We start from the raw sequence: 72,089 nt of genomic DNA, 5'->3' as shown, positions 1-72,089 counted from the left end.
GGCTAACATGATGATCCAATAATATTAACCAAACTACTAGCCGTTATGAAGAATGTGACAACATCCTCATTTCCCTTTGGTACGACCATAAAAGTTAGTTGAAGTTGGTGTGCAAAACAATGAATATTAAACGCTTGAGTATGTTAGTTCAAAATCTTGGTTTTAAGACCATTTAGCTCACCTCTCATATTACTAGCTCCATCATAGCCTTGCCCCTGTAACTTGGACATACTCAAACTTGTTGAGCAAACAATCTCTTAATGACCTATTCAAGTTTGCTACTAGTTGTTCGAAGACATGTTGAAGACCTAAAAACCTATCAATTACTTTTGTTCACATAATGAATAACACTGTCATTTTCTCTTTAGTTGAATCATCACGTTATTATCAACCAAAAGTAAAAAAAAGGGGTAAATTACACATTACTGTACCACTTCAGGTTTGTGGTCTATTACAATCGCATACAACATCTTTAAAACATTTCAATTTCGTACCTTTGCTATTATTTCATTTCAATTCCATAACTGTCTCAATTTCTGTTAATTTTTTCGTTATCTGCTTACATGGATCTCACAGGTTCATTATACTTGTGCCACGTGGATTAAAAATTAATAAAAAAGTAATTTTATTCAAAAAATGTTAATATAAAAAGGAAAATAAATTAAAATATAATTTGTTTTCAAATAATAATGGGTCCACCCCTTCTCCACTCATCTTCAACCTCTCCGTCGACCCCTCCCCTTTCAACCCTAGCCGTATTCCTTCATCTAACCACACCTCTATCTCTTTCCCCGCTACCAGATGCTTATCATTTTCTCTCTAACTCAACCCATAACCCACTCATTCCCTCTCTATGTTTTCCGTGACTTCCAACAATGGCGTTACGATTAGTGACGCCGATTTCAAAGCTCCTTCAATACTCCAGCAACGGTTGCTCCTTCGCCATCCAACCTCTTCGCAGTGGACTCTTCCTCGTTGATTTCTTCGGCTTGTACGGTAAATCAAAGCGGACCTGCAGGAAATTCGGAGCTGCCTTAAAGAGAAATGACAAATTTCGATCAGATCCCTTGTCAAAGCCTCACTCTCTGGCTCCGACTTCTGTCCTGTAGTGGTCGAACGCAATCGAGTTTGTCCCATCTTCTGGGTTCTTGCATAAGCTGTGGGTTTTCGTTGGGTGGTGCGGATCTGGGTTTTTACAGTTTGGTGGGTCGTGATGGATTTTTGTGATTTGAACCACTTTTCTATCTTTGCTTCAATTCTTTGAAATTCATAGATTTTCCAGCAGTTTTGGTTGTTTTGGGTTTGCAGATGGGTAGGTTGCAATGGAGTTTCTGTTTTAGTGCTTAGTGCTAGCAAGGTGGAGACTTTGAGATAGGAGCAACGTAAATAGAATGGAAGGAAGAAGAAAGACAAAACACCACCATGCCAGACCAAATAGTAAGAGGCAGAGCTGGTCAAGGGAAGAAAGGGAGTCGAGTGGCTCATAGAGAAGAAGAGAAAGGATAGTGAAGGGTGGGTTGAGGCCAAGAGAAGAAGAGAGAGTAAGGAAAGGGTGGGCTGGAGAATGGAAGACTAGACTCTAGAGAGTGGGCACTTTCTATAATTAAAAATTATTTTATTAATTTTTAATCCATGTGGCATAAGTATAATGGGCCCGTGAAATCCACGTAAGCAGATAATGGAAAAATTAACAGAAATTGAGATGGTTGTACGAAATTCAAATGAAATAATAACAAATGTATGAAATTGAAATGTTTTAAAGATGTTGTATGCGAGTAATAGACCCCAAACCTGGGGTAGTACAGTGTAATTTACCCTTAAAAAATGAACATTCCATTATCTTTGGTAATTGTATCAATAGTTTCAACGGCACAAGGATGAATAAGATTTTTTTAATATCGGAAGAAATAAACTTGAGATCTTATGGGGAGTATTCTCAAATACAACCTTTCTAACTTTCTCTTCATGATTGGCAAAAAAATTTACGTAAGCTCCACATAATTGCCCATATTGCTTGTTTTCAACAATTCATCATAGCCGCAAAAAGGAAAACCTTATGACAACAATCATCTAGTGCAATCAAGTGCGGCACTAATAAAATGTGATAATTAATGCGAGCTTCATCGATCGGTTTGCTTGATCACCAAGGTTTCAATATGTTGCTTTTGTGTCATCAAATCTTTAGCTTGCAGTGAAGCTTTACTATGAAGACTTCCAACACCTCCCACATAATCTCGAAATTTTTCGGGTCCTTTCCTCCTATTTGTAAACCCTATCTCTATGAAGGATTCATTGTTAGTGTTTCCACTTTATCAAATCATATTTGAAAAGATAGCAATGAAGGCAAAATGCAACATCTTTTGTTATACTATACTTCAACCACTCAAATAAATCAAACTAATGGGTGATAAAACATCGAGTGCCCTTCACCATAACTTTTCTTGGCATTTTGTGGGTTTTAGGTTGACATTACCCTATTGCAAATAGTGTATACGAATTGTTTCATGATAATTAGGCTTATAATCAATTATTCAAGGTTTAAGTCCAGGGTCTGGAGGAAGATTAGCCAACATTTCATCTAACTCAGTGACCTCACTTTGTTGTGAACTACCTGGAATATTCGAAAGAGGATTTGGACCAACTGGAACTTAAGCACTATTTCTTATATAGTATCATTCCATTATATAACTGTATAATAAGAAACAAATGGTCTTAGTCCTATAGTCTACTATGACTAATAACTAATTAAACAACAATTCAATTAATCAATAACCATATTATATCAACTAATTAATATATATATAAATATATATTTATATATTAAACCATATCAATTAACTAGATAAATTAATTTAAATTAAACTAACAAAAATTATATTAATCATCAGTTAATTTAAATCATGTAAGTGAAATAATGTAAATTTCAAGTACTAATTAAAGAAAATTTCACATTAAATTATCAATTAAATAAAAATAGGGATTTAAATAACCAAATTTTGAAAAATTAGGGATTTACCTCAAAATTGACGTGGCTGATGGTTGCACGCGACATCGTGGAGCTGTGGAGGGTGACGGGACGTGGTAGTGTGAGTTGGTTGGGCGGCGCCGGCGGTTGCCTGTTATAGGGGCTGGCTCCTGGAGACAGGAGACTAGGTTTAGGTGGTGATCCTCTTAGGTGATTGTGTTAGGCGTTTAAGTCTCTGTATAATGGGGGACGAGTGGTCCCAATTTTGTTATATATTTTCTTTAACCAGCGAAACAACATTGATTATCGTTTTTTTAGGTCCAACGACATCGTTTTGGCCTAGGTTAAGAAGAAAGAGCCACACACAATACAACCAAAGTTCTAAAAAGACATTAGGTGCTAGTCGTTTGGTGTGCTACATCCTAGCGCCTAGGCGGATTATGCAGTTTTAAGTAGATTTATTATATATCATATAAATTGTCTATTTATAATTACAAATATACATAATTGTATTGGGATACACAAATTAAAAAATAAAATGACATAAAGATTATCATAACATATTGAAAATATGGGAACAAGCATATAATGAAGTCTTTAAAAAATCTATTTGCCACCCCCTTTTCACATATTTGGCGACAATTATAGGCTTAAATTGTCGTATGGAAAATTGAAATGACAGTTTCATGAGCAATGGTTGTCTACTTAGTGTTGTGAATGACCAAAAGTGTACTAGTGATGTGGATTTTGTGAAACAACTAGCTTTCATATTTATTCTGAGTAGTGTGCCGATGGCCCAATTGAGAGGTATAAAACTAGACTATAGCTAAAAGATATATATAGAAATATGTAGTGGATTACCAAAAGATATTAACTTCTACAACAAAGATCAACATCATCCATATAAACATACAACAGGTTTGACGGTGTAATGAAATTTTAAACAACTTAAAGAAAATATATGATTTAAAAGTATTTTAAGATGTCACTTGTTGATGCACAAAATCAATGAGGACTTTGGTACAACAGAAAATGTTAAGTTTGTGACCTTCGCTAGATTACTCCGGTCACTGGTGTAGATAAGTATGTAAATGGATAGAGACAGGGAAGCAAACACAAGATGTATGTGGTTCACCCAAATTGGCTACGTCCACGGAGTAGAGGAGTTCTCATTAATTGTGAAGGGTTTACATAAGTACATAGGTTCAATCTCTCCTTTAGTGAGTACTAGTGAATGAATTTGTACAAATGACATTAGGAAATATTGTGGGAGAATGATCTCCTTTTATAGAAGAGAGTTTCTAGCTTTGTTTTGACATTGACACGTGTCGTGTTGTTATTGGTTTCTGATGTTGACACTTGTCGCATTATGATTGGCTTCTGATGTCGACACGTGTTGCGCTGTGATTGGTTTCCTGGTTAGAGGGAAACTCTTTTGGATCCTTGATAGTATAACGTTGACCGGTGCTTAGTAGTTTCGGGATTGGTCAAGTATAGTACAAACAGTGCTCTCTTAAGTTCCCGAGTAAGGAAAGCTCCTTGGTTGGGAACTTGCAAGATCTAAGTTGTTGAGTAATCACGAAACTTCTAAGTACCGAAGTGTGGTATCATCTTCACTTGCCTTATCTGTCTCATAGGTAGATGTGACATCTTATATGGAAGTACTTTTCCTCCATCCATGGGTGGTATCTTTAACCGGTGGATATGCACAAGGTAATGTATCAATTTGACTTGAAGCTTACTTGTAGTTTCAGGCTTGGTCAAGTGCGATACAAACCATGTAGTAGGAGTCCCCCAAGTTGCCGAGCTAGGATATTTGCTGAAAAAGGTGACAGACAAGGTAAGCAATCAAAGTTCCAAGCAATCAGTCCCAGATCAAAAGTTTGATTTCGAGTTCCGGCTGATTGTTCTCATTCTAACTATCTTGTAGGTAACAAGAAGGATAAAGAGAAGAAAAATGAGAAGAGATGATATGAGATACTTTTGCTTTTGAAGAAGTAACTTTCCACAGGCTTATTCTTGAACTGGGCTTGAGGGTTTTCTGGTTTCCTCCAGAGTATAAGGCCGACTCAAGAATTTGAGGGTCAAAACAAGTCCATCAAATCTAGAGTACATTCAACCCTGATGATATGGGATACTTTTGTTGTTAAGAAAGTAGTGGATGTATCAGCATGTGTTTTGTTATGCTTGTTTAGGCGTAGAAACAATGTCAACAGGATATGTGAAGTCGGTGACAAAGTCTGCCACTACTTGGCCCTTCTCAGCTGGCTTTGGTTGGTAGGAGATGTCAAACTCACCCAATGTTATCGCCCATTTGATCATTCACCATGAAGTGTCAGGATTTTGGAGTATCTGTCGAAGAGGATGATAGTAAACATGATGATGGAGTGTGCTTGGAAGTAAGGGCGAAGTTTTCAAGCAGACATGACCAATGCTAGAGCTAATTTCTCAATGTTAGAGTATCGTGCCTCCTCATCTTGTAAAACCTTGCTAGCATAGTAGACAGGCCGTTTAACATTACCATCCTTTTGAATGAGAACAGAACTTACTACTGAAGCTGATACCAACAGATAGATAATGAGAGTGTCACCAACCTCAGGTTTGGAGAGCAGAGGGGCTTTACTTATGTAGACTTTGAGATTCTTAAATGCCTCGGCACATTCATCAGTCCATGTAATGTACTTCTTACTTCCTTTAAGTGCTTTGAAGAAAGAAGCACATTTGTTTGTGGCCTCAGAGATAAACCTAGTTAAGGCTGCCACCTTGCCAGTAAGACTCTGGATCTCTTTTGAAGTTACCGGTTCTTTCATGTTAACGATTGCATTGATCTACTCAGGATTATCCTTAATGCCTTATTGGCTTATCATGAAGCCTAAGAATTTGCTAGAGCCTACGCCGAAAGCACATTTGTTGGGGTTCAACCTCATTCGATACCTCTTCAAAATGGTGAAAGTTTCAGCTAGGTTGGTGATGTGTTGGTCAGCATGTTTGCTCTTGACTAGCATATCATCAACGTAAACTTCCACGCTCTTCCCAATCTATTCGGCGAACATCGAATAACTAGTCTTTGATAAGTTACCCTTGCATTCTTTAGGCCGAAGGGCATGACTTTATAGCAATATAGTCCCCTGTCAGTAGTGAAGGTTGTGTGTTATTGGTCTAGAGGGTTCATGAGGATTTGGTTGTATCCTGAGTAAGCATCCATGAAGCTCAGGAGTTCACACCCTACCATAGAGTCTATAAGTCTGTCAATGAAAGGAAGAGGAAAGTTATCCTTCGGGCATCCTTTGTTTAGGTCGGTGTAGTCGACACACATTTTCCACAAGACCTTTTGGAGCAGGAGACTTTCTTTGGTCAGATTTTTCTTAACAAGGACCACATTTGCTACCCATGTTGGGTAATTGACTTTGCGGACGAAGGCTACGCCTTTGAGTTTTTCAACTTCTGCCTTCATTGCTTCGTATCGTTCAGCGTCATAAGATCTTCGCTTCTGTCTCACCGGCTTGGTCTTGGGGTCAATACTCAAGCAATAACATATGATACCGGGAGAGTTGCCTGGCATGTCCTTGTATGACTAGGCGAAGACCTCAGTGTTCTCTTGCAAAAAAGTGATCAATGCCAACCGAATGGGTGGTGAAAAGGTGGTGCCAATCTTCACCATGTGATCTGGATAATCTTTTGATATAGAAACCTTCTCCAACTCTTTAGCAGGTTGTGCTTGCTGGGTGAAAGAGTCATCTCAAGGATCGTCAGGTTGATTGTTGCCACCGTGAAGATCCAAGTTGGCTTCGTCCGGGCTGGTCTTTATGACTTGGTTATGTATAGAAAAGGTTTCCTTGGGCACAAGCATGCATTGTTGCTTGACTAAAGTGTTGTAACATAACCGTGCACTAAGTTGATCTCTTTTGATGTAACCATTACCATAAGGGGGTTGGAAATTTCATTAACAATATATGAATACAATGAATGAACTCGATCTTCAATTTAAAATAAGAAAAACTAATGAAAAGGGTTTGAAAACTTTAAGTTTTAATGATAAGGACAAAATAAAGGGTAAAGTGAATAGTACCAGGTTTGACTTTTTAGTGTAAAAATGTGGTTTTTCGTTAAAGTGAACAGTACCGTGGGCTTTTCGTTAAAACTCCCTTTTTATTTACACTAGTGGATACCACAAAATCTTGTGTTATACTTAATGAAAGTATAAATAAATTCTTAAGTGTTAGTGAATCTATCATTTTGATGATATACGCATTCTACAAAACTAATTTCAACAATCCAATCGTCAAACTTGTTTGTATATGCTTTAAGATCGCATACGCCAAAAATCGCAAAAAAAAAAAAAAAAACATTAAGAGATCATGTAACGGGACAAAACGTTTCGATGGTTATCAATGAAAAATCACGATTTAACAGTTATTTTAACTCCGATTTTGATGATTTTTTAGAACTACACTCCTTTACCCTATATGAATACAATGAATGAACTCGATCTTCAATTTAAAATATTTACACTAGTGGATACCACAAAATCTTATGTTATACTTAATGAAAGTATAAATAAACTCTAAGTGTTAGTGAATCTATCGTTTTGATGAGATACGTATTCTACAAAACTAATTTCAACAATCCAATTGTCAAACTTGTTTGTATATGCTTTAAGATCGTATACGCCAAAAATTGCAACAAAAAAAAAAACATTCAGAGATCAAGTAACGGGACAAAACTTTTCAACGGTTATCAATGAAAAATCACAATTTAACGATTATTTTAACTCCGATTTTGATGATTTTTTACATCTACACTCCTTGACCCTATATGAATACAATGAATGAACTCGATCTTCAATTTAAAATATTTACACTAGTGGATACCACAAAATCTTATGTTATACTTAATGAAAATATAAATAAACTCTAAGTGTTAGTGAATCTATCGTTTTGATGGGATACACATTCTACAAAACTAATCAACGATCCAACCGTCAAACTTGTTTGTATATGCATTAAGAGCGCATAAGCCAAAAATCGCAAAAAAAAAAAAACATTCAGAGATCAAATAATGAGACAAAAGTTTTGGACGGTTATTAACGAGAAATGCTAAGAAAATTATCTTAAAGTGAGCTTCATCATGAAATCTCTGTTATGTTATACTTTAACATCAATTTCTGTATTGTCAAGATTATAAAACATTCTACAAAAAACATAAGGTGGCAGAGCTCATAAAAAATTTCACTTTAGAATCTTCTACGCATTTCTCTTGTGCAATGGTTTTAAGGTTTCCAATTTATTTGGGGATATAAACCAAGTTCACAGTCGGTAAGAATCAATTCTTTTATTATTTTTTGTTGTAAAATATTGTATAATTTTAATGAATTTTTCTTTTTTAAAATTTTATCAGATGTCACCTAAATTTTACTATTTGATATTTCTAATTTTACTATTTGATGTCATCGATCAATCCCTCATCTCAGCCGTCCGTTGTCAATTTCATTCAGAAAGTATCCACCGTCCAATTCCACTTGAACTCACCGATCCGGCACCAATCCACTTGATCCAGCTTAACACATCGTAACCGTCAATTTTTGAACTTTCCCAAACCCAATCCACGACCAAAATCACATTCCAGACAGCGATCCTCGTCAAACCGCTTTAGCCAATAGAATCCAACCACTCCCATTGTGTAAAAGCACATTGTCCTCACCTTTTATCGATCTCAAAAATATCCAACTCTCAGAGTCTTTCAATCCAAATTGAACAATCCGCAAATCCGGGAACTTTTATGTCACCTAACTCCATGAATGGCGCCCAAAGCCGAGAAGAAGCCCACCGAGAAGAAGCTAGCAGAGGAGAAGAAGTCCGCCGTGGCGGAGAAAACCCCCGTCGAGAAGAAGCCCAAAGCCTGAAAGAAGCTCCCCAAAGAGGCCGGAGCCGCCGCCGGAGACAAGAAGAAGAAGAGATCGAAGAAGAGCGTGGAGACCTACAAGATCTACATCTTCAAGGTGCTGAAGCAGGTCTACCCTGACATCGGGATCTCTAGCAAAGCTATGGGACTCATGAACACCTTCATCAACGACATCTTCGAGAAGATTGCCCAGGAGTCGTCCAGGCTCGCGAGGTACAACAAGAAGCCCACGATCACTTCCCGGGAAATCCAGACTGTCGTGAGGCTCGTGCTCCTCAGTGAGCTCGCCAAGCACGCCGTTTCAATGTCTGGTACTTGAAATCAAGTCGTATGGGTCTAGGGTTGGGGTTTTAATTAGTAAATGTGTATTTTGATTTCAATTTTTTTTGTGAATTTACTTTGATTTGGAACTCGATCTTTATCTTGGTAGGAAGTGAAATACGATTGTGGTTCATACAATCAATCTTCGAATTGAGGGTTTTTAGTCATCGAATACTATCAAACTCTTGGTGTATAATTCTCCAATTGTGTTCATGTTTTGTCAAAACTACATTGCGATGAACAAGAACGCCATTCCATCTTCGTGTTGCTCTCCAACACGCTCAAGTGGGCTTATTTTCATATAATTTGTTGTAATTGTTATTAACTAAATGGAGGGAGTTCTGTTAAAGTTTATTATTTTTAATATATCTAATGTCGCTTTATGGAAGCGAGATTATTTATTTATTTAACTTACATGATGTCGGTTTAGATCGATAGTATGTCTGATTATTTAATTGTTTATTTGTTACTTAATGTCGTTTTTTAGTGCTATCATGTCAGATTTTCATGTTACTTAAAAGTGACTTAAAGGATGATGTCGCTTTTAAGCGACGCTGTTGTTTATTTTTAATTTATATTACTTTACTTCTTGGTGGTGGATTAAGGGGAATAAATGACGTCATTACCCTTTTGTGAAGGTAGTATTGGTGTCAGTAACTCTATCCGACATTGCGCGATTTAATGTCGGATTTTTACCAAATATCCGACATTAACTAGTGTTTCTTGTCGATTTTAAAAAGCTAGTGATATCCCCTTTTGTAGGCCTATTTGGGGAGCTTCGTTCTGGCCTTGGGCTTCTTCTCGGCGGGGGTTTTCTCTGCCACGGCGAACTTCTTCTCCTCTGCTGGCTTCTTCTCGGTGGGCTTCTTCTCGGCTTTGGGTGCCATTCATGGAGTTGGGTGATATAAAAGTTCACGGATTTGGGGATTGTTCAACTTTAATATCATTTGGCAACTTGCCACTCATGCCACCAACCAGGTGAAGAAGGAACTTATCTTCGTGCCACCAACCAAGTGATGAAATGTACAACCCGTACTATCCTTCGTGCCACCAACCAGGTGATGAAATGTACAACCCGTACTCTAATATCATTTGGCAACTTGCCACTCATACCACCAACCAGGTGAAGAAGGAACTCATTTTCATGCCACCAATCAGGTGATGAAATGTACAACCTATACTCTCATTCATACCACCAACCAGGTGATGAAATATACAACCCATACTCTAATATCAATTGGCAACTTGCCACTTATGCCACCAACCAGGTGAAGAAGGAACTCATCTTCGTGCCACCAACCAGGTGATGAAATACAACCCATACTTTAATATCATTTGGCAACTTGCCACTCATGCCACCAACCAGGTGAAGAAGGAACTCATCTTCATGCCACAAACCAGGTGATGAAATGTACAACTCGTACTCTCCTTCATGCCACCAACCAGGTGATGAAATGTACAACTAGTACTCTAATATCATTTGGCAACTTGCCACTCATGCCAACAACCAGGTGAAGAAGGAACTCATCTTCATGCCACAAACCAGGTGATGAAATGTACACCCCGTACTCTCATTCATGCCACCAAGCAGGTGATGAAATGTACAACCAGTACTCTAATATCATTTGGCAACTTGCCACTCATGTCACCAACCAGGTGAAGAAGGAACTCATCTTCACGCCACCAACCAGGTGATGAAATGTACCTTACTCTTCTTCATGCCACCAACCAAGTGTCTAATATCATTTGGCAACTTGCCATTCATGCCACCAATCAGGTGAAGAAGGAACTTATCCTCGTGCCACCAACCAGGTGATGAAATGTGATTAAAGGTGATGAAAGAACTCACATTCATACCACCAACCAAGTGATGAAAGCAACTCATCATTCATTCCACCTACCAGAAGACGAATGATACAACTTGTACATGTGAACTCCTAGCATTCACAAATAATCAAAAACCCTCAAGCTTGACAACTCAACTAGGATAGCACTTATGCCTAACAAGAGTTATAGTCACCAACAAAGTCTTATTGCAAGCCAACAATAACTTCAGTGCATGGCATACGAAGATCAAGCTATTCAGCCATCTTGCATCTACTTCAGACATTTCCCCTCTATAACAATGCAAACACTACAACTCGTTAAAAACTTCACACTCTTGATCAAGATAATGTGAAGCAAAACCAATTTATGGTGCTAACAAAAGCTTCATCAAATGAGTTCAACCACAATTCTCAAAAGCTTCACACACTCTTGATCAAGACAGTGTGAAGCAAAACCAATTTATGGTGCCAACAAGAGCTTCATCAATGGAGGGCAACCACAATTCTCAAAAGCTTCACACATTCTTGATCAAGATAGTATGAAGCAAAACCAATTTATGGTGCCAACAAAAGCTTCATCAATGGAGGGCAACTACAATTCTCAAACCTTTGAGGCAAATTCAAGACTGTTCAAAGCAAATTCAATTTATATGGTTCATCCAAACCTTCGACTACTACAAGGTGTGGCTTGTATCACAATCTCTTGCTCAACAGTGTGGGAGCAAAATTTGTGTATGTTGTCTTTCCCACATTTTCAAATTTCTAGTTTCCCAAAAAAAAAAAAAAAAAAAAAGGGAAATTCAACAAAAGCTTCATTAATGGAGGACAACTACAAATTCTCAAAAGCTTCACACTATCTTGATCAAGATAGTGTGAAGCAAAAATCAATTCGTGGTACCCAACAAAGCTTCACCAACAAAAGTTTCATCAATGGAGGACAACTACAAATTCTCAAAAGCTTCACACTATCTTGATCAAGATAGTGTGAAGCAAAATCAATTCATGATACTTAACAAAAGCTTCAACTCCAAAACTCCACCTACAAAGCTTCAACTCCAAAGAAAGCTTCACCTACAAAAGCTTCACCCACAATAGCTTCACCTACAAAAGCTTCACCCATAAAAGCTTCACCCACCACAAAAGATTCACCTACAAAAACTTCACCCACAATAGCTTCACCTACAAAAGCTTCACCCACCACAAAAGCTTCACCCACAAAAGCTTCACCAACAAAAGCTTCACCAACAAAAGCTTCACCCACAAAAGCTTCCCCCACCACAAAAGCTTCACCCACCACAAAAGTTTCACCCACAAAAGCTTCACCCACAAAAGCTTCACCTACAAAGCTTCAACACAAAAGCTTCACCTACAAAAGCTTCACACTATCTTGATCAAGATAGTGTGAAGCAAAATCAATTCATGTTACCTAACAAAGCTTCAACCTCAAAGTTTCACCTACAAAGCTTCACATAAAGCTTAATATATATATATATATATTTTTTTTTTTTTTCTTTCGGAAATTCGAAAATTCAAAAAAAAAAAAATGCCTAGGCCTTCTTTTCTTTGTGCCTAACAACTTTCATAACAAATATATATGAAGGAGGAGTTTTGGGCACCACTTAGAAAGGAAAATGGTGAAGTTTTGTTACTTTGGAAACTTGGCTACTAGCAAGACACCTTCTTCGTCAACTCATTCGACCAGAGACTTGGGGGACTCCTACCATATGCTACTGCACCTTGATACTCGGAAGTCTCACGACCACTCAGTGACTTGGATTTTTTCAAGTCTCCAACCGAGAAGTTTTCCTTACTCGGGAAATTAAGGGAGAGCTGCCTCAACCTACATGGTTCACTCATAAAGCTTCAACATACAAGATTCAACAAAAGGAAAAATTCAAAGAACTTAGTGAAGAAGGCCTTGGTGTATTTAACACAATACATTGAAATGAAGCAAAGCTTGTTTATTGATATCTCCGATAAGTTACAAATATGTACATATACATGAATCAAAATAAACAAACAAGAGGGAGCCTTCACAAAGGTTGCTCAGGAGAAGTCTCAGCAGTCGGCAGAGCCCCAGAAATAGGAGGCACCAGAGAGTGATTATTCGGAGCCTCAGTACTAGGCAGAACCCTAGAAGGAGGAGGCATCGAAGGTTGATCATTTGGAGCTTCATTACGCGGTACAGCCCCAGAAGACGAATGCAATAAATGCCTTCGGAACAAACCCACAAACCTCTGATAATCAAGTAAAATCTGACCATCAGATTCTTGCAACTGGGCCATATTAGACATAGAACCTGCACACTGAACACTGAGAGCCAGAGAATCCTTAACAGCCAACTCATCAGATCGTTTGGAAAGTAGTCTGTTATCTTTGAGTGTTAGAAGGTTCCTGGCCACCCCACAGCGGTCATATCATTCTTCATCACAGAGTCCCCAACAGTAAGAGGACCAGTAGGGGATAAGAATGATGAGCGCCATAAGTTGTCTTGAGAAGGCATGGCTGCCTCTTCACCAAAGTTCGAGTCAAAATGACGGTCGAATGGGCCAGACATTCTCAGAAATGATGAAGGAGAAATGAGGTGCAATAAATCTCTAAAGTAAGGGGAAAATTCCTACAAGCAATAACTTTCTGAATGTACTTCTTGCACACAATTGGTGCCCTTATAAAAGAAAGGGCAACATGGTCGTTGGTTCAAAAATCGAAGAGGCACCACTCTCCAGATTCTGAAGAGGTACCACTTTCCACACGCAACATCAGCTCATCAGGTACCACAAATAACTTTGCCAAAGATCTCTAACAAAGTTTAGACACATAAATTTTAAAGGTCCAGCTACCTTACTATTACCCACAAGGGTAAAAGAACAGCACCACTGCTTGATAACTAGAAAGTCCTAATGTGTGTCAACCTACACGCTTCGTGGCAAGGCAGACTATAAAAAATGCCCAACCTTTACTCACATTCGAGAAAACACTCCCAACAAGATTGCTTGCTCAAAAATCAAAGAGGCACCGCCCTCCGAATCTCGAGAGCCAGACTCCCAACATGATTACTTTATCAAAAATCGAAGAGACACTGCTATCCGAATCTCAAGAGTCAGACTCTCAACATGATTGCTTTCTCAAAAATCGAAGAGGCACCGCTTTCCGAATCTCAAGAGCCAGACTCCCAACAGGGTTACGTGCTTAAAAATCAAAGAGGTGTCGCCCTCCAAATCTCGAGAGCCAGACTCCCAACAAGATTACTTTCTCAAAAATTGAAGAGACACTGCTCTTCGAATCTCAAGAGTCAGACTCCCAACAGGATTGCTTTCTCAAAAATCAAAGAGGCACCGTTCTCTGAATCTCGAGAGCCAGATCTCCGACAAGATTGCTTGTTCGAAAACTGAAGAGGCACCGCTCTCCGAACTTCGTGAGCTAGATTTCCTTGGATAAAGCTTGTCTGTAATCTTCACACGCAACATCAGCTTGTCGGATACCACAGACCACTTTTTCAAAGTGCTCTGGCAAAGTTAAAGCACGTGAAGCCTGCAGCTCCCACTACATTGCTATGACCAAGAAGGGTAAAGGAATAGCACTACTACTTGTTGTTAGGGAGACTCTTATATATGTCGACCTCCATCCTCCACAGCCAGGCATACTTGCAAATAAAAAAAATGCTTAACTTTTCTTCACATCCGATAGGGCACTCTTAGCAGAGTCTCTCGAAATACTCAGCTTCTTTTATTCCTGATAATACCTCTGCAAACAAGCCACACCAGAGCAAGAGTATCTCATATCATCAGGGTTAAAAGCAAGAGTATCCCATATCATGCTTTTTCCCTGTCTTTTCCTTTGGCCTTGTTCTTACCTGCAAGACAAGGAGAACGAGAGCAATCAGTCAGCACTTGGAATCAAGCTTCCAGTCAGGAACTGACTGCCTGGAACCCCTTGCTTGATTACTTACCTGGCATTGCTCTCGAGTACTCATCTTCAACATCTTATGCTTCCAAAGAAGATACCACATATGCTTGAGGAATAGATAAGGCAAGTGAGAAGGATATAAGGAAGCATGTGCATACAAGCGTAACAGAACATGTGCCAATACATCCACTACTTTATGAACAATAAAAGTATCCCATATCATCAGGGTCGAACGTACTCTAGATTTGATGGACTTTTTTGACCCTCAAATTCTTGAGTCGGCCTTATACTCTGGAGGAAACCAGAAAACCCTCCAGCCGAGTTCAAGAATAAGCCTGTGGAAAGTTACTTCTTCAAAAGCAAAAGTATCTCATATCATCTCTTCTCCATTTCCTTCTCCTTATCCTTGGTGATGTTTACGACACAAGAAGAAGGAGAACAATCAACCGGAAGCCGAAGTCGAACCTCCGATCCAGGTTGCTTACTTGGAAGTCTGATTGCTTACCTTGTCTGTTACCTCCTTCGGCAAATCTCCTAGCTCGGTGACTTAGGGGACTCCTACTATAGGGTTTGTATCACACTTGACTAAGCCCGAAACTACAAGTAAGCTTCAAGTGAAATTGATACATTACCTTGTGCATCTTCATCGGTTAAAGATACCACCCCTGGATGGAGGAAAAGTACTTCCAGAGAAGATGCCACATCAACATGTGAGACAGATAAGGCAAGTGAAAATGAAACCACACTTCAGTACTTAGAAGTTTCATGATTACTCAATAGCTTAGATCTTGCAAGTCCTTAACCGATGAGCTTCCCTTACTTGGGAACTTAGGGGAGCACTATTTTTACCATACTTGACCAATCCCGAAACTACTGAGCACCAGTCAACGTTATACTGTCAAGGACCCAAAAGAGTTTCCCTCCAACCAGGAGGCCAATCACAGTGCGACACGTGTCGACATCAGAAGCCAATCATAGCACGACACGTCAACATCAGAAGTCAATCACAACACAACACGTGTCAATGTCAAAATGAAATTAGAAACTTTCTTCTATAAATAGAGATCATTCTCTCACAATATTTCCTAATGTCATTTGTACTAAATCATTCACTAGTACTCACTAAAGAAGAGCTTGAACCTATGTACTTGTGTAAACCCTTCACAATTAATAAGAACTCCTCTACTCCGTGGACATAGCCAATCTGGGTGAACGACGTACATCTTGTGTTTGCTTCCCTGTCCCTATCCATTTACTTACTTATCCACACTAGTGACCGGAGCAATCTAGCGAAGGTTACAAACTTAACACTTTCTGTTGTACCAAAGTCCTCGCTGATTTTGTGCATCAACATATTTAAATATAACATATCAAAACATTTTACACTCGTTATTGAATCTGTAAAACGAAAAATTATTTTGCAAAACGTTGCCAACACAAACCCTTATTTTTCTAAGTGCTACTATCATTCTAGGCGTTGTCTTTTATTTTTTTAATTACTCATTCCAACTAATGTTGCCATGGTGGTTGTTTGATACGAACCCCAAGGTCTGGAGACAATGAAGTATGCATATCACTTACTTCCTACATTTACCCAAACAAAATTTAATAGAATACATCACTCTTCTGTACTTAGTGGAAAAGAAAAATCATCCCTTTGTAACAAGGCATCAGTAACTACACACAAGTGAATTTTGTGGAATTCTTTTTGGAGGAGGATGTGATAGAAACCTGCTCCAAGAAATCGAAACCACGACAATTACTATATTCAATTCATAATTTAATGCACCGTAAAAAACACAACTTATGGATGAGTGATTCAATTTCAGTAGTAAGAATTAGGGTCGATGGAGAGTGTGGTGGCACAGTAGTAAACTGAAAACCCTATCAATTATATTGAAGTAAAAGATTAGTATGATAAGGAAATAGGTAATTAATCAAGGATGTAACTAGTTACCAGTATTATACTCTTTTTTGACAAGTGAGAAAAATAATCATATTAAATGCATTTAAATTAGAGGGAGACGTAGGAATTCGGATATAGATGGTGAAATACACTAGACAACTTGACTAAACCCAAGTCTATGTTACTATTTTTATGCTCAAGGATTGGATTTGAAAACCTTTGCTAGCTGCAAGCATAAGATTGGAGATCGTTAAAGATGGAGGAGGATGGTGGGCTTGGAAAGGAGAGTAATGTGGGAGAAAGACATAATAAAATCACCATGTATGGCAGACAAGGTTGGTGAGAGATTAGAAGGGATTATCTAGGAGGGATGTAGAGGAAATTATGTTAGGAGTATTAAGATCCTATGGCTGTGAATTAGACATGTGTCAAGAGATTAAAGAGTTGGTTAAAGTTTGTTATAGTGTAGCTTAGTGTGTAAGCTACAAATGTAAACTATATGAGCTTTGTAACAATCATTTTGTAACTAACAAGAAAGTTAATACATTTTATGAAATTCTCTTCTCTTTCTAAACTCTCGATGTTCTTTTCTTCTCTTTCTCTCTCTCTGCATAACTATCTTCAGTAACATTCTTCAGTAGTTTAAATGGTATCAGAGCCTAAACAAGCATAGCAACTTGGCGGTCTTTCGATCTTGGTTTCATTTGCTTCCGCTTCTACAATCTCTTCTATCTGATCTTGTCTCTGTGGATTTGTGATCTTTTCTGATAAATTGGGGTATTTCATCTTTATTATTTCGTCTGATTTCGTCTTCTCAAAAGTGTGCCCACCAAAAGTGTTTGTGGTTAGTTCTCTGTCAAGATTCCTATGTAATTGACAACAATGGTGACCACTGCTCAATTACAGATTCTACAATCTTCGATTACGTCTTTAATTCCATCAGTCTCAAGCTCGGTAAATGTGAAATTGGATGAAACAAATTACTTGGCTTGGCATTTTCAGACAGAGTTGCTTCTTGAATAACATAGCTTAATTGGTTTTGTTGATGGTTCGATACCTTGTCCTGCTCAGTTCTGTCATGACTCTTCCGGTGATTCGGCTACAAGGGTTCAATCTGATGACTATAAGGTGTGGAAAATGCATGATAAAGCATTAATGCAATTGATCACTGCATCATTGTCTTCGATTGCGATATCCTGTGCCATTGGGAGTACTAGCTCCAAAGAATTGTGGAGCCGTCTTCGAGAACAATTCTTTACAGTTACAAGAACAAGTATATTTCAACTCAAATCCGAGTTGCAGACCATAAAGAAAGGTAGTGATTCTATCACTGTGTATTTGCAGAAAATAAAGAAGCTCGGGATTTGTTGTCTGCTGCTAGTGTCTTTTTTTATGATGATGATATAATGATTCTTACACTAAATGGTCTGCCTGTTGAGTTCAACACCATAAGATCTGTGATTAGGGGTCGTGAAACTATGATATCATTGAAAGATCTTCGGTCTCAATTGCTTGCTGAAGAAGTTCTGGTTGACACTATTCCTTCATCACCGGTGTTATCTGCACTAATGGCACAAACCAATGGCTTGCCATCCAAGAATCAATCTTTTTCCGGTTCTGGTGGAAATTATGTTACTTCTAATTCCAATGCATATAAGTCCTTTAATCAAAATGGTAAAGGCAGAAATCGGTATGGAAACAACTTCAATCCGAAATATGGGACTAGCAAGAATTTTCATTCAAGTTCGGCACCTGGCATTCTTGGTACATGACCACCAAGAACACATAACTATGCTTTCAGGCTCAAATTTGTCAAATTTGTGGGAAAATAATCATTTGGCATCTTCATGTTGATTCAGAAATACCAATGTCTCGTAAGGCTGTCAAATTTGTGGTAAGCATAATCATCTTGCTGACACCTACCAATATCGAAATACAAGTGGTGCATCTGGTTGTCATGTATGTGGGAATCCATATCATAGTTCCGAAACATGTTTTTATAAGAATGGAACCTCCCCAATGAGTGATATGCATGTTGGAACAACCAATGGTCCTTACTCTTCATTCTCAGCACCATCAGCACCATCTCAGCAACAAGTTTGGCTTACTAATTCTGGTGCAAATAATCATATGACCTCTGAAATGCGAAATCTTTCATTGTCCACTCCATATCCTTTAAATGAGATCATTTAAACAACTAATGGTGAAGGTTTAGCTATCTCCCATATTGGTTCTAGTATTCTCCGAACTCCAATGCAGCCTATTAGGCTTAATTCTATTCTATATGTGCCAAAACTGTCTCAAAATTTGTTATATGTGTATAAGATCTGTTTGGATAATAACTGTTGGTTAATTTTCGATGCTTTTTCATTTTGGATTTAGAACAAAACCACAGGGAGGATACTCTACAAAGGGTTGTGTCATAATGGATTGTATCCTATCCTCTCACCACGGTCTTATCCTGCTATCAACAAAGGAAAAATTGCAGCTTTTATGGGCAAACAAGTTACAGTCAGCATTTGGCATAAACGACTAGGTCATCCATCTAATACCATTGTTTCTCAAATTTTAACTTCCTCTCATGTTTCTTGTGTTGCTGATCAAGATCCTTCTGTGTGTCAACCATGTTTAGAGGGCAAATTCAGTAAACTACCCTTTTCTTGCTCAGGAGACAAATTTGTACAAACCTTTGATATTGTCCATAGTGATGTATGGGGTCATGCCCCTTGTGTTTCTCCAGAAGGATTCAAATATTATGTCACATTCATTGATCATTGTACAAAATTTTGCTGGATTTTTCCCATATGCAATAAAAGTGATGTTTCTGGTATATTTGTTTCCCTTTACAATTTTATCTTCAATCAGTTTCAAACTTCCATTAAAACTCTCCAAAGTGATGGTGGTGGTGAATATATAGGTAAAGTATTTCAAAAGTTTCTTTCTGATAAAGGAATAAAGCATCAATTGTCCTGCCCTCACACACCTGAATAGAATGGGATAGCCGAAAGAAAACATAGACATATCATTGAAACATCCATCACTTTATTACAATCTGCTTCTTTACCATCTTTGTTTTGGTCTTTTGCTTGTCAAACCTCCGTATATTTGATTAATAGGATGCCATCTCCTGCATTGGGAAATAAGTCTCCATTTCAGTTGTTGTACAACTCTATACCTGCAATCCAACATCTGAAAGTGTTTGGGTGTTCCTGTTACCCTTGGTTGAGGCCATACACTAGTACCAAATTAGATCCCAGAACAACAAAATGTGTATTTTTTGGGTATGCATCAAAGTATAAAGGTTTTCTCAGTTATGATGTTTCTAAAAACAAAATGTATGTTTCTAGACATGTCTTATTTGATGAGACAGAGTTTCCTTATCATTCTCTGGTGTCTAAATCTCACCCTAATTCTTTTTCACCACTACCATCACATATACTAATCCCAAATCCAGTTCCAGATCAATGTAATGTTCTTGTGTTTCCACAGTCACCTTCACACTCACTTTGAGTTCATCATCAAGTTCTGTACCATTAGATTCAGATTCTATATCTAGTGTCATGCCAAATACTAGCCTACATCACTTTTCAGTAGATTCTCCTACAGTTCCAGGTACAGTTGCAAACTCCAGTACTAATGGTTCTTCTGATGGTCAATTCATTGTTTCATCAACAACACAGCCCTTATCCTTTACACTCCTTATGGTACCTGAATTCCAAACTAACCAACTGGAAGTGGTTCTCTCTATTCCTCCAGTTAATTTACATCCAATGCAGACATGGTCAAAGAGTGGGATTGTTAAGAAAATTGCCCTACTGGCTACTGTTCATGAAAATGAAGGTGTGGATTTGAATAAAGTGGAACCTGCAACATATAAATCTGCATTGAAATATCCAGTTTGGTATGATGCTATGAAGGATGAAATATCCGCTCTCCATAATCAAGGTACATGGTCCTTGGTTCCATTGCCCAAACACAAGAACTTAGTTGGGTGTAAATGGGTGTATAAGATCAAAAAGAATGATGATGGTTCAATTGGGAGATATAAGGCGCTGCTGGTGGCAAAAGGTTTTAGTCAAGAAGAGGGCATCGATTATAGAGAGACCTTTAGTCATGTTGTTAAACCAACAACAGTGAGACTAGTCCTGGCTTTATCAGCACATTTTGGCTGGACTTTGAGACAATTGGATGTGAAAAATGCCTTCCTCCATAGCATATTGCAAGAAAAGGTCTATACAACACAACCACCTGGGTTTGTTGATCCAAAGCTTGAAGATTATGTTTGCAGGTTGCATAAATCACTCTACAGTTTAAAACAGGCACCAAGGGCCCGGAATGAGTGGTTCACGACTTTTCTACCATCTTTGGGGTTCAAGTCTACATATGCAGATTCATCCTTATTTGTGAAAACTGTTGATAATTCTGTGGTGATCTTGCTTTTATATGTGGATGACATAATCATAACAAGGAGTGCTACGCAAACTATCACTACAGTTATTCAATCCCTTGCTAAGGAGTTTGAAATAAAAGATTTGGGACCCCTTCACTACTTTCTGTGATTCAAATTGTGCAGAATAAGGATGGCCTGTTTCTTTCCCAAGATAAGTATGTTACTAATCTTTTAACTAAGTCAAACATGCTACTCTCCAAACCTTGTGCTACTCCATGTTTTCCATACAATAGACTGCTCACAAATGATGGAAAGTCGTACAATAATCTTCATTGTACAGGAGCTTGATTGGTGCCCTACAATACTTGACATTTACTAGACTGGATATTGCTTTTGCAGTGCATCAGGTCTGTCATTTTATGCAAAGACCAATGGAATCCCATTTTGTGGCTGTAAAATGAATCCTCCGGTACCTAAAGGCTACTCGAGACTGTGGTATTCAATATGTCAAAGGCTCTCTTGATATAACTGCATATAGTGATGTAGATTAAGCTGGAGACCCTAATGATCGATGGTCAACTACTGGAATGGTGGTGTTCTTGGGTTCTAATCCTATTTCCTGGATGTCCAAGAAACAAAACATTGTCTGTAGATCATCAACGGATGCTGAATATTGGGCATTGTCTACTACAGCTGCTGAACTGGATTGGATCAAGTCTCTGCTACATTTTCTACAAATTCCAATTACTGAAAAACCCTAATCTTTCATCTGTCTGCGATAGCTTTGACTTGCAACCCTATTCAACATCAACGAACAAAACATATTGAGGTTGATGTCCTTTTTGTTCGCGAAAGGGTGGCAACACAACAACTACAGGTGTACTTTGTGTCTTCAACTGAGCAGTTCGCGGATATCCTTACCAAAGGGCTTTCTGCACCTATTTTTCGGACTCATTGTGCCAATCTCAGGCTCAATTTCTCTGCTCCTGAGCTTGAGGGGGGATGTTAGGAGTATTAAGATCTTATGGCTGTGAATTAGACATGTGTCAAGAGATTAAAGAGTTAGTTAAAGTTTGTTATAGTGTAGCTTAGAGTGTAAGCTACAAATGCAAACTATATAAGCTTTGTAACAATCATTTTGTAACTAACAAGAAAGATAATACATTTTCTGAAATTCTCTTCTCTCTAAACTCTCGATCTTCTTTTCTTCTCTTTCTCTCTCTCTGCATAACTATCTTCAGTAACATTCTTCAGTAGTTTACAAATTAGACGGTAAAATATGGGAGACTTTGGATGCAGTCCTTAGTTATGAATATTCTTTGATTGAAACCTTGTTGGTTTTTAATTTTTGATCGAGGTACCTGAAATTAATGTGATAATTTATTTCTATGTACGTTACTATATTTTTTAAATTAAAATTAGAAATTATAGTTGTTTATATAAATGAGATTTTAAATAAAAAACCATAATTTGTGGGATTAAAAATATTAAAATATAAATATACTATAGTGTGTGTCTATATATATAAACATGGGTACATTCATCAAAATTAACCAAAAAAATTATTGTATCAAAACATGGGTACATTCTTGAAAATCACCAAAAAAAAAAAAGATAATAGGCTTAATAACATTAGTAAATTTCTTCGATTAAACTTGACATGGAGACATTTTAAAATCAAAGAAAAAAGAATGTACCCATATAAGTTTAAAAATGGAATAGAAAAAAAAATTGAATCCATTTTATATAAAAAAAAGGTACATTTTACATATTACAAATTGGTATATTTAAGAATGAGTACACTTTAAGATTAAAAAGTTTTACATGAATGGGTACATATAATTAGCATGGGTACATTTAGCAAAATACAAAAGTACAAATAAAAAAAATATATGGGTACAAATACAAATAAACTTTAAAAAATATGGGCACAAAAAGAAATTAATATATGGGTACAAATTAAAACTGAAAATAAAATTGGTACAAATTAAAAAAAAATTACAAATTAAAAACTAAAACTAAAAATATATGATAAAAAATTTAGTCATAAATATAAATATACTAATTGTATTTTTAACATTAAATGAATATATTTAGAAATAAAAAAAAATTTTATTATTAAAATAATTAATGATGTTATTAATACCCAAGGACATTGATCAAAAATTGAAAAGGAATGGGATTTTAATCAATAGAGTAGCAAAATGAAGGATAAGAACTTAATTGCTCCGTAAAATAATTAACGTGGGATTAGGGTTTGCGAGGTGTACAATGTGCAAGCAAACAAAAACCCCTTTGTGGGTCTCTAGCTAGCTCACTCAGATATCATAAGGTCAATGCCTCAATATTTTTCAATATTATCTTATCACACACTCATAATTTCAGAATCTCACGAGAATTTGGAAAATCCAGAGACAAAATATTTTGTTTTTATTACTATTACATATATTATGTGCTTCCAAAATGTAGAAAATTTAAGCTAATAAGTACAAACCCTATATTAGTTTATATATATGCATATATATATTCTATTGACTACTGTACTGTAAAAAATACAAAAAGGTATATAAAAAATTACAAAAATAGGGAGAGAAGAGAACCAAGGAGCGAAGAGGGTGGGGGAAAAGGAATCAGGAAGAGGGTGTCTTTCTCTCTCTAAAATTTTTAATCCCGTCGTCTCCGGAGCAGGGAAACCCAAAGGGACCACAGTTTTTGGTGCATTTGATGGGTTTTGACTAGTGAGGGAGAGAGAGGAGAGAGAGCGAGGGACCTTGTGCTCTTTCTTTTCTCCTTCTTCTTCTAGTGTCATTTTCCAAGATATACTCTCGAGAATAACCAAACCCAAATCCTATAACTTATGACTTTCTCTCTTTCTTTCTATTTTTTCTTTCCATGACTTCTCTCTCTCTCTCTCTCTCTCTCGAGCATGTCTGTTCCAGAAGATTGCTGTCTTTGTTTGCTTTAGCTCGGTAACCCTTTTAACTTGTTCCTGCACTCAATAATTTGGTCTTCAAAGCACACACACACAACCCTTCAAGCCTTCTTCTTTGTTCTTCTTTAATTGATAGCTAGCTTTCCACATATTCTTTGTAAAAAAAAAAAAAGAAAAAGAAAAAAAGAACCAAACCTCCCCCAAATATCTTGAAGCTCAAAAGAAATTACCTCTACCTTTTTCTTTAATTATTTTCCTCAACTTTCTTCACTCACGAAGAAAAGAGAGGCTAGCTAGTATTTGGTTTAGTAAAGTAGTGAATCAGAAAATGCCCTTGGAAGGGATTTTCATAGAACCCTCTACAACCAGAACTACTAGTTCTCAAATTCCTGATCTTTCTCTTCATATTAGTCCTCCCAACACTACTTCCTCTAATTCATCATCAATTTTCAATAGTACGACCACTAATGAACCCCAAAATCCCACTACCCAAGCTCACACTGAGCTATCCCTAGGGCGATGCTTCACCGGCGGAGCTCACGAACAAGAACCCCCACAAAACCCATATCAACGACAAAGTTTTCATCTTCACAGTTCCAACAGTCATTTAAGCCACTTAAATCATGGCGTTTCGCTGCTTGATGTCTCATCATCGGAGGGTTTAAGGCCGATTAAAGGGATTCCGGTTTATCATCAGAACCGTTCATTCCCTTTCTTGCCTATGGACAATATTATCACAAGAGATCATCACAAGGATTCCAAGATGTGCTTTTACCCAAGACCTCCTCCACCTTCCTTTAACCATCCTTCTTTTCCTTCAGCTGCCTCCCATAACACCCAGTCTACACCTTATTTCGGAGGAGGAGGAGCCACCGGCTTGGAGCCCATGTCAAGATTTAACGGGTTCTCATCAGTGGATGCGTTTAAATCAAACAACCAACTGCACCACCACCACCATCTTCATCATCACAATCAGTATGGAATTGGAGGAGTTGGACCTATTTCTGAGGGTTCTCATCATGGTATTATGAGATCGAGATTCTTGCCAAAGCTACCGACAAAGCGGAGTATGAGAGCTCCGAGGATGCGATGGACAAGCACTCTCCATGGTAGATTTGTTCATGCTGTTGAGCATCTTGGTGGCCATGAAAGTAATCAATTATTCAAACCCCTCTTTTTTACTTCATTTCTTAATATATATTTGGAAAGAAAAAAAAAGTAATTCCCTTTTAATTCCTTCATTTCTTGTTCTTAATTTTCTTCTTTTTCTGGCTTAAATTTTTGTTATGATTTTAAGGAGCTACTCCAAAGTCAGTTCTTGAGCTCATGAATGTCAAGGATCTCACTCTAGCTCATGTCAAGAGCCATTTACAGGTAGCAAGCTACTCTCTCTCTCTCTCTCTCTCTCATGTGGTACAGTTACCAATGCGGAGCTGTGAATGAACGAATGAAAGAGTAGTAAGCTATAATATTTGTATTGAGTTTGTCTGAAACTTCTGGACTACTACAGTACTGTCTTCCCCTCTCTCTTAAAAAACAAATGCATGTCATAAAACAGACAAAAGTAGTCATCATTTCTCAAAAATGAAGTATTAATTATTTCCTTATCCAACATCAACCTCGTGATTAATGTGTCGTCCTTCCATTTTTATTAATTCATACATGAAAACCAAGACAGTCCCAGAAGCCCGCGGAGAGAGAAACCTAGCTACAAATTAAGAGATCTGAATTATATTAACTAAGTGATTAATTAATGGGAAGGGGAATAGTTTTATGATTTTTATGTGAGTTTTTATGTAGACGTTGAATTTATAATTATTATTAATTAAATGGCCGATGACTTTTGCAGATGTATCGAACTGTTAAGACCACTGACAAGCCTGCAGCTTCTTCAGGTAATTCGTATTGCTAGCCCCTTACCTCTTTTTATGATTTTTTGCTCCTTTAACAGCCTTAACTAGTTAACTTTTTCTTACTTATTACCCTTCACTTCACATTAATTTTTTACCGCACAAATTTATAAATCTTTGCTTTCCTTTCCTCCTGTTATTTATTTTCCTTCTAATTGTACTAAACCCTGTCTTAGATAGATAGAGCTATATATATATATATATACACGTATATGTATATGTATATGTATATGTGTGTGTGTATATATATATATGTATATGTAGTCAACATTTGACCATAAAACCTAGTTAGCTAATACATATATGCACTCACATGGATCCCATGCTTCCATTCCATGCATACATCATGTCATCGTGTCATGATACACATAATATTATTGTACCATATGCAAATAATACAATGTACATTGTACATATAGCTTAAATAGAAATAATTAATACGGGTGTAACTTGATTAATTTTGATTTGTTTTCCCTTGAAATTAAGGGCAATCGGATGGATCTGGCGAGGACGACATTCTCTCTCCGATTAGCAGCGCAACGGATCATCATGGACTACACAATACTCAACAGTTTCCGGAGCAACGAGGACTGTGTGATCAGTCTGTGAGACCAGACGTGGACTACACTTCCAGTACCACTCTTTGGAGTAACTCTTCAAGGTTCATCACTCTCTCTTTCTCTCTCTAATGTTATATATACGATGCTATATGTATATATATGCCTGAACTTTTTTTTTTTTTTTTTTGTGTGTGTGGGTGAACTTAAATTATAAGCGTACTATAGGTGATTCCTTTCTTTGCTTTTGCATGGTACCTTATGTAGCTTAATGCAAAACCACGTCCACCATTTTTTTAAAGAATAAAAGGGTTCCCTGTGGGCTGTGGCCAAGCAGCTTTTGCTTTATTTTCTGTTGGTTAATTTCCTCTTTCTTCTTCTTTTCTCTTCTGCAAGATTTTCTTTGGTTGATTAAGAATTCTTATTAAAATATAGCTAAGACTCGCACTGACAAAAATCAAAGTAAGAATAAAACAATATATTCCATTATACAAAATTACAAATAAATTAAAGAAACAATTTTAGATCAATATTCTTTCCTTTAAAAAAAAATTCCAGCTCAAATAATCAGATTTGTGGCATCAGCTTTGATGGGTTTTAAAGAAAAAGCAGCAAACACAATCAGAATCGTTAGCGAAGATAACAGAAAGCAAATACAGTTACACTTTTTCTTTTTTCTTGAGAATTATTAATTTAACTTAGAGCTGTTTCCTTATGTTACTGATATTATAATCTGGTTCTTATTCTCTCCACGAGGACATTGCAATATATGACCAAAAATGTCATTCCCTCTTGCTCTTGCTCCCCACCTTTTTCCAAAGTTCGAATAACTATATGTATTTTATAAACTGTACTCCACCCTTGACATATCATCTCAAATGTCTTTTGGCTTCTCTTTAACTAAAACAAAAAGATAAAGTCTTATTTTTGTATTTCGTTTTATTAGTTTATTTCTTTGAATAAACTAAATTTAAGAAAATCTCAGAGCAACAAACACTTGAGGGAAGTGTTCCTTAATTATGCGCACTTATACCGACGTATCATATACCCAATAGTAGGAACTTGAGTCCTGCTTGTTACCCATACGGCTGTTGGGATGATCTAACCAGGTGCCATATTCGGAGGAAAATAACCAATACATGCAGGAATGTGAATTTTGTGGAGAGGAAGTATGCGAATGGCGATCACAACTAATAACAGAGAGATATGCTCCAATGCCACTCTTGGCATGTGGATCGACTAGTCGTGTAGCCTCGGCATCATGGCTATTAGGTTAGGGAGCTAACTGTAACTTCTATCCCACCAGCTATAGCTACATATACAGGAGAATTACTTGTGGATATGCTACTAAACATGCTCACTAGTTAACTCAACTCGTTCAACAATAGTAAAGTTAGTTGCAAATAGAAGATCAGTTGGATGAATTGACAAGGGTTGATGTATAATTTATAGAGGATTTAGATGAGTCAATTGTAAAGTTAGATACGTTAAATTGAATTTTGTAATCCTCGCCATGAGTGAGGAGAATAAATCTTTCCTAAGCTTTGATACCATGGTGACTAGAAGATTTGGAGAATGAAAGCAAGCCGATTGAGAAAACCTCTGAAAGAATTGAAAGCTCTATATTTGGTATCTGATAAGAATGATTAATGGTAGTGATCAGTACATCAATGAGTAAGTATATACCCAGATAGTAAAGCAACCAACTCTTATTAATCAAGAGAGTTAATGAACTTTCGACAAAATAAAAAAAGAGAGAGTTAATGAACTAATGTTTAACTAGTTATAACAAAATAGTAATTAACAACTAACTATACGTGCAACACGCGTACTCTCTCAGCACTTAAGTTATCAGAAGACCGAAAAATGGCGGGGTATGTGCACTGATTGAAGAAATCCTGAAACTCATTTAAGCTAGAAGAGATCATCTCTTGTGTCACGTCAAGCATGTACGTCATTCTTCTTGTGCCTCATCATGCCCGATTTTGCCTAGTTTTGGGAGAATCCTGGTTGTGGCCCCAGGAATACCCCAATTGAATGCAACATTATTCTGTCTTGTGCTTTACTCATATGGTAGCTTAATTGGGCTTAGCTAGATACTAAATTAAAGACTAATAAGGCATTTTATTTAGAAAGTTGATGAATGTAAATAAAATTATAAAATGCATAATTTTAGTTCGATATACATTATTATTTCATTCTCTGAATCTTTTGGAGCGTTTGCTAGTTATCATAGCTAAGTTCACCAAGTTCATCTTTTAGAGTTCTATTGTATAGTCTATTTTGGAGTATTTGGAATTTACAATAGGTTTATGTGATGTTTCTTATGGTACCCTAGGCTAAACTGTGCACCCATCACTAGTTTAATCCGTCCTTACCTTCCTATGTTTGGTAGAGCTTGACTATTTGGGATTTAGGGTTTGAATTTTGCTAGCTTGTGAGATTGGAGTGTGTTGAGAATTCTCCTTTATGAATTGTGCTTAGAGTAGGTAATTATTTGAGAATTCAGGAGACATTATTTTCTTTTCAATTTGTAATAATGTTCTTCTTTTGTGATATTTGAGTTAGGGTTTTCAGTTGTTGAACTTGAATATTCTAACAGTGACTATTCAAGCAATGACCGAAAGGAATGGTCCGTACTTGATAAGGATCGCCATGAACCTTTGGAGCGAATGGTTGATAAAGGCTGAGTGTGAAATAGTGGGCCGTGCTTTATATAAGAACTACCAATAAATGTGCTTTTCTGCAGCTGATGATTGTGAAAATTGTGTTACAAGACAACCACATTTGTGCTAATTATTTGAAACGCCATGAGCAGTTCAACAGGTACATCTAATACGGTGTCAGTTTACTCTGAAAATGGCTGGTGGAGGCATAGCGAACCCAAAACTTAGCCTAACGAGTAGCCTAACGAGTAGCCCTTTTTACTGGAGACCTTCTCCTCAACTTTACGGAAGGTTTAGTTTTAGTTGCCATAAAAGACTAAAAGATTCCACCCATGATATAACGGGACAATCTGTTATATTTTGATCTTTTGTGCTATATATATCACTTGAAATTTGATTTGAATTTGGTGCTAAAGTTGTTTTTCTCCATGAAATTAATCTCAGTATTAGAGAGGCGTTTCCACATGCTAATTCTCCTGACATGGGCGGGCAAATACCAGCAGTATCATCCCAACTACAGAAAATGTCTGGTCATAAAATTCAGGTACTAAATCAATGTTTTCAATTTTCATAATCATTCAACCAACTTCCTGTATAGAGAACATCCACCGTACGAGCATTCGTGCAAGAGCATGCATAGTAGCCCATTAGGACCTATAAAATTTAAAAGTTGAGATGATTTTCATTTAGAATGACGAAGCTCATTTTTCCTTCTTGCTAGCAAATCTCAGTCTAACGTAGACAAAGTACATAAAAAGAAAAGTTTATGCATACCGACCACACACAAACGGTTAGGAATTTCATATTAGACAACCAAAAAGAAAGTGAGATGTGAGCCCATTTCTTGCCTCTAGACCAAAACAAAGCATAAACTCAAACCCACATTCCACACATATGTACACTCTAAAAGCTGTTGAGAATTAGTCCCACATTAATGGGAGGAGGAACCTTGCATAGGCTTTTAAGAGGTTAGGCTACTCCCCATATTGTCAATTGATTTTATGGTAGAACCTCAACTTTCTTCATGGTATCAGAGTAGGTTGTCCCACATGTAAAGTCAAACGGCCACATGTGCTCCACGTCACCCTGTTGTGTTGTCCACATGTTAGGCTAAAAAATTCACCACATGTGAGAGGACGTGTTGAGAATGAGTCTCACATTGATAGGAGTGTATGGGCTTATAAGAGATTGGGCTACTTCCTATATTGCTAATTAGTTTTAAGGAAAACTAATGAAAAGGGCTTGAAAACTTTGAGTTTTAATGATAAGGACAAAATAAAGGGTAAAGTGAATAGTACCAGGATTGACTTTTTAGTGTAAAAATATGGTTTTTCGTTAAAGTGAACAGTACCGGGAGCTTTTCGTTAAAGTTCCTTAGTTTTATGGTGAAACCTCAACTTTCTTCAAAAGCTAACACAAAAAATTGTATATCCCCTCTCTCCCATGCAATCTTCATTTACTCAGTACCAAATGGCCACCATCGCCACTGTGCGTCCCTTGCCTGAGGTCACTAAGGCCTCCATTTGCCCGACATAGCCACCTTCCACTTTCTGTTTTATACTCATTAGAATCGAAAGCAATTATCTGGGCCTTATAGTAGTTGTTTGTGTATTTGTCATCATATGATCTAGTCTGATGAGAGAGAAACATAAAGACTCATGAGGTCGTCCCATCAAAACTTTTCTCCCGCATGAAGCATCTCTTCACATGCACACCACTGCATTTAATGCATTTATTTTGGTATAACATACTCATGGATGTCTTACAGGAATGTGATTCAGACAACCTGAAGAGCTATTTGGGATCTAATTTTGATACCAGAAATCCAAGCTTAGAATTCACGTTAGGCAGACCGGACTGGAATGGCAAAGCACATGACTGATTCAGTTTCCATCTTTTCATTGTTTACGTACTCTCTTGGAATCAAAATGTTAGAAGAGGTTAGTTAAGTTATTTGAGTAGATTGAAATTGTTTTAGGATTGCTATGATGAGCGGCTATATTATATGTAGTTGCTTAAGTTTCACTAGTCCTTTAACTGGGAGTAATCACATAACAATGGTGGTTTGTTTCACCTCCTCAATTCGATTATGGCTATGTATATCCCAGCCATCCATGTCAGCCGGAACCTTGGAATTTTCCTGGTGAATTCCAGCTTTGGTTTCGTGCAAAAATCAGTGTAAGTTAGACGGAAATTCGTGATTTTTGTGTTTGATAAAATGAGAGTTTACAACATCATACTTGTAACAGTTGGCAGTGGGTTTTTTTCTGTACCAGAAATGAACAGAGCTTGTATTTCATTAGTTTGACATCGTCTTTGTTGTCGCCCAAGTACTTGTTGTATCCGACCATAGTTGGCTGCGTTACTGATAAAGTAACGATTAAAACTCTGCTATAACTAATTAGCTATGGTGTTTGTCCTTTCCAACTCCAAAATTTTCTTAATCCGAGGATTTATTTATTTGATTATATCTTCCCTTCCCCATGCAGTTTTGCACAGTTTATTTGTAATGAAAAATTCAACAACAGATACAATATATCAAAATATAAGCACTAAATGAAATTGCATATAAAATCACAAATCACTGACTTGTTCTTTGAAGATAGAGGCTTGCAAAAGCAATCTCCTAAGATAGAAATTCATCCCTACACCAGTGCAGCAGTTCAATGGACATCTATATTGCAGGATACAACTATCTAACCCAAGTTCTTGCACTCGAACTTGGATTCTTGGCGAATTGGTTGTGGTGTTTCTCTGTGAAGTATGAAAATGAAGCAATGGAATTGTTGTTTTGGTTTTTGATCTGACAGCCATATTTATAATGGCGTAATGGAGCAGTTAAAGTCGTTCATGTTTATCTTTAAGAATGGTTGTAACTGTTCACGTGATCAGCTTTATCCTTTCGGAAAAAACTGAATGCAAAAATCATTAACATAAAAATGATACTTGTGTTTTTCATCCATCCGAGCCCAAGAGGCCCAAGGCCCTTTTTTGACATTTAATATATACACTCAAACCCTCCATGTCTAAGGCCCAAGGTCCTGGCTTTGGCCCAATTCTTTTCAAACTATAAGTGAGTGAACTCACTTATAAAGGTGACTTTCAATAAGGTTTTGGCAATGTGGGACTGGGAGTCCCCCACAAGTTCCAACAATACCCCACATTTGAATAGAAAATAAGATACTGACTAAATTAGTAACGTCCGTCCAAGAGAACTTACATATGATATGCATTGGGATAGGTGTCTTTTGGACTTGAACCTTCTCTAGTGAGTACTTATCAGATTTACATGATGAAGCAGTGAATTTAATATCTTGAACTGATCATTCTTGGTAGTAAATCGAAACAATAAGTATCACACATATCAGATCGTGTCACACTTCAATTCATACGGTTGTGTTCATTTTGGTCCTAAACATATCCTGATTTCATGAGACCTTTAGAGAATTGTAGCCATACCAATTCTCAAATATGTGATCCCACATCATCTCATATAGGTAATGCTAATAAAGAATATCCCGTTCTATTCATCTTAACCGTAAGATATTAGCATTATTAAGAATAATGATTCACCCTTTTCGTCTTACAGGAAACACACTGTTTTTCATCATAGGAATGAGTAAGGATTGTGTGTTTCTTACTTTCAATTTTCCACAACTAGTTTGCCTATTGAAACTAGACCATGGGATCTCCAATTAGCTAGGTTAGATTTCCATCAAGTTATAACTCATTGAGTTGGCTTTAAACCCATTCCCCTCGATGTAAATGCCACTTGATCCTTGGATAGGCCTTTTGTCAAAGGATCGGCAATATTCTCCTTAGATTTAATATAGTCAATGGATATAGTTCCATTCTTGAGTAATTGTCTAATGGTTCTATGTCGTCGTCTTATATGTCTCGACTTCCCATTATATTCAGCGTTTTTGGCTCGACCTTGTGCAACCATGCTGTCACAATGTATACATATTGCAGTCACAGGCTTGGGCCATAATGGAATATCTTCCAAAAAAATGTTTAAGCCATTCAACTTCATCAGCAGCTGTATCTAAGGCTATAAACTCTAATTCCATTGTCAAACGTGCTATACATGTTTGCTTACACGATTTCCATGACACAGCTACTCCACTAAGTGTAAATACATATCCGCATGTGGATTTACTGTTGGTGCTCCCAGAAATCCAATTTGCATCACTATATCCTTCTAATACTGGGGGATATTGAGTGTAATGCAAACCATAGTTTATTGTATGCTTTAAGTATCTTAATACCCTTATTAAAGTATTCCAATGATCTCTTCCAGGATTACTTGAATACCTACTTAGTCGGCTTATTGAATAAGCAAGATCAGGTCTTGTACAATTCATAATGTACATCAAGCAACCTATAATTTGGGTATACTCCAATTGAGATATGCTATCTTCTTCATTTTTAGTAAGTTTATGAATGTGATCAAATGGAGTTACTGCAGGTTTACAATCATAATGTCCAAACCTTTATAGAACCTTTTCAACATAATGTGATTAAGTTAGGACATATCCATATGAATTCCTTAGAATTTGAACTCCAAGAATCACATCAACTATTCCCATATCTTCCATATCAAAGCTAGAATTTATCATTTTCTTTGTTGAGTTAATCACATCTTTGTTTGTTCCCATTATAAGCATGTTATCAACATATAGACATAAAATAACATAAGCATTTTTCGTTTGCTTAACATAAATGCATTTATCACTTTCATTGATCACAAATCCATTTGTGATCATATTATGATTGAAGTTTTCATGTCATTGCTTAGGCACTTGTTTAAGTCCATATAATGACTTAATCAATTTGCAAACTTTCTTTTCTTGACCTTTGACAATGAAACCTTCAGGTTGCTCCATATGTATTTCTTCATCAAATTCACCATTTAGAAATGCAGTCTTGACATCCATTTGATGTATCTCGAGATTGTACACAGACGTTATAGCTATTAATAACCTTATAGATGTTATTCTAGCTACGGGTGGATAAGTGTCAAAATAGTCAAGTCCTTCTTTTTTACGATACCCTTTGGCAACTAGATGAGCTTTATACTTGTCTATGGTACCATCCAATCTCAATCTCCTCTTAAAAATCCATTTGTGTCCTATTGGTTTATTTCCAAGAGGCAAATTAACCAATTCCCATGTATTATTTTGCATGATGGATTCCATTTCACTTTGAATAGCTTCTTTCCAATGAGGCGCTTCAGATGATTCTAATGCAGCCTTACAAGTTTGAGGCTCTTCTTCGGTTACAAAAGTGAGGAAATCATGACCAAAATCCTTTGCAATTTTGCTCTTTTACTCTTCCGTGGTTCCAAATCTTGGTTTTGAACTCTAGAAGTTGAAGTATGATTATCGTCATCATTTCTTGTAGTAACATCATGTACTCTTTTGTTCAAAACATATGACCTATCTTTATAAGGAAAAAATTCCTCAAAGAACTCAACTTCTGCAGATTCAAGTATTGTATTTACATGAATGTCTGCAATTTCATATTTATGAACCAAAAATCTATACGCTGAACTATTATTGGTGTGACTAGTAAATATACAATCCACCGTTTTTGGTCCAAGTTTTTGCCTCTTTGGAAGAGGCACTTGAACTTTCACAAGACAACCCCACACTTTCAAGGTTTTGTATGTAGGTAACCTACCTTTCCAGATTTCATAAGGAGATTGATTAGTCTTCTTATGTGGAACTCAGTTTAAAATCGTGTTTGCAGCAAGGACTGCCTCACCCCAGAAATTATGTGGTGCACCAGAACTGTTCAACATGGAATTAATCATATCCTTCAATGTACCATTTTTTTATCCAGCCACTCCATTTTGTTGAGGAGTATATGGTGCTATCGTTTGATGTATTATTCCATGTGTTGAAAACAAATTTGCAAAGTCATTAGATTCGTATTCACCACCTCTATCCAATACTAAGACTTTTATTCTTTTGTCTAGTTGATTGTCGACTTCGGGTTTAAATGTCTTAAACATGTTTAAAGCTTCATCTTTACTATGAATCAAATAGACATAACAGTACTTGCTACAATCATCAATGAAAGAAATATAGTAGTTCTTTCCTCCACGAGTTGGTGTGGATTTGAAATCACAAAGATCACTATGGATTAAACCAAGTATTTCGTTGGATTTTTCCACTGATTTATATGAGTGTCTTGCATATTTACATTATGTGCATATCTAACATTTAGATACTTTGTTCATGGAACATTTGGGCAATAGGCCTAACTTAACCATTCTTTGAAGAGAACGAAAATTAACATGACCTAATCTTGCATGCCATACTGTAGAGAACTCAATCAAGTAAGCAGAAGAAGCACCAGGCTTGTTGTTATTATTAATAGCATCAGCAGAAAGTACATTCAGTTTGATGAACCCCTCAGCCAGGTAGCCCTTTCTCACATACACCCCACCCTTGGTGATTACAAACTTATCAGATTCAAAGACTATTTTGAAACCTTTGTTACTCAGAAGCGAACCAGAAATCAAATTCTTGCGAATATTAGGAACATGCAGAACATTGGTGAGTGAAAGCTCTTTTCCAGAAGTGAGTTTCAGCGTCACTTTTCCCTTCCCTGCAACAACAGATGCAGTTGCATTTCCCATGTACAGATTTTCTCCACCATTAACAGATTGGTAAGTAACAAATAAATTTCGATCAGCACACACATGCTTTGTTGCTCCTGTACCAACCCACCGGTCATTGGAATTAGTCAATAAATTGACGTCAGACAAACTTGTCTTCTACAACGTTTGCTTGATTGGAATTCTTAGAATTCTGATCCTTCTTGTGGCGGCAATCCTTTGCCCTATGACCTGTCTTTCCATAAACCCAGCAACCTCCTTTGATTTTCTTGAAGGTTTTCCCTTTCACAGCAGTCAGTGCTTTCTTTGCAGCATCATCGCCTCTTTTTTTTCTTTTTTTTCTGATAGTGCCTTGCCTTGTGTGAGTCACCTCATTCCACAACATTGGCTTTTGCCTCCAGTAATGAGACATCATGCTCCTCATTTTTGCGATGATCCTCCTCCACACGCAGTTTAAAAATCAACTAATCCATGCTTATGTCTTCAGTTAGACGCTTCAGATAAATCTTAAAATCCTTCAAATTCGAAGGCAGTTTCTCTTTAATAGAGCCAACCACAAAACCTTGTTTCAGATCAAGATTTTCCTCATCTAACTTATGAACAATCACTTGGAGTTCTTCAACTTGCTTGACAACAGACTTGGTGTCACTCATCTTGTAATTCGAGAATTTTCCAATCACAAACTTCTTGGAACTAGCCACTTCAGACTTATACTTCTTTTCCAAAGACTCCCATAGTTGTTTCGCTGTCTTATATGATGAATAAACATCATACAAAGAGTCATCTAAAGCATTTAGAATGTAGTTCCTGAATAGAAATTCACTATGAGTCCAGGCTTCTATAGCATGCAAAATTTTGGCAGGAATATCTCCCTCTTCTGGTGCTTTACGGGCCTCAGAAATAATGACATGACTCAAGTTTAGAGTTATTAAGTAGAACAACATCTTCTGTTGCCAACGTTTGAAATAAACTCCCTTGAATTTCTCAGGTTTCTCAACGTGTTGCTTGATGACACCAACATTTGATTGATCCATGGAATCTAAATTTTTTGTCTTAGATTGTTAGAACCAATCAAATGTCAAGTATATAATATATAACAATTTGCACAATTTATTTGTAATGAAAAATTCAACAACAAATACAATATATCAAAATATAAGCACTAAATGAAATTGCATATAAAATCACTGACTTGTTCTTTGAAGATAGAGGCTTGCAGAAGTAATCTCCTAAGACAGAAATTCATCCCTACACCAGTGCAGCAGTTCAATGGACATCTATCTTGCGGGATACAACTATCTAACCCAAGTTCTTGCACTCGAACTTGGATTCTTGGCGAATTGGTTGTGGTGTTTCTCTGTGAAGTATGAAAAGGAAGCGATGGAATTGTTGTTTTGGTTTCTGATCTAACGGCCATATTTATAATGGCGTAATGGAGCAGTTAAAGCCATTCATGTTTATCTTTAAGAACGGTTGTAAATGTTCACGTGATCAATTTTATCCTTTCGGAAAAAACTGAATGCAAAAATCCAAAACGTAAAAATGATACTTGTGTTTTTCGTCCATCTGAGCCCAAGAGGCCCAAGGCCCATCTTTGACATTTAATATATACACTCAAACCCTCCAAGTCTAAGGCCCAAGATCCATGCCTTGGCCCAATTCTTTTCAAACTATAAGTGAGTGAACTCACTTATAAGGGTAACTTTCAATAAGGTTTTGGGCGATGTGGGGCTGGGAGTCCCCCACAAGTTCCAACATATTCAACCTCAATTCGTAATTGAAATGAATTGAGCTAGAACAAAACATAAATTAGGCTCCTTTCAAAAATGAGCCAATCGAACTTTGATATGTTCAACGTATATAAAACTCGTAAACAACTGATACTTTTTTGTGATACAACTTAATTTGGTTTGATTTTGGCTCGTTAGTTAAAGTTTGGCTCATAAATTAATGTTACTTTATCTTTAGGCTTAAATGTCAAAATGGTCCATGTGTTATATCCCTTTGGCCAATTTAGTTCATGTATTTTTAATTTAGCCAATTTAATTCTAATGTTTGAGAAAGTTAGCCAATGTCATCCTTTTAGTTAAATTGCGGTTAAAAAAATTTCTTAAAATTAGTTTTCTGAAATTATAAGGGTTTTTAAGCTATTTAAAAAATTTAAAGTTGATTAGCATAATGTTAAAATTGAATAAAAATTGATCATAATCCACGAGCTGGTGGCCAGTGGTAGAGGGTGAATTGCGATACTTCTTTCAACTAAAAAAAAACTGGAGGTCTTGGGTTCGAAACCTGATGCTGGTATGGAAGCTAGACTTGTGGCTAGAGGAATGTTGAAATGCCTCTGTGAGTCTTTCTAGCCCCCGGAAGGGGTGGATAACCATGGTTTGCCACCAATTGTCCCCCTTTTTAAAGAAAAAAATAAATAAAAATTGATCAAGAGGAAAATCAGGACATTTCAACAAAATTGAAAGACTAAAGGAGGGGGATGTTGTGGGAGATAGACTTGGCAATTTCTTATACGATCTATTAATTCAACCTAAAACAACAAAAAAATAACGGATTTCAGGTCAATAGGTCATTATCGGGTCACACGTTGAGAACCCATTATGAATAGGTTCTATTAAGTTTACCCGCAAGTAACCATTTCAACTCGTTACAAAAAAGTTAGTTTGATAATTTTAAACTACTAAAAAAAATCCAAAGCACAGTAGTGACAATATTCAATCTCACATAAATGAGACTAAAAAAATTTCAAAGCACATTAAAAAACCAGGGACTACCGAGTCCAATCCACCAGTGCACATAAGGTTCATATAAAGTACCACATCAAGCTCATTCCTAGATCTAATCCATGAAGCAGCTTTACCTTTGTGCAACCTTACTTTGCACGTGATGGAGACAGATTCAGTCTTCACATGAAGTACTCATTTCATGAACTCATCACCTTGTGGCACCAAGAGCAACACATCCAAAACAAATTATGTGATGCTGAAGATGATATGGAATGTCGTTTCAAACGACAAGTCAGTTTCTAGTCAAACCGTTAAAGGGGGAAAATGACTGAGAATCCAATCTAAGTTTTATATGAAGATTTGAAACTGATATCTAGACCCAGAATGATCTAAAGGTTAAACCAGAAATCATATACTACAGAGTTGACACAGATTTAATGCATGAGAAAAGGTTATGCAATTAGGGTTTCTAGTAAAGAACACAAGAGGAAGCTCAAAACTTTTTAATGCACTCTTAGAAATCTAAACTATCTAACCAAGGAACAAATGAAACCTATGACCCTTTCTTTACAGAAGGCGTGAATATTTCAGGGGACCAAGAGACATGTGTCAAGTCAAAAACCAATCACAAAGCCCCTATCGGGAAAAAGTTGCCAATTAGCCCATGTGGGCTGTCTTAATGTGTGTGCCCACCTTGCATGAAAGCAGCAAGAAATTTTGACAAGACACAACCACTGGACAAAAAGAAAATTTTAAGCATGAAATGCATATAAATGAACAAACATTTAAGGTGATATGCCACAACCTTGAACATTTGTTTCCAATAACAACAACCCATAATCAGAGACTCCTAAAACCTAATTCGAACATGTGTGGTACAATTTAAAATAATTACAAAGAAATTACAAAAGTCTAGACTTCACACATATATACATATACAGACATAAAATACCTTTTCAAAGGATAAACACACTACTATAATATTAGCTTTAGGTGTCGAACGATCCTGGCGATTAATAAGTCATTCTGACGGATAAAAGATATCCGACACAAAATTTATTTACTATCAGATTAAAGTTACTTTCTGTCGGCTATATCCGACATAAATTCCTGGCGGATTTTTCTTGACGGATTAACCGCCATAAAATTATTATAACCCTCAGTATTTTTGAATTCTTTATTTTTAATATTTTTAACATATTCTGGCTGTTTCTAAGTTAATGGTGACGGTTATAACCGATAGAAATTGACTATTTTATTATTTTAAAATGTTACGTTGATTATAAATAAATAAATAAATAAACAAATGGTTTAAATGTTTTTTTTCACTCACGATCTCATTACCTAATCTCTAAATGTTTTTTTTTTTTGCGATTTTTTACACATGCTATCTCGGAGAATATACAAACATATTTGACGGTTGTATCGTTGAAACTAGTTTCGTATAATGCATATCCTATCAAATTGATAGATTTAACAAACACTAAAGAGTTAATGTTATACTTCCATTAAGTACAAAAAATTATCCACTAGTGTAAATATTTTAAATCGAAGATCAAATTCGTTCAATGCATTCTTATAGGGTCGAGGAGTGTAGCTGTAAAAAATCATCAAAATCGGAGCTAAAATAACCGTTAAATTGTGATTTTTTGTTTATAACCATCGAAATTTTTTGCTTCGTTACCTAATCTCTGAATATTTGTTTTTTACAATTTTTTACGTATACAATCTCGAAGGTGTAAAAATAAGTTTGACGGTTGGATCGTTGAAAAAAGTTTCATGGAATGCATATTGCATCAAAACTGTAGATTAAACAAATACTTAGAGTTAATATTATACTTCTATTAAGTATAAAATAAGATTTTGTGGTATCAACTAGTCTAAATATTTTAAATTGAAGATCAAATTTATTCATTACATTCTTATAGGGTTGAGGAGTGTAGCTGTAAAAAATCATCAACATCGGAGCTAAAATACCCGTTAAATTGTGGTTTTTCTTTTATAACCGTCGAAAATTTTGTTCTGTTACCTAATCTCTGAATGTTTTTTTTTTACGATTTTTTACGTATGCAATCTCGAAGTGTGTACAAATAAGTTTGGCGGTTGGATAGTTGAAAAAGGTTTCGTAGAATGCATATTGAGTCAAAACGGTAGATTAAACAAACACTTAGAGTTAATATTATACTTTTATTAAGTATAAAATAAGATTTTGTGGTATCCACTAGTGTAAATATTTTAAATTAAAGATCAAATTTATTCATTACATTCTTATAGGGTCAAGGAGTGTAGCTGTAAAAAATCATCAAAATCGGAGCTAAAATAATTGTTAAATTGTGATTTTTCATTTATAACCGTTGAAAATTTTGTTCCGTTACGTAATCTTTGAATGTTTTTTTTTTACGATTTTTTACGTATGCAATCTCAGAGTGTGTACAAATAAGTTTGACGGTTGGATCGTTGAAAAAAGTTTCGTAGAATGCATGTTGCGTCAAAACGGTAGATTAAACAAACACTTGAGTTAATATTATACTTCAATTAAGTATAAAATAAGATTTTGTGGTATCCACTAGTGTAAATATTTTAAATTGAAGATCAAATTTATTCATTACATTCTTATAGGGTTGAAGAGTGTAGCAGTAAAAAATCATCAAAATTGGAGCTAAAATAACCGTTAAATTGTGATTTTTCTTTTATAACCGTTGAAAAATTTTGTTCCGTTACCTAATCTCTTAATGTTTGTTTTTTACGTATGCAATCTTGGAGTGTGTACAAATAAGTTTGACGGTTGGATTGTTGAAAAAAGTTTCGTAGAATGCATATTGCATCAAAACGGTAGATTAAACAAACACTTAGAGTTAATATTATACTTCTATTAAGTATAAAATAAGATTTTGTGGTATCTACTAGTGTAAATATTTTAAATTAAAGATCGAATTTATTCATTACATTCTTATAGGGTCGAGGAGTGTAGCTGTAAAAAATCATCAAAATCGGAGCTAAAATAACCGATAAATTGTGATTTTTCGTTTATAAACGTCGAAATTTTTTGTTCTGTTACGTAATCTCTGAATGTTTCTTTTTTACGATTTTTTACGTATGCAATCTCGGAGTGTGTACAAATAAGTTTGACGGTTGGATCGTTGAAAAATGTTTCGTAGAATGCATGGTGCGTCAAAACAGTTGATTAAACAAACACTTGAGTTAATATTGTACTTCAATTAAGTATAAAATAAGATTTTGTGGTATTCACTAGTGTAAATATTTTAAATTGAAGATCAAATTTATTCATTACAGTCTTATAGGGTTGAGGAGTGTAGCTGTAAACAATCATCAAAATCGGAGCAAAAATAACCGTTAAATTGTGATTTTTCTTTTATAACCGTCGAAAACTTTTGTTCCGTTACGTAATCTCTTAATGTTTGTTTTTTACGATTTTTTATGTATGCAATCTCGGAGTGTGTACAAATAAGTTTGACGGTTGGATTGTTGAAAAAAGTTTCGTAGAATGCATATTGCGTCAAAACGATAGATTAAACAAACACTTAGAGTTAATATTATACTTCTATTAAGTATAAAATAAGATTTTGTGGTATCCACTAGTGTAAATATTTTAAATTAAAGATCAAATTTATTCGTTACGTAATCTCTGAATGTTTATTTTTTACGATTTTTTACGTATGCAATCTTGTAGTATCTACAAACAAGTTTGACGGTTACATCATGGAAACTAGTTTCGTAGAATGCATAAATTTGCCTAAATTTTGAAGTGGGAAAAGTAATTTGTGCTAAATTTTTTTTTATGTTTTTCAAGTATTTATTAGACAATATTTAGTTTGTGCGATGACATTTTCATTGTACAATTCTCTTTTTGTTTCTTTATTTCATATTTTACATGGATTATTATCTATTAAACGAAAAATGTAAAAATTATCTATTAAACCAAACAATTATTTATTTAATTTTAAAAAACATATTCTATTTAAATACATATTATTTATTTATTTATTTATTTATTAAACCAAATAATTATTATTTTATTTTTTAAAATCGTAACAAAATTTTGGAAACAATTATTTATTTAATTTTTAAAAACATATTCTATTTAAATACATATTATTTATTTATTTATTAAACCAAATAATTATTATTTTATTTTTTAAAATCGTAACAAAATTTGGGGGGGGAATTTAAAATTTTGGGGGAAAATTAAAAATTTTCAGAGGGAATTTTGGGGGGATTTTTGCCGCCATTTTGTTTCTGTCGGTTATAACCGGTATTAATGAAATGTTTATGTCGGTTTTTATTCTAAAAAATTGTTTGTCAGTTTTAACAGACAATAATGAAACTTTTCCACAATATAACCCATCATTCTCTTCCTTGCGCCGATGACTTCCCTTCCCCCTTCCTTCCCCCTTTTCTCCTCTCCTCATTTCCTTCTCCTTTTTATATTTTTTGTTAAGCTTAGAAGCGCACCCACGAAAAGCACAGAAGCGCACCCACGAGGCCATGGGAGATGATCCTCCACAGAACTAGAGTTTGATTTCCATCTAAGGCAACCAGAGCTCGATCCTCAGCAATTTTCAAGACCCACCTTATCAGAAATGGGGTTCTATCTGTTTCCAACCCAACAAGTGACCGACAGCACTGAAATGTTGTACTACTAAATTCCAACGTATCGGAAAAATGAACTCCCCGGGCTGAAGAAACCCAGTTCAAAACTTTTGTCGAATGCATGCAATTCTCAAAGTTCATGAAATGGGCATCATTAGCAAAAACCCAGGTTCCAAAATTTACATTTTCTCATACCTCTGCATTCTTTGCTTTCTTGCTCTGATTTGCTCTGCATCTAGTTCAATTTCACAGGTCAATCTTTAAAAAATCATCAAATCGTTTATCGACATACCTGTCAGATATTGGGGACACTGACATGGAAGTAGAGGATGGTGGTGATGAGCCTCAATTTGTACCGGCAAGTAAATCGTCCATTGAGGAGTTGAAGAGGATGACAGTCGAAACCTCAACAATGTGTTCTATTTGCAGGGAGGAGATGATGGTTGGCTCAGAAGCAACTCGGATGCCGTGCTCACATCATTACTATAGAGATTGTATTGCGGAATGGCTGCAGAGAAGCAGGATTTGCCCAATTTATTATGCAATTTGGTCTTTTTGAACCTAATTATGCTCTCATGTTTTTTTTTATTTTTTTTTAAAATATATTTTCTATCGATTTTATCCGACAGAAAATGCGCTTACATTCATTATTAATATGTTCCCTGTCGGTTATAGCCGACACAAATTCTGGCGGTTTTATATTTTCTGTCAGTATCCGACATAAAATGTTGTTATTTATTAATTATTAATATATTCTCTGTCGGTTTTAGAGTATTTTCTGTCTAAAAATTCATTTCCTGACGCTGGCAAATTTGTTGCTTATTATATCCGCCACTGCATCCATTTTCTATCTTATTTTACTTAAAATAAGACAGAAATAACCTTTTCTTGTCGTTTTTATTTGTGCCAGTAATGGATAGTTTTGTAATAGTGACAATATGTTGTCGTCACTTCATAAAATAAGACAATTCTAGATTTTGTTGGTGAAAAAGCATCTTTGGACTAGTATAGTACCATATATTCCACTTAACTATGTTACATTACGACAATAAAATTTCTAGAGTATCCTAGTATATACCAGCTCATAGAAAAGGAACTTGTGTATCTCGGCTACGAGGCGCACACAAGTTATAGCACAACCAAATTTGGCAACGAATGCCATGACTTTAAGGGCTGGTTTGGTATTGCTGTGCTTTGAAAAAAAACTGCTGTGAGAATAAGCGGCTGTGCTGTGAGAATAAGCGGCTGTGAAATAAATCAGTAGAGTGTTTGGTAAACTTTTTTGTAAAAGTGTTTTTGGAAAAAAAGCAGTCTGATAGTGGGTCTTTTCATTAAAGGAGCACTGTAGCTCTGTGTGCTTTGAAAAAAAACCAGTTTTCCAAAGCTGCAAATAGCAGCTTTAGCTTTTTCCTTTGATTTCAGCTTATTCTCACAGCAGCTTCCAAAATAAGCCATTTTTTTTCAGTTTACCAAACACCTAAAACCCTCACAGCTTTTTTTCATAGGTGCTTTTTTTTAAGCACCTCACTCCCAAACCACCCCTAACTCATTTCCTTAAATTTTCTCTCCTTTCATTCAACCTAACTATCCATCATTCTAATCCAAAAATTCAAATCCCTCCACTACCAAAAATTATCATTTGCCCGATGAACCTTATTTGGTTAGGCAAACAAACTTTACCCGAAGAAAAAAAAGATTTAATCAGGCAAAAGTGGTCAACGTTTAAGTTTTTATTTTTAGAGGCTTTAGGCGACAAAAAAAATTTGCCAGACGAAGTATTTTTGTCTGGCAATGTTTTGGCTCCAAGGAAAAACTTTTGCGTTTGTTATGTCGTATCTTGCACAAAGAAAATTCAGTACAACGGCTTATTGATATAACCATAATTGCATACATTCTCATGCCCTTTAGTTTAGATTCTTGTTATATTTTTGAGTGAATTTAGTTTGTTTCACTTAGTCTTATGTTTTTGTTAGATTTGAAGAGTGAAGATGAAGAAAGAAGAAACAGAAAAACTTTTGCGATAGAAATGAGTTTAGCATGCTAGAAGCAGAAGCTTTTGTGTATATTAGACAATTTTATGGATTAAACTGTACTTCCTTAGAATGAACCAACCATTGAGCCTTGTACCATTGGAAAGATATGAAAGTTAGCTTTTAGAGGAATTTACTGTTTGTGATTCCGAGTTTCCTAGAAGACATTATAGTGATTCTTGTACCACACGTTTGCTAGCAATGCTTATGTGGGATTTGCAAAGAGATTTTAGATTTACAAATTTTAATAAAAGGAAACGTGCAGAGCAAAAGGAGAGTTATTAGAAGAGTTCAAGGCTATCCTAAAAGGTTCATAGTTAATATATTTACAAGTGGTGTGCCACATCATCAATATACTCATCCAAGTAAGAAGAGAATTAAAGAGTCCTATTCAAGTAAGGATTTGAGCATTTATTTAAGAGAAAAAGAAGGAAGACAAAAGGAAGGATTTTTGGGGGACCAAATCTGGGGGAACGTGATTTTGGAGTTGAAGGAGAAAAGGAAAGGTCGCAGCCGCCAATCATCTATCTTATCCATCTTCATCGTTCAGAAAATTTTCATGTTTTTAAGATTTTTAATTATGTTTTCGTATTCTATGAGTAACTAAACTCTTTTTCTAGTGTTAGGATGATGCCCTAGCATGGATGTTTATGGTTTTTAATGTTATTCATTAGATTTCTAGTTTCTTTTAGATGAATGCTTAATTGATGTTTGTTTATACCATATTTAGGGCTTCGTATTTAGATCTCGTACAAATACTCGAGGGACTTAAATGTAATTATGTGATAAAGAAAGGGGCAAACATGTAATAAGTGAGGAGTCCTTATTCTATAAAATGACCCCTCACCCTCACACTTGAAAGAGGCCATTTCTTAAGCCTTCTCACCCCTCTCACATCCCCTATCATATTCAAAGGTTCTCCCCCTCACCTCTCAAAGAAATACATAATCAGTGTGGACGTAGCCCAAACCTTGGGGGTGAACCACGATACATCTTGTGTTATTTACATTTCATGCAAATCCACGGTTGGATTTACGTTGTTCCAAGACCTCCGGTTTTGTGCATCAACATGTTAAATAATATAATATTAAAGTTTATTAATTATCCTAATTTTAAGTCTGACACTGCACCAAACGCTTCACTAAGTTAATCTAGTTTAGTCTAGTCTAAGCCAGTCCAGCTTAGTCACTAAAGCTAGTCCAGTACGAGATAGTCCAGTACAACAAACACACCCCAATATTCTACCTGAAGAGGTGAGATATATAATATTCTACTCCAATGGGTGGATATATTCCACTCTAACATCTTTTTATTTTAGCTTTATCAATCAAAGTCTGCACCTTATGATCGTGTTTGAGTTTACCAATGACATGGTCACTAAACCTTAAGCATTAATGAGGAAAATAAGAGATAATGGATGTGACTTTGTACTAAAGAATGCTTCCATATTATGATAAATAAACAAGATATTATTGTACATGACAAATTAAATCAAGTTGTTAAGAGTAGTGTGCTCACCACTTGCACCATAGTTCAAATCTGTTGGGTTAGGAAACATAAAAGAAAGTTGTTTAGAGATTTTATTTAACTAGGATTTAATTTGATTTTGTTTGGGTCTCCTTGTCTTGTGGACAAAGATTTGATTTTACTTATTTCTTGTTATGGCTCCTTTGTAATCATATAAAAATCCCTTATGAAAAAAGAATAAAGTATTCTGAAGTTTGTGAGGTCATTAGAGAACTCTCAATTTACCAAAACTCTTTATTTTTCAACTTGGTATCAAACCAGAGTTTGATTCTTGGTTGAAATTTGTTGTGAGCACTTCCATGTGGGTGCAAAAAGCTAATTTTCTTCATGCACAAGTAGGCCATGAACCTAAGGGTGAAGGTTATCTACAATTTTTTAGAAGAAGAATTGTCTCCGTCATGAAAGAAGACTAAGGAAAAATTTGGAAGGAAAAAATATGATGGATAAAATGTTGTTGTCAAAATTTAGACATAGTCTGGATTCGTTTAAACACGTATTGGCCCGATTGTTGCTTTCAGTCTTAGTGCCATGAAATGATTCCAAAGTAAGAAAGAATAGGCTTGCCACTGTTGGAGGCTGCCAACAGACATTGTTTGTGTTTGAGTATGTGAAGATGTGCGTTAATTTGACATCTTAACTAAATGATTGTGCACCAGGTGAGATGTTGGATTGGTTAAGTTCTTTTGTGTACCTTGATCTAATGACAACTTAAAATTCGGTGTAACTTCATGTATACTTGCCTAAAAAGTGAATGAGAGTGAAATAGAAACTAAAATGGGGAGCATAATATAATCCTTTCATCGATGGAGCCAAGATTACAAATGTTCACAAAAGTAAAATCTATGCCGATGGGCTGAGATACATAACTTAAATTTTAATTTGACTGGAAATATATAGAACATAATAAATAAATTCTAGCAAGACTCATGCCATGAATAGAAAAGTCCACTGAGATCACTGTTTTCAGATAGGACTTAGTACAAAACATGCGCCTTGTAAAGGAAATCTGGGTGGTTGGAATTGCTTATCAACCTAATCATACCACGAGGTGGCATAGTTGAAATTTTTTTAGGTCTCAGCGATCGTAGGCAGTATTATTGCTTTGAAAGAAGGCTTTGAGGTTGTAGTTGAAGAGCTAAGACAGTTTTGCTGAAGAGCAATTGGGCTTGTGCTGAAAAACAGTTGGGTTGATTGAAGAATCCTTCATGGTTTTGTTTAATTGTAGAGATTGTATTTGATGAATGTCCTAAGATTGAGGCTTCTAGCTCCATTTATAGGCAAGGGATAGAAAGCATATTTTCAGAGGCAGGGAAAGAAAAGAAAGAAAGGAGAAGGAGAAAGAGAATCTGCACAACCTGTTTTAATAAACAGGATTTTGCTTGACAAAATGGTTTGTCGGGCAATGAAAAAAACATGTCGAGCAAATGAAGTTTCGGTGGTTTTTTTAACATCTCAGTGTTACACTTTCTCAACGAACCTTATAGTTTAATTGACTTATATTGCTAGTTCAGCCTCAAATTCATCTTCCAATCTTACTAGATGCAAAGTCCTAAGGTGATCAATCAGAGAACTCAAACAAAAAGTAACTAATCAAACATTGTTGATGCACAAAACCGGAGGTCTTGGAACAACGTAAATCCAACAATGGATTTGCATGAAATGTAAATAACGCAAGATGTATCGTGGTTCACCCTAAGGTTTGGGCTACGTCCACACTAATTATGTATTTCTCTGAGAGGTGGGGGAGAGAACCTCTGAATATGAGAGGGGATGTGAGAAGGGTGAAAAGGCTTAAGAAATGGCCTATTTCAATTGTGAGGGTGAGGGGTCCTTTTATAAAATAAAGATTCCTCACTTATTACATATTTACCCTTTCTTTATCACATAATTACATTTAAGTCCCTCGAGTATTTGTACTAGATCTAAATACGAGGCCCTAAATATGGTATAAACAGTAGTCCCTCAAGTCTTCAGTCAAGAGAGTCTTTTGGCTAGAGACTTGAAATCCAGTCCATGTGTGGGCCGAAGTAATTAGATGTTGTCTTAAACTGATGTTCGATATGAGGCGGTGCTCAATCTGAAATGATGCTCAACTAGAAGTAGCACATGCTGCAAGGCTGCTCAGCTCTTAGCTTATGTTGCCTTGGTTGGCTCGGCTTGTGGCGTTGAAGGTGAGGGAGTCCCTTTTATAGAATAAGGGCTCGCTCCTCAATACATGAATGATGGGCTAGAGTTGATGCTCTTTAATGATGGTGAGGGAGTCCCTTTTATAGAATAATGGCTCACTCCTCAATACATAAGTGATGGGTTAAGAATGATACTCGCGGCGAGGCGGTTGCTCAGCTGGCGGCGTTGCTCTCTAATGAAGGTGAGGGAGTCCCTTTTATAGAATAAGGGCTCGTTCCTCAATACATAAGTGATGGGCTAGGAGTGATGCTCGCAGTGAGGCGGTTGCTCAGCTGGCGGCATTGCTCTCTAATGAAAGTGAGGGAGTCCCTTTTATAAAATAAGGGCTCGCTTCTCAATATATGAATGATGGGCTAAAGTTGATGCTCTCTAATGATGGTGAGGGAGTCCCTTTTATAGAATAAGGGCTCGCTCCTCAATACATAAGTGATAGGTTAGGAGTGATACTTGCGGCGAGGCGGTTGCTCAGCTGGCGGCGTTGCTCTCTAATAAAGGTAAGGGAGTCCCTTTTATATAATAAGGGCTCGTTCCTCAAAACATAAGTAATGGGTGCTCTCTAATGAAAGTGAGGGAGTCTCTTTTATAGAATAAGGGCTCGCTCCTTAATACATAAATAATGGGCTAAGTCCCCCAAGTATTTTTCATGAGGCCTAGTTGAGGCCCAATATATGGTGTATAGTGTAGTCCCCTCAAGTCTTCAGTCAATAGAGTTTGTTGGCTAGAGACTTCAAATTGAATCCATGTATGGGCCGAAGTGGCGGTTGTTCGGAGGTGGTATTTGTATACCCTGCACTGAAGCTTTGTAAGTGAAGCTTTGAAGCTGGGGCTCTGTAAATGAAGCTTTTGAAGCTAGAGCTTTTGTAAATGAAGCTTTTGAAGCTAGAGCTCTGTAAATGAAGCTTTTGAAGCTGATTGACATGAGTGATGCTCATGACTGTTTATGTTGATTGACATGAGTGATGCTCATGAATGTTGTCATGAGTGATGCTCATGAATGTTGACATGAGTGATGCTCATGAATGTTGACGTGAATGATGATCATGAATGTTTATGTATGATTGTCATGAGTGATGCTCATGAATGTTTATGTATGAATGACATGAGTAATGCTCATGTATAATTTGGAGTACTGGGCGTACTTTTGATCAACTAGTTGGTGGCATAAAGAAGAGTACGGGTTGTACATTTCATCACCTGGTTGGTGGTAATAGCAGCGGGTTGCCGAATAATTGTGGAGTACTGGGCGTACTTTTGATCATTGGTTGGTGCTATTTTGGAGTACCGGGCGTACTTTTAATCACCTGGTTGGTGATAGTAGTGGCAGGGTGCCGAATAATTTTTGGAGTACTGGACGTACTTTTGATCACTTGGTTAGTGACAATAGAGGGCCTAACTCTTTTGGGCATATGGGCCTTCGCCCTCCACATAACATTCTAGCCCATTATTTTCGGCTTTGCCGTTTTTTTTTACCCTCTGATGAGGTTTATACAGATGTCTCCGAAAGATAAGAAAAATAAATTACATCATTCAAAAATAAATAAAGCAGTCGTTGGTGCGTACTGCACCTACTCTGTACTGGGTTGTTGCATATCTTTTTTCATGTGCGTCTTCCAGTGGCTTCTTCAGAAAAGTGGGAACATACATGATGAAAGTTTTCTTTTTCAAACGTTGATAGCATCTTCTGCTTTGGTGGTCGACAAAAGCAAAAGTATAATCCTGGCTTTTTCCTTTCTGTATTCATTTTCTTCCCTTTTTCTTTTTCTGCTGCACTACAGGTTTACAGCATAGGTGAGCCGCGAAATGCCATCCCACCTCCACCATGAGATCTGTCTAAAGTCAGTATACTTATCCAAGTGCTTTCCTCCTTCCTCTTTTTCCTTTATTCCACTTTTGCTTTCTCAGAAAAGTGGATTTCTTCACAGTTGTGCCGGGGGTGATGATTTTCTTGCTTGTCCTACCTCACATGGTGAAACTGAGTGGAGCTTTGGTTCGAGGAGAGCCCGGAAAATGTGAAGGTGGAGCCACCTATCTTTGTTGCACTTGCTACGTCTGTGAGGCATAGGGAGAACCTGGAGGTGGTGGTGGTGATGTCATCGTTGGAGAGATATATGACTAATAAGCTGAAGCAGTAGAGAAGGATGAGGAGGAGGACCATCACCATCACCTGGATCCATACCAGCCATGGGATTCTGTAGCTTTCTATTGTAAATTCATCCCCAAAATTGTACATATTCAAATATTTGACCCGTTGCAAGTATAACAACTACAAACTGCACAAGAACAAGATGTGCTGCAAACACAGAGAGACAGAGGTTGCAGTAGTCTTGCAAAGCAAATCAAAGATGGGTTTTTTTTTTCTTCCCACGTCACAGACGCCCTATCGATACGGTACTTGCTTAATTATACATGAAGCCAAATCAGGATTGCAGTAATGGAACTATATCTGAGTAATACCTTATGAGTCATGAAGATTTGAATGACTCGACAAACCCGCTACTGAGAAGTCTTTCGACATACTTCCCGAGTATATCAACCTCCAAATTCACCTTTGACCTGATTTTTTTCAACGGAATCACCACTTTCTGCTGAGTATAAGCAACCAACATGAAGTTAAAACACTCTTCTTTATCAAACACATCCACCACAGTTAAACTAGTACCATCGACGGATATAAACCCTTTCGGCACCACATACTCAACACCTCATTTGATGTCTTTACCTTGATCCACAGCAAATCCCCTTCAGGCTCCATTGGCACTATCTCCCATGTGCCATCCACATGACCCTGCACAAAGTGCCCGCCCATTCTGCTGGTGGGCTGCACCGCCCGCTCCAAATTCACAAGTGACCCGGCTTCGAGTTTGATCAGAGACGTCTTCCTAAGCATCTTCGGCGACAGCCCGACTGTGAAATCGAACAATTGGGTATCGAATTCAGTGACCATCAGGCATGTTCCATTGACTGCATTACTATCCCCGAGGTGAATGCCCTCCAGAACGGTTTTGGCGCCAATTTTCATGTCGAAACCACCATTTTGGGAGGTGTCAATTCGTTTGATTTGGCCAATTTCCTCGACGATGCCGATGAAAAGGCATCAGATTGTGTTGCGAGGAAGAGATTGGAGATGGGTTTTGGGTTTTTTGGAAGCTGAGGAAGAGGGTTTGAGTGAAAGGTTTGAAAATAGGGAGTTTTGTGCCAGGTTTGGTGGTGATGGGTCGGTAGAGTCCGGCTGAGACGCCGGTTTGGGGTAAGATGACGATGTCTTTGGATAAAACTCCGGTTTCGGGATCTAAGCCTGGATGAGCGACTTGGGTTCCGGCAAGTCTATCGATTGTGCCGTCTTTGAGGACCCGGAGGTATGGAAAGACTTCGAGTAACACTTCTGGTGAGGGGTTGTAGCCATTTGTATGAAAGAGAAATAAGGAGAAGAGGAAGAGAGATAAGAGCTCGATGTGGGAGACTGGTTCCTGGATGGCGGAGCTTTCCCACCTTTGGAGTCCACCCGTCGTAACCCATGCCCACCGTGTCTCTCTAGAAACCAGTCCCTACCTCCACCTCGACCAGCTATAGTAACTTTACAGTGATTCCGGCGACGTCTTTTGGAGTGTGAAGAGATCAAAGTCCAATGCCTTCTAAAATTCTTCAGTCTACTTGGAGTAGTGAAAGATTGGAAAAGATAGTAGAAAATCAACTCTGCCACTCTCTTCTTCTTCAAAACAGAGAGATGGGCTTTTCTGGGTATTTAGAGAGAGAATCTTAGGATTTTTAGAGAGAGATAGTGGTGTTCTTGGTTTTTATGAATTTTTTTTTTGTAGGAGGATAGCAGAGTGAGAGATAGAGTATTTGGTTTCCTGGGTTTGTTTTTTTTTTTTTTGCAGATTCACGATAGAGGTGAAAAAATGAAAGAGAACCGACATAACTTTTCGTATCGATTTCCACAGACGGCGCCAAATGTTGATGCACAAAACCGGAGGTCTTGGAACAACGTAAATCCAACCGTAGATCTGCATGAAATGTAAATAACACAAGATGTATCGTGGTTCACCCCAATGTTTGGGCTACGTCCACACTGATTATATATTTCTCTGAGAGGTGAGGGAGAAAACCTCTGAATATGAGAGGGGATGTGAGAGGGGTGATAAGGCTTAAGAAATGGCATCTTTCAATTGTGAGGGTGAGGGGTCCTTTTATAGAATAAGGACTCCTCACTTATTACATATTTGCCCCTTCATTTATCACATAATTATATTTAAGTCCCTCGAGTATTTGTACGAGATCTAAATACGAGACCCTAAATATAGTATAAACATAACCAATATCTATTAATATTTTAATATTAATATATTTATTTATTCTTTTATAATTTCTTCCTCCTTCTTAACCTCTCTTTTTCTCCGCCCATGGTCTTCTTGCCCTTTCCCATTTTTACTCTCTTTTTTCTTCGTCCACTGTCACCCTCCCCACTCTCTCTTTTTCGCCATTTTCACTCAAATTACTTTGCTCTGTTCTTCTGTTCTTCTTTTCTTCAAAATATGAAACTCTGAATTTGTCACGTGTCGATTCGGACATACGTCCAGGATCGACATGTGACGTCATCAAATCACATATCTAATATACATGTCCCTCGGGATATGTATCAAGCACATGCCATGCCTCGAATTGCATAGAATTTTTCGTATACTTTATGGCTGCATCTAACCTCCTCGTTAGACTGCCTATGTACCCTCATTTGGGATCAAGTCATTCGTAGTTCGCCATTCATTACACCTCGACGTTTATCACAATACGTTCAAATCGAAAAGCATAGCATTCCTCAATCAATTATTAGAACTTAACAAGCATGAATTACTAGATTCATGGTTACATAACAAATCCATATGACATTCAAGGTTTCCATTCCATCTATCATATAAATCACTATGTTTTCAACGTGATATCTCCATCCACAGCATGTAACTTATCCAATAACCAACGAAGCACAATATTATTCTTAAGCCACATTGATCACTAAATAATCATAATAATAACAATCATATCCAACGTCATTCCACAATTCCCGTCAATTAATCCCTTCATGTATCAAGGATGCTTGATCTTAGCATTTAACTATGTTAATCAATCAATGAGATAACATACCATTTCACCAATTCAATTAGAGAACTCTATATAATTCCCTACTTGGGTTATGAGTAATAACATGGTAATTCTAATTTATACTCACAAGGTCTATGGATAATTCACAGTCCACCACTAGTCCTCACATTTCATCACATCAAGCCAACCATACAAAGCAAACCATGTTTCTAATATGCACGTCAAATCCCACATCATAAACTATAACGATGGCACTTTATAGGAAACATAATCATAAAACCGTCTCATACCCTCTCAGGTTAATAATTATGAAAATAGAGTAATCATCTATAACACATATATTAAAGTCAGTCACCCTTTTATACTAGTAACCATACATATTTTAATCATCCATGAAATCAACATTTTAACGTTCTATTCCTATGCTTGTAACCTTCATTCTCCATCCTTTAATAAACCAACCCAAAGTTAATGGGTTTTCAACTTAAAACACCACCTCTTCACTCATGCCACTACCCCTTTTGACATGTATATGCGGCAATATATATATATATATATATATATATATATATATATTAAGAGAAACTAGATTGTTTACTAATAACTTGAATACAACTACTAGTAAACAATCTAAACTCTTCAACTCCAACCAAACACACTCAAATAAGCACAAGATTAACAAGGATGTCATTTCAACTATAATTCCCTTCTAGGTCTAGATGCTTGGTAACGAAAGAAGAATTTCATAAATCTAATGTCACACATTGGAAATTCGACTTTTTCCAAAAATTTTCAAATTTTACAAGAATGAAGGCCTCAACAAGAAGAGTAAACTTTATACCTGTGGCCAAGTCCAATTTGGCCAGGAAGGCCCTCAAATTGGCTCGTACCCGTCGAAACCCTAAGGTGGGTGTTCCTCAATTCGGCTTCCTTGGTGTTCCAACGCTCCAACCACCAGTTGGGTCTTGTTCCTGGGTCTAAGGGAAGTTGATTAAGGGTGGTGGTAAGTGGTGCAAGTCGCCGGAACGACGGAATCACCATCGAACTCACCCGCGAACCCGGTGAAGTTCTTCATGAAATTGGGCCTAAAAACTCTCAAATATGGGTGGAGATGGTAGAGGGAAGGTTGAGGAATACGCTGTAGGCGATGGATGGTGATGAATTGACAGAAAGAATGGCAGAGACCATCGGAAATGGAGTTGGGTTGGTGCACAGGTGCAAAGGAATTTTTTTTTCTTTCAGCCACTCCCGTGGCTTTTTCTTCTCTTTTCAGTTTTTTTTTTAGCAACAACTTCAAACGTCCATAACTATACCATCATAATTCGGACTCGCAAACAGTTTTCGCCTATGCATTCGTGATCTCGATATCTATTCAACAATATAAATTGTGACCTCGAAAGGTCTACGAATTTTAGATAATTACTTTCTAAACTTCAAACTTCATAACTAATTTAATTAAAATCTAAATCCAAATAAATTAATATAATTTCTCAAAAATAACATAAAATCTCAATAATACAATTACGTAGATTATAACAATGAAATCCAAGAACGGGATTTCACATAATTTGTTTTGATATTTACATTTCAGTTCTTTGAGATTACAATTTCAGTTCTTGGCGTTGGATTAAATCCAAAACAAATCTGGCTAGGTATTCTGTCTTGAAGCAAAGAGGGGAAATCTAGGTTGTGGGTTCGTTGGGTTTCATAAGAGGGAGAGAAATCAATTTGAAGCAAATAGAAGGTTGGGTTCGCGAGACGAAGGAGATCGGCAAGACGGCAAGATTTGGTGATGGGAGTCCCAGATCAAACCAAAAATAGACTAATAAGCCAGTCTAGTCCAGTGAAACCTAAGGAGATCAAACAAACACACCCTTGTTGTATCAAAAAAAAAAAAAAAACTCATGTAAGAGTTTCATTCAAAGGGAGTTTATTACAACAACATAAATTATAATGGAACGCATATCGTTATCAAAGAAGATTTTTTTTTTTAACAAACAATATTATCTGCACTAAGGGAGAGAGAGGGTGAGCTTAGCCTCACAATGGGCTACCAATGGGCTACCAATAATGTAGTTTAAATTCGCATTTGGCGAGAATCGAACCGAATACCTCTCTTAAAAAAGAAAATAATTAAAACAAGAATGTTGTGGTCTATTTTATCTGACAGAGGGACTAGGGCCGGCGGCAGAGAGAGAGGAGAGAGATATGTGTTTGTAGAATTGTAGGGGAATGTGTGTGTTGTTATCCCTCCTACATTGTGCCTTTATTTATAGTAGTAAAGGGAGAGAAGATATTCCTTCTCCTCCAAGTAATACAAGTTGTAATAGGAAAGGATAACTAGAATTAAATCTTATCTAGGATTTACACAATCATACTTAAACTAGGAATGTTTACAACACTCCCCCTTGAGTGGGTAAATACTCAAGGTAGATTCAGCATCATGCAGAAGTTGAGGAAGTCGACTCGTCGGCACTGATTCCAAGGAACAACGCTTATTCTCAATAAGGTAGGAACTTGCATAAGTAGTAAGTCTCACTAAAAAAACCCTAAGGCTATGGCAAAAACCCGAGTAGGGACAAAATCCATAGTCTAAGGAAAATGCGTGAGAAATGCAAAGTCAAAAGAAACGTCTACAGGACGTCATCAGGGATATGACCAGCCCAAGGTGGGTGCCTCGTTAAAACCTAGTTAGGTAGCAAAAACCCAGTGGGAAAAATGCTCCTAATCGTAGGGAAAAAGAGTACATTAAGATCAAGCAAGTATCCAGAAGATACTCCCCCTGAGTTTGACATAATTCCAAAGAGAAATAGCAAAGTTACAACTCAGAAAGTTTACGCATACCAATTCCATGAACAAGCTTCTGAAACGTCGCCTTCGGTAGTGATTTGGTGAAGAGGTCGGCCAGATTGTCTTGTGATCGGATTTGCGTGACTTCAATCTTCTGATGCTCTTGTTGTTGATGTGTAAAGAAGAACTTCGGCGCAATATGCTTGGTGTTGTCTCCTTTGATGTAACCGTTCTTGAGTTGTTCGATGCAAGCTGCGTTGTCTTCAAAAATCGTCGTCGGGGCATTAACGGCGGGATGAAGATCACAGGAGCTTCGAATATGGCCTACTACTGCTCTCAACCAAAAGCATTCCCGAGTTGCTTCATGTAAGGCGAGAATTTCAGCATGGTTAGACGAAGTGGCAACTAAGGTCTGTTTAGATGACCTCCAAGATATTGCGGTGCCTCCAACGGTAAAGACATAACCCGTTTGAGAACGCGCCTTGTGTGGATCAGATAAGTATCCAGCGTCGGCATAACCAACAAGGCGAGAATCAACCCGATGAGCATAGGGTGCGGCATCACTCGAGGATTCGTAGGGATAGAATAAGCCCAAATCCGTAGTACCCTTAAGGTAACGGAAGATGTCTTTCACGCCAGTCCAATGTCTACGTGTTGGTGCATTGCTGTATCTTGCCAAAAGATTAACAGCGAAGGAGATGTCGGGTCTAGTGCATTGAGCTAAGTACAATAAAGCGCCTATCGCACTTAGATAAGGAACTTCAGGCTCCAAAATCTCTTCATCATCCTCATTCGGACGGAAGGGATCTCGCTTTGCATCTAGCGTACGAACGACCATAGGAGTACTCGAAAACTTTGCTTTATCCTCATTAAAACGGCGCAACACCTTCTGGGTGTAGTTCGATTGATGTACTAAGATTCCATCCGAACAATGCTCTATCTCGAGACCGAGACAGTATCGAGTCTTACCTAGATCTTTCATCTCAAATTCCGACTTCAGGTGCGAAGCAGTTCTCGCGAGCTCTTCAAGAGTTCCGATGAGATTCATGTCATCGACATATACTGCAACAATCGCAAATCTGGAATGTGACTTTTTAATGAACACACAAGGGCATAGTTCGTTATTCACATATCCCTGACTAGTCAAATACTCACTTAAACGGTTATACCACATTCTTCCGGATTGTTTCAAACCGTATAGTGAACGCCTCAGCCGAATTGAGAGCGTGTTCCGGGGTTTGGAAATATTTGAACCAGTCAATGTAAGTCCTTCGGGAACTTTCATATAAATTTTCGTATCAAGATCCCCATAGAGATACGCGGTTACTACGTTCATCAGCTGCATATCCAGTTTTTCGGAAACTACCAAACTGATAAGGTATCGAAAAGTAATCACATCCATAACGGGTGAGTAAGTTTCGTCATAGTCAATCCCGGGGCGTTGTGAGAAACCTTGTGCTACAAGACGAGCTTTGTAACGCACAATTTCGTTCTTCTCATTACGCTTCCGAACGAAAACCCACTTGTAGCCAACGGGCTTCACATGTGGAGGAGTAGGAACTACAGGTCCAAATACCTTACGTTTCGCAAGTGAATCAAGTTCGACTTGGATTGCTTGTTTCCAGTTTGACCAATCAGCTTTACGTCGACATTCATCAACGGAACGCGGTTCAATGTCATCGCTCAACATGATCTCAGTAGCTACTGCAAATGCTAATGCATCGTCAACAATCATCTCATTTCTACGCCACACATCATCTAAGCTAGCATAATAGACCGAAATCTCATGATTCTCGGGAGGAGGATTCGTCTCTTCAATGACGCTTCCATAATCTAGAATTTCCTCATGCGTTGGGTAAAATGAGTAAGCGATAGTCGGATTCACGGTAGGCTCTTCAGGACCTTGTGCCGTGGTTTTCCTCTTCCGGGGGTGTGAATCCTTTGAACCAAGGGGTCTGCCACGCTTTTGTGTAGGGGCAGATGATTGGCTAGCCGCTAATGTACGTGGATCACCAGAATTGGCGTCCCGGGCTTCCAGGAGGGTAGTCCGTCGTACATTTGGTACATCCATCTTTGCAGGCGTATTCGCAGCTGGAATATGTGATATTGTCACGCGCGCTAGATCGGTGAAAGCATCTGGCATGCTCTGAGCTATGCTCTAGAGATCTAATATGCGCTGCACTTCAGCTTCAGACTGAGCGGTGCGGGGATCTAAATGAGACAAAGTGGGAGTCGTCCACGATAATTCGCGTCGTTCATTAGGAACGTTGATGTTCTTATCTCCCCCTAACGACGGGAAGACTGTCTCATAGAAGTGACAATCCGAGAAACGAGCGGTAAACAGATCGCCTGTCAAAGGTTCTAAGTAACGAATAATCGAAGGAGAATCATATCTGACATAGATTCCCATCCTTCGCTGAGGCCCCATTTTTGTACGTAAGGGCGGCGAGATAGGCACATAGACCGCACAACCAAAAACGCGCAGATGCGATATGTCGGGTTCGCATCCGGTGACCAACTGAAGGGCACTAAATGGTTGTGTCGCAACAGGCCTCAGGCGGACCAACTTTGCTGCGTGCAATATTGCATGGCCCCAAGTAGCGATCGGGAGCTTGGCACGTATGACCAACGATCGAGCAATCATTTGTAAACGCTTAATGAAAGCCTCTGCCAGGCCGTTCTGGGTGTGAACATGGGGTACAGGATGTTCAACTTCAACCCCAACCGACATGCAATAGTCATCAAAAGTTTTAGATGTGAATTTTCCAGCATTATCCAATCGAATAGATTTGATCGGATAATCAGGGTGGTGAGCCCTGAGCTTGATAACATGAGCCAACAGTTTGGAGAATGCAGCGTTCCTTGTGGACAACAAGCACACGTGTGACCAACGTGTAGAAGCGTCAACCAAAACCATAAAATATCTAAATGGTCCGCAGGGAGGTTGAATCGGTCCACAAATGTCCCCCTGAATCCGTTGTAGAAAAATAGGAGGATTCGAACGAATCTTGTCATAAGAAGGCTTAGTAATAAGCTTTCCCATAGAACATGTTTGACATGCAATTTCATGGATCGAACCTAAGCTTCGGGTTAGTGGATGCCCGTGTGAAGTTTTGAGGATACGGCGCATCGCTATTCGTCCAGGATGTCCCAAACGATCATGCCAAAGTGTAATTTCGTGCGCGGTCCCTGTGGTAGGGCCGGCAACATAGTGGCATTCTATGGGGCGTATGGTCGTAGTATACAGACCACTCGGGTTACGCTCCATCTTCTCTAGAATACGCTTCTGGCCATATTCGTAGGAAGTTACGCACAGAAATTCAACTCCGTTTTCTACGTGGGTTTCAGCGTGGTAATTGTTATCTCTAATGTCCTTGAAACTTAGTAACGTTCTTCCGGAACATGGAGAATAGAGTGCCTCAGCAATGGTCAAGATTGTACCATTGGACAACATTATACGTGCCTTACCATATCCTTCGATCAGGTTGGATGGGCCTGAGAGGGTTGTCAGAGGTGCATTCTTAGGTACGAAGTTAGTGAAATAGATGCGTTCACGCAAAACAGTATGCGTGGTTGCACTATCTGCCAGACAACTAACTTTCCCACTAGTCATACCGAGAATGAAAAATTAATTTGAATCGGTCACATGCATAAAAGTTTATAAAAACAAGTATCAATTCAAAATAATTTCATTTATTCAAGGATTAAAAACTTAATATCCAAAATAAATCGCCAACTAATAATCCAAAACATAAAGGAAAATTGTTCAAAATCAACCAAAAAACAAGGTGGGGTTCGGCCACTAGGTGGAATTCGGCCCCAATTGTATTATTTCAACTGAAAAATAAGTCTATGTCTAAGATTCTAATCTTCCATAGGAGTGGTATCCTCCTGAAAGTCAGAAACCTCCATCTTTGTAGTCTCTGGTTCGTCCACTTGCAGGAAGTTTGATTCAAACTTCGTACGACGAGAATGATATGCATCCACAACCTTCTTGGGAGCACGGCAAATACGGGACCAATGGTCCTTGGAACCACAACGATAGCACATATCGTCATTCATTGTGGCAGGTGCTTTGCCCTTATTCTTGAAGTTCGGGGCCTTGGGAGCAAGGTTTGGGCGCTGCTGGGCTTTGTTTCCTCCCTTGGATGGGCCTTGGCTCTGTTGACCTTGGTGGGATGGCTTCTGGCCGTCCTTACCACGCCTCTTTTGGCGTTTTGGGTGCTGATTAGTGCTATAATGTGCTTCAGGCACAGCAGTAGCCCCAGTAGGTCGAGCTTGATGATTCTTCATCAACAGCTGGTTCTGCTTTTCAGCAAGAAGTAAAACAGAGATCAAATCCGAGAACTTAGTGAACTTCTGAGCTCTATATTGTTACTGCAGGACAATATTAGAAGCAGAGAAGGTCGAGTAGGTCTTCTCCAGGAGATCCTCTTCAGTCAAAGTTTCATTGCAAAACTTGAGAAGTGATCGGATTCGACAAACTTCAAAATTATATTCATTCACAGACTTAAAGTCTTGGAAGCGCAAGTGCTGCCAGTCGTGTCTTGCTTCAGGCAAGAATATGTCCTTTTGGTGATCGAAACGATCAGCCAAAGCGACCCATAATGCACGTGGATCCTCCTCAGCAAGGTACTCAGTTTGCAGAGCGTCATGGATATGTCTTCGGATGAAGATCATAGCAGTGGCTTTTTCAGCTTCGCCAACAGGTTTATCTGTTGCTTCTTCAATAGCAGGACGCAAGTTCTTTGCAGTGAGGTGGAGCTTCACATCTTGAACACACTTGAGGTAGTTCCTTCCAGAAACCTCCAAAGCAGTGAAGTCGAGTTTGTTCAAATTCGACATGTTCCTATCACAAAATGGATGAACAAGATGTGGTTAGTGTAATGGAGAAAAATCAATCCATTCACATAGGAGTAGAACATACAGGTTCTAATAGACATGTATTGGTTTAATTTTGCATGAAAAACTTCGGGTTTCATGGGTGATATATTTAAGTGAAAACTTCGGGTTCTCAAACAAGGCATGTTTAGAAGAAACTTCGGGTTTCAAAGTAATTATGAACTTCAGGTTCATATATTCCTGCAGGCAAACACAAATATATATGCAAACAAATATGCAAAGAATATATGCAGAAATATTGTATAATGATAAGTGAATTAATTTATTTTTGATCTTGAGGGGCCAAATTAAAGTGTGGGTGAAAATATAAAAACCCATATTATTTAAAATTATTAAATAATAAGATCTCGGGGCCTAAAAATATAGGCCAAGAACCCTCGGGTGTAGGCTGCAGGCCCACGGGGTGAGAAAAGGAATGGGCTGCTGTGTGCAGCCCTTAAAAAAAAAATTCTCTTTTTTTTTTTCAATTCAAATATATTATATGCATGTATAATTTTAATGAATCACATATTTACGTTGATGCATATGCAAATAATAGTTTCAATGCATGTACATATGTAAGATTCAATTCATGGCAAATATCAAATTCACATAATTGTAGCAATTTTGGTTATGAAGCATACACAATTTATGTAGAATCTAAAATACGTTAAACGTAAAGTTGGGTCATGCATCATGGTGAATGTTCATGCTATCAGGGCTTGCAAAATATCGAGTTAAAAACCGTTGTTTGGAAAGAACCTGATTGCGTGATGATATGGATGAACTGGTTTGATGCAGAAAAAATCTCCAACGTCATATTCCTAAGCGCAGCGGTAGGAGCGTGCTGATAACGTGTTGTGGTCTATTTTATCTGACAGAGGGACTAGGGCCGGCGGCAGAGAGAGAGGAGAGAGATATGTGTTTGTAGAATTGTAGGGGAATGTGTGTGTTGTTATCCCTCCTACATTGTGCCTTTATTTATAGTAGTAAAGGGAGAGAAGATATTCCTTCTCCTCCAAGTAATACAAGTTGTAATAGGAAAGGATAACTAGAATTAAATCTTACCTAGGATTTACACAATCATACTTAAACTAGGAATGTTTACAACAAAGAAGACGTTATAGAATAATCATTAGTTTTATTCAAAGGGAGTTTATTACAACAACAGAAATTATAATGGGATTCCTTCTGCCCTGTCCCTGCCCATCCCTCAATACACAAGGCCACTATTATTTTTCACCACGACAAATTAAATTGGTTAAATGGTGGATAGCATTTTCCTCCCTTATAACTAGCTCTCGTGCAAAAAGGCATTGCAACAAGCAATATCTTTACAATATCCCTGGCATATTATTTCAGCGCTTACTGAAAAACAATTGAAAACATCAAAATAATTAACAGGAATTTAATTTGGTGCTTAAGAGAACAAAAATGCAAGAAATTAAAGGTCAAACATATATATCGACTACATACCGAGTGAAAAGAAGATGATGACTATGGCTACTGCAACGATTAAGTTCTTGGTAATGAGGGAGAGATAATCACAAGCCATTTTACTTTCGATTTCAACTAATTATAATGCTACATGGCTTTGAGATGGTGATGGTATTTATAGGATTAGGAGCATATCTTAGTTAAGAAATATAATATTAGGTTCATGCCCAATATTTTTGCATCCTCCAATTCTAGTAAGATTTTAATGTCAAATGATTCAAAACCTTATGTTTAAATCTCATTAATTTCCTTCCATCCAAACAGTTTTGAAGTCAACAAAGCACTTACTAAACTATAACCTCAAGTTAATGAATATAGAAAAGGAAGTTTTATTTGAACCTATATAACCAATCTAACACCTCTAGCACAACAATTAAACCCTCCATCACTTAAAGTTTATGTGATGGCAGTGTGTAAGAACCTTGACTCATTGGGAACACAAAGCGGGGGAGATGTCAACGGTGGCATTTACAGGTGGTGAACCTGATCGGGGTTTGGTAGTTTGTGGAGGAGTCAGGCAGGCTGCTGGAGCTCTGGAGGGCCTAGAAGACAAAGTGGGGAAAACATCCACGGTGCAGTGAGAAAAAGTTTTGAGTTTCAGATAGGGTTTTGTTTGCGGCTTATTTATTGGCCGAGATTTCTTGGGTATCAAGATTTGTTGTTTTGTAACTAATTGATATCTAAACAAGTCAGTCAGAAATGCTAGGTGTGATTGACTAGTCTCAGTGTTCATCTCCATGCGAGATTTTTCCATGTACCCGAAGCACAAGCAGTATACCACATGGACTGGTTAACTGGAATCCAAACAAATGATACCCAGTGCTGCTAACACAGCCTGATCATACATGTACGGACCAAAAAAAAGAACGATACAGCATTTTACTAACAATAAACGACCCAAGCTGCAGATTGCTAACGTGAAGTTCGTGAACAGATCACAACTGCTCAAGGGAAGAGTGGCTGCGTTTAATTATACAAAATCGGCCAATACATAGTAGTTGCATATGGACAAGAAGATAGACAAACTAGGTAAAACCTATACAATAGCTGGCCTATCTTGCCTTAATAGTAGTCCAACAAATATACATCAAACTGCAGATAAGAAACGATGTTGTCGTAGATCTTAGGAAGGGCCTAGAAACCTGGCATATGCTTCAATCGGACAATTTATTTTTATTATTCTTCAATCGGAAGCTTTACCTATCGCTGAATGATAGCGAGCATGCCTGCCATAAGAGTACGCTGAAATCGCCGAACCAGTCACATTCAACGATTGCTTAGCAAGGCCCACAGATTTCTTTGTTGCCAGCCACATGATCCAGAAGAATCCAATCCAACCTAGTTAGGGGAACAAAGAAATATGATAAGAACCTTGACTCGATGGGAAGTGGAATTATAGACAATTCAAAATATAGATCCATCAGCCATCAATAAATTGTATTATACTGGACATGAACTGATCTGAAGCCTGGGAAATCGGTACCAAGGGGTATGCAAACACTTCAACAGAAGCAAAACAAAGTCAGTAAATTGGTCCTTCTCAAGTAGATAAACTAACTACTTTTTCATCCATATGTGTAGGCCTGATAAGTATAATGGTTGAAAATTTAGAAACCTACAATCAATATAGTCGTAAATGTGATGCTTCTGGTTATATAACACTTTTAGACAATAAGGTTGTCCTTAGATATGTAGGGGTTAGGTATTAAAAACTAAAAAGAGGTAGGAGAAGTAATGGTCAATTGGTCGACCAGCCCTACCTGTAGCTATCAGAACAGCTCCAATTGTCAATATTGTTGTGGCGGAAATAACAAAAACAGCCACTGATAACGCTCCTATGTATATCGCTGTTACACAGGCAAAGAAAATGGCCAAGAATCCTCCTGCAGCTGCCAGAGACAGTAGGAGAGAGATAACAACGGCATTGAAAGTTGCTGCCACAAAGAAAAGCATGAAGACAAGCAACCCTGTCAAGGCAAGAAGAGTAATCGTGCCAACCTGCATCAAAAGAGTCAGTTGTTAACTCAAGTGTCGACTTGAATCGATCTATATATATCAATCGATATCAACACTTACATTTAAAAATTAGACTTGTTGGAATCACAGCAAGTGAAAAATTAGAATGGATCTAATAAAATTAATTGAAAAAACCAAGAACAATAGGACAAAGAATTGGAGGGTAAGTACATTTTCTGTGGTGATTAGTTATTATTCATGAAGACTCATTAAACATGAAGAGGAATATCAATAAGATCCTACATGGAATAATATGCATAACATGAAATGTCCTGCATCCATGATATAGAAAATTGCGCCCAAAAGTAGGCATAAAAAATAAATTATCCTTACTCAACATATACCAAACAATTAAGAAGCTATATCACACGAATTTATCTGATGAAGGAAACAGATTTATCATTCACAAGAATAGGTAATCACAACTACCAGACAAACTCTCTTTACAACTGCAACTAAGAGTCTAAGACTCACACACAATTGAGCTATCATCTAGTGTTACAACTGTACTGTGAACTCTGTTGTCTATCATGCCCCCGCAAACTTGGGAGTGCAAAAAGAAATCTAGCAGAAGCCAAAGCTTCGGGAAATATCTCAGTAAGTTGATCCAGACTGAGCACATAATGAACAAGGGATATCCTTACAGGTAACTTTTTCCCTAACAAAGTATTCACTTCTTTGAATTTCCTTGAATTCTTCTAACAACAATACATTCTTCAACTTCTGTTCTACTTTATGTTTCTGTCTTGTTCTTCTAATTCTTCTTCCTCTATTATACGTGCAGTTCTTATGGAAGATTTATCAACTGTCTCATCTTTAGCTTCTTATGACACTTCAGTCCCTGTGAATACCCTTGTAATGCCTCCTTCCTCTCCTTTTTCTGTCATTAACCGCCATCCTAAGCAAATGAGATCCGAACTTGGTATCTCTAAGGAAAAGGTTAAGGTTCCCAATGCACCATATTCGTCTGCAATCCCCTTGACGCACATAGTGCATAGCATACACCGGAACATAAAAGAATTTTCATTAGACCAAACAAAATGTTACTTCCAGAGCTAAAAAAACTGTGTTGCTTTTATATCGAAAATGTACAACCTTCAGAAGCACACAGAGCTCTGGAAACAAAATGCACAATCTTTCCTAGACTGCAATGTACAAGTAATCAAAAGCACAAGGTACAACTAATTCAAAAGCTAAGATCACCGACAATACTCACAGAGATGACTAGCAGTGCACGGAGAGGGCTCCCCCTCCGAGTCCAGAGAAAAACGTTTCGCCCACTGTTTCTGGAAGCTTCGTGAAGCAGCGGGCCGTTCTTGGCTAGAGAGGTTTTGATCCGCTGAAACAGCGGAGCAGCAGCACCGGCACTGGTGGAGCCGGGGAAGAGGATCTCAACAATCAGATGGTGGAAGATGCCGTAGAGAGTCTCCTCCCGGTTGGTGTGGATCTCGCCGTCGTTGTCGGTAACGTCGACGTCGACTCCGCCGTTGGTTCCGTACGGCTCCGCCATTGGGGGACTTAACGGACGGTTGAGTGAGCAAGGACTGAGCAAATCTGATACGGCGATTAGCGAATATGGCGGTGGGAATAATCCTGTCTGTGATGATGACTATGGTCCAGGCGGCCTTATTTAGTTTTCTTTATGAGAAGGACACTTGTGCCCCTTCATTGGTGAACATAGAAGGTCGTTCTAGACAACTCCCAAGTCCCAATCAAAGTTTTCTGCGCAATCGTAACGAATGACGAAAGAGGAGTTCTACTAATCCAACTAACTTATTGAACAAATTTCAAACACTATATATATCCACTTAGCCTAAGCTTCATCACACGACAATTACTTTAATGTCCTGATTAATTACAATTTTCTTCTAGGCGCCAAAACCTTGTCTAACGGATTTATTCATGCCCTACTACATTCTTCCATCTCCTAAAGCTTTTTAGTAAAGCCTAAATATTGACCGTCTTCGCCCTACCAACTAAAGTTAAAACTTAGCTAGCTAGCTACTTTTGTAATACTATACAAGATTCTAAAAGACGCTAGGCGCTGGGTGCTAGTCGAACAGTGAGATAAGGCCTAGCGCCTTCATAGAGCCTAAATGGACTAGATGGATCTACGTAAATTTATTATATATATTATAAAATATAAATATATTTGTAAAATTTAGAACCTTTTATGTTAATTTTGTAACATTTACTCAGCTCACACGTTTTAATCATATTGGATTTGCTTTTTTCTTTGGGCTTTGCTTTTCATTTAAAAAACAGCCTAGTTTCCTTCTCAAAAATAAATGTATTCCCTAATGTCACAGATGTGGCTAAAAAACAGCCTAGTTTCCTTGTTTCCACAACTATCTTCCTACTTTAATTTCTTACCAGCCCGTGACCCCATGACACAAAAACCCAAAAAGGTTTTTCTCTCTCTCTCTCTCTCTCTCTCTCTCTCTCTCTCTCTCTCTCTCTCTCTTATATAAGAGAAATGATAATCTTCCCTTCTAATTTCTCTTTATTTTTCTTTCCTACTATTTGAACGATTACAGTTAAATCATATTAATATATTATATTGATGTTTTATAAAGATAATAAGACAAAACACAAAATGTGAGAAAAGGAAGAGAAAGAGAATGAGAATAAAAGGAGAAATAATCCTACATCTTTTCAAAAAATCTCTAGCAAGCAAAGGCAACCATGGCTATATTCAGATGCAGACGCTAGTTGCGATGCAGATGCAGATGAGAGATGCGATGCGACAGTAGGAGATGCGATGCTAACCAAATAAAAACTAGACGTCACTAAATTTTACTTATTTAAATTGCTTTCAATATTTGAACAGGTAGCAAGAGGTTGTTATTAGGGAACTTTAACGAAAAGCACCCGGTACTGTTCACTTTAACGAAAAATCACATTTTTACACTAAAAAGTCAATCCTGGTACTATTCACTTTACCCTTTATTTTGTCCTTATCATTAAAACTCAAAGTTTTCAAGCCATTTTCATTAGTTTTCCTTTGTTAATTATCTTCGTATGACGCGAAATCAAAGGCAATGCTATGACCAAAATGATAAGCCAAAGTTAGTAAATTACAAAGTAAGAACTCTACTGATCGATGGAGCAAATCGTGGTCCCAAACAATCGAATGGAGGATACTCACTCTACTGATCGATCCAGCAAATCGTGATCCCAATTTCAAACGAGATTTTTCACCCCGAATAACGAAACAATTACAGTATAATATCGAAACTGAAAATGATCGGATAGAGAATTACTAAACAGTGCATGGATCTACTCTTTGGACAATCACTTTTTTGCCGAGGAAGACTCTTTGCCAACAAATTTTGACTTTTACCGACAAAGTAATTTTGTCGGTAAAGTCAAAATTTCTACTAGTGTTATTCAATGTTCCTTTACATATAAGAGACATGCAGTACTACGTACTTAAGTGTCACATCATATTAGGTTAGTTTCTTCAAGTAAACAGTCGTTGTGATTGATTCGCTTTCAATAATAAGACCCACTGTGGAATATCACAATCTCTTCTTTTCCTACTCATCGCACTTTCAGCATAATGTTAATAACTTTCAAGTTTATGAAAATAATTTTTATCTTTCAGGATTTTTATTGTATATGGTATTTAAATTGTGATTATCCTAATTGATTCTTGATCAGGTATATATGTTAGTTAACATTGTTCATGACGTATATTACATGCAAGCATGTGTGTAAACTCAAATTAAAAGTTCTAGATTTTTATTTGTTTTTTTTTTTAAACAAATTATAGAGAGGAGCAATAATTGAACTTGAAACTTCTTTCATCGTAAGAAAATTAGTGCTCAATCAAGGGTAACCATAGTAAATTTTCAAATAATAATTTCATAATTGTCTTGAATTTTCTACTAATGAGGAAAAGAGATCGTATAACATGTAAGGATTGCAAAGTTATACTGGGAGAGAGCTTGGCTAATCAACATCGCTTGTTGGTGATGGATGTACATATCAAAAGAGAGAGAAAAAAGAACAAGACTTGGAAGTGCCCAAGGACTAGATGGTGGAATCTAAAAGGAGAAAAACAAGCAATTTTCAAAGAGAAAGTAATCACCCAGTGCGTGTGGGATAGAGAGGGGGAAGCTAGCCAAAGGTGGGATTACATGGCTAGTTGTATCCGAAAAGTAGCAAAAGAGGTATTAGGAGAGTCCAAGAGCTTTGCTCCACACCAAAAGGAATCTTGGTGGTGGAATGAGGAGGTACAAACAAAGGTGAAAGATAAGAAGGAACGTTGTAAAGCCTTATACAAGGAAATGACCGATGAAAATGGTGAAAGGTATAGAAGAGCGAAGCAAGAGGCGAAGAAAGCTATGAGATAAGCTAAGTTAGCAGCTTATGACGATATGTATAAGCGACTAGATACCAAAGAAGGAGAGTTTGATATCTATAAATTAGCTAGAGCAAGGGAAAAGAAGACAAGAGACCTAAACCAAGTGAGGTGCATCAAGGATGAGGATGGAAAGGTTCTTGCTACAGAGAACGAGGACAAAGACAGATGAAGAGGTTATTTTCATAATCTTTTCAATGAAGGACATGAAAGGAGTACTTCTTTAAGTGAGTTGAGTAACTCAGAAGAGTGTAGAAACTACTCCTTTTACCGTCGAATCAGGAAAGAAGAAGTGGTTGTAGCTTTGAAAAAGATGAAGCATAGAAAAGCAGTGGGCCCAGATGATATACCGATCGAAGTGTGGAAAGTCTAGGGAGAGACAGGTATAGCATGGCTCACTGACCTTTTTAATAGGATTTTGAAAATGAAGAAGATGCCAAATGAGTGGTGAAATAGCACTTTGGTGCCTATCTACAAGAATAAGGGCAACGTACAAAATTGCATGAACTATAGGGGTATTAAGCTAATAAGTCTTGAGCATAGATTGAGGCAAGAGACACGAGTTTCGGACAACCAATTTGGGTTCATGCCAGGACGCTCAACCATGAAGGCAATCTATCTCTTACGAAGATTGATGGAAAGATATAGAGATGGGAAAAATGATTTACACATGGTCTTTATAGATTTGGAGAAAGCGTATGATAGGGTCCCAAGAGACATTCTTTGGAGGATTTTAGAGAAGAAAAGAGTACGAGTAGCATATATCCAAGTTATAAAGGATATGTATGATGGAGCAAAGACTGCTGCAAGAACTCATGAAGGATAAACCGAAAGCTTCCCCATAACTATAGGATTACATCAAGGCTCATCCTTAAGTCCTTACCTTTTTGCGTTGGTAATGGATGAGTTAATAGGACATATTCAAGAGGATATTCCTTGGTGTATGTTTTTCACAGACGATATAGTGTTGATAGATGAAACTCAAGAAGGGGTAAATGCGAAACTTAACCTTTGGAGAGAAGTGTTGGAATCTAAAGGTCTTCGCCTAAGCCGATCAAAGACAGAATATATGGAGTGCAAGTTCAGTGCAAATGGAGGCCAAAATGAGTTAGGGGTGAGGATCGGAGATTAGGAAATACCAAAGAGAGACTGTTTTCGCTACCTATGATCTATCTTGCAAAAGAACGGAGAATTAGATAGAGATCTCAACCATAGAATACAAGTTGGATGGATGAAGTGGAAGAGTGCATCCGGCGTGTTGTATAACCGCCGTATGCCACTGAAGCTCAAGGGAAAATTTTATAGGACAGCAATAAGCCCGGCGATGCTGTATGGCACAGAATGTTGGGCGGTAAAGCATCAACACATACATAAAATAGGTGTAGCAGAGATGAGGATGCTTCGTTGGATGTGTGGGCACACGAGAAAGGATAAGACTAGGAATGAGGATATCCGAGGTAAAGTAAGAGTAGCCGAAATTGAAGGAAAGCTGAGAGAAAATCGGTTACGGTGGTTTGGGCATGTGCAAAAAAGGCCTACTGACGCTCCGGTTAGAAGATGCGACTACGTGACAGAGGTTTAGGGCCGAAGGGGTAGAGGAAGACCTAGGAAAACTTTGGAAGAAACTCTAAGAAAAGACTTAGAGTATTTGGATTTAATGGAGGACATGACACAGGACCGAGCGTAATGGCGTTCTAGGATTCATATAGCCGACCCCACTTAGTGGGAAAAGGCTTTGTTGTTGTTGTTGTTGTCTTGAATTTTCTAATAATATTTTTTTAAAGAAAAGAGTACCAGTACCATTTATTTGAACATTAATATTGTTGAGCGTGAATCTCACATTGATGAGATGAGAGAATTTGTATGGGTTTATAAGTAAATTAGGCTACTCCCCATGTTGCCAATTGATTTTATGGTAGAACATCAACTTTCTTCATTGACACACCCCGACCCGGAATGTCCACTAGGACTCTGAATCGAGATGTACTGGCTGACACCTGGAATATGACGTAGCCATAAAGTGTGATGATGTGGGAAAATGTGAATAAATTTATTCCTAAGAGTGCCTAAATATCAGAGTGCACTGGTGAGCAGGAATGAACTCACTTCACACGTGACGTTAGAGCACAAGCAAATACATTAGAGTGAATTAAGAATTGTACCCTCGAAATAATCTCCAATACTAAGAATCGTCACGAATCTTCGACGATAAGAAAGCTCAACTGATAAAACCTGGAGGGTGAAGACAAGACAAGGGTGAGTGACCCTGTAAATACAATTTTAATAGAAATCATATAAAACATTATAACCCCTCGCCACAACACCTGTATAATTTCCAGAAAAATCATAAACATATCATAACACAGCATCTCATCAGCAATATCAAATAATCATGTGATTAATAACTCATACTAGCACGCAAGTCGGAGTCACATATAGTGACATGTACA

General features: G+C 37.4%; 2 protein-coding genes, 1 long non-coding RNA gene and 2 pseudogenes across 3 annotated transcripts; 2 read left to right on the top strand and 3 right to left on the bottom strand.

Moving 5' to 3' along the window:
• The first annotated feature begins 23,968 nt into the window (after positions 1-23,968).
• LOC126633739 (transcription repressor KAN1-like) lies at positions 23,969-31,582 on the top strand (annotated as a pseudogene).
• A 12,845-nt stretch (positions 31,583-44,427) lies between these two features.
• LOC126581960 (uncharacterized) lies at positions 44,428-44,748 on the top strand. The gene is made up of 2 exons (XR_007609223.1): positions 44,428-44,516; positions 44,560-44,748. It is a non-coding gene; the product is annotated as an uncharacterized LOC126581960 (long non-coding RNA).
• A 6,650-nt stretch (positions 44,749-51,398) lies between these two features.
• LOC126581951 (riboflavin synthase-like) lies at positions 51,399-52,398 on the bottom strand (annotated as a pseudogene).
• Positions 52,399-61,109: 8,711 nt separating this feature from the next.
• LOC126581958 (uncharacterized) lies at positions 61,110-62,872 on the bottom strand. Its single transcript, XM_050245904.1, has 2 exons — positions 62,523-62,872; positions 61,110-61,728 (listed from the first exon to the last, which is right to left on the bottom strand). The coding sequence occupies exon 2, from the start codon at positions 61,722-61,724 to the stop codon at positions 61,254-61,256; it is 471 nt and encodes a 156-aa protein (XP_050101861.1). The 5' UTR covers positions 61,725-61,728; positions 62,523-62,872; the 3' UTR covers positions 61,110-61,253.
• A 1,308-nt stretch (positions 62,873-64,180) lies between these two features.
• On the bottom strand, positions 64,181-67,030 carry LOC126581953 (uncharacterized). The gene is made up of 3 exons (XM_050245898.1): positions 66,490-67,030; positions 65,018-65,255; positions 64,181-64,595 (listed from the first exon to the last, which is right to left on the bottom strand). Exons 1-3 carry the CDS (start codon positions 66,781-66,783, stop codon positions 64,441-64,443), a joined length of 687 nt encoding a protein of 228 aa, XP_050101855.1. The 5' UTR covers positions 66,784-67,030; the 3' UTR covers positions 64,181-64,440.
• Between the last annotated feature and the right edge of the window lie 5,059 nt (positions 67,031-72,089).

This window comes from Malus sylvestris, chromosome 9 (assembly GCF_916048215.2).
Source record: "Malus sylvestris chromosome 9, drMalSylv7.2, whole genome shotgun sequence".
In the NCBI taxonomy this organism is placed as follows: domain Eukaryota; kingdom Viridiplantae; phylum Streptophyta; class Magnoliopsida; order Rosales; family Rosaceae; genus Malus; species Malus sylvestris.
Note: the sequence above shows the minus strand (reverse complement) of the source record. Positions and strands in the feature narration are given on the sequence as shown.

What these genes read in the sequence shown, in the direction of transcription:
- LOC126581958 (XM_050245904.1), bottom strand. Translation starts at nt 61,724, where the DNA reads ATGTCGAATTTGAACAAACTCGACTTCACTGCTTTGGAGGTTTCTGGA.
- LOC126581953 (XM_050245898.1), bottom strand. Translation starts at nt 66,783, where the DNA reads ATGGCGGAGCCGTACGGAACCAACGGCGGAGTCGACGTCGACGTTACC. An exon ending in GTGCACTGCTAGTCATCTCT is followed by an intron (nt 65,256 to 66,489) that starts GTGAGTATTGTC and finishes CTTTTGATGCAG; the next exon opens with GTTGGCACGATTACTCTTCT. An exon ending in AGCTGTTCTGATAGCTACAG is followed by an intron (nt 64,596 to 65,017) that starts GTAGGGCTGGTC and finishes TCCCCTAACTAG; the next exon opens with GTTGGATTGGATTCTTCTGG.